Here is a 72,089-nt window from a genome sequence, read left to right on the forward strand (position 1 = left end):
GCGACTCTTGTGACAATTGTTCGGTTTTCTTCGAATGAACCCCGGTCCTCTCGACTGGTAGGCGAGAACCTTGCCACTGCGTCACTAAGGCTGGTATATATATATGTATGTAATTGTAATAACAATGCCCTCTTAACTAGAACTCTCCGAGCTTTTTGGATACGCTTGTCACTACAAAGCCCAAGCGCAAGAAATATGAAAAATTATGATGTCCGGTAGCGGGAAACGAACCCAGATCCCATAATGAACAGGGTCATGTTGCTGACCTGACCACGAAAGGTCGGCAACGTGACCCTGTTCATTATGGGACCTGGGTTCGTTTCCCGCTACCGGACATCATAATTTCTTCATATTTCTTTGCAATTGATCTTAAGGCTCTGTAGTGACAAGCGATCAAAAAAGCTCGAAGAATCGAGAAGTTAAGAGGGTATTGTGGCTATGCACATACCCACCGCAGTGGCGCAGCGGTAAGGTTCTCGCCTACCACTCGAGAGGACCGGGGTTCAAATCCCCCCCGGGACCACTGCATGAACCTGGTGGCCTTTCTCTCTCCCCTTATCAACTACCCCAGCATTCTTACAATGCGTAACCTCTATTCTTATGTCTAAAGAGCAGATCAAATACACTTTCAAACTATGAGTTGAATTCAGTGTACTTTTCTCTCGGTTCCTGCATTGCGTCAATAATGTATTCAATCTATGCAGAACGTTTCTTATATAGGAGAGCTGTCACACTATCAGTAAAATCATTCACCTGTTGGAAAGAATTAATTGCAACCTGAAAACTAGTTATAGTTCAAGAAAATACAAAATAACGTGTCGTTTCTCTCCTCCATAGAAGAGATATAGATAATACAATTGCTTTATTTAGATCTATGGAAGGTTCCGAAAATTTCTTAGAATATAGCTCCCAAAACCTTTAATAATGCCTAGTGTCCCAGAATTGTCGATGTGTCCCTCCGTTCCTTCAGTTCAATCGAATAAAACCGAACAATTCTTGTCACAAGATTCACCTCGTAATGCAATTAAAGCTCTGGATGCCAAATTGGGTTCAAAAATGTCCAAGACCATCGGGTCATTGTATTACCATGAAGATAAGTTTCATATGTTGATGCAATCTCTTCCACCGTTTCATACAAAGGATAAGTCCTCTTTAGAACTGACAAGGCCAATCGGTTTTTAATGTTTTTAATATTCATAAGTTTCTTAATGCTTTAACGTTGCTATTACTTGTTTTAGCTTAATTTTTAAAAAGAATGTTGAGTTTTTATAAGTTCATAATTTTTTAATTTTTAATATTTATATATATAAAATCTTTAGTTATATATATATTATATATATACATAACCTAAAATTTTATATGTCAAAATATTAAAAATTAATAATCGACTCTGTTAAAAAAACTGACAAAAGTCTAAAACATGGAACTCACAAAAACTCAACATTCTTTTAAAAATTAAGCTAAAACAAGTACTAAAAACATCAAACCATTAAAAAAAACTTACAAATATTAAAAATATCAAAAATCTGATTGACACTGTCAGTTCTAAAGAGGACTTGGCCTTTCTATGAAACAGTGAAGAGATCGCATCAACTTAGGAAGCTTATCATTATGGCAAAACAATGACCCGATTGTCTCACACATTTTTGAACACAATCTGATACCCAGAGCTTTAATTGTATTACGAGGCGACTCTTGTGACAATTGTTCGGTTTTCTTCGAATGAACCCCGGTCCTCTCGACTGGTAGGCGAGAACCTTGCCACTGCACCACTAAGGCTGGTATATATATATATGTATGTAATTGTAATAGCCACAATGCCCTCTTAACTTCTCGAACTCTCCGAGCTTTTTTGGATACGCTTGTCACTACAAAGCCTTAAGATCCAAGCGCAAGAAATATGAAGAAATTATGATGTCCGGTAGCGGGAAACGAACCCAGATCCAATAATGAACAGGGTCATGTTTTGACCTGACCACGAGAAGGTCGGCAACGTGACCCTGTTCATTATGGGACCTGGGTTCGTTTCCCGCTACCGGACATCATAATTTCTTCATATTTCTTGCAATTGGATCTTAAGGCTCTGTAGTGACAAGCGTATCCAAAAAAGCTCGAAGAATTCGAGAAGTTAAGAGGGTATTGTGGCTATGCACATACCCACCACAGTGGCGCAGCGGTAAGGTTCTCGCCTACCACTCGAGAGGACCGGGGTTCAAATCCCCCCCGGGACCACTGCATGAACCTGGTGGCCTTTCTCTCTCCCCTTATCAACTACCCCAGCATTCTTACAATGCGTAACCTCTATTCTTATGTCTAAAGAGCAGATCAAATACACTTTCAAACTATGAGTTGAATTCAGTGTACTTTTCTCTCGGTTCCTGCATTGCGTCAATAATGTATTCAATCTATGCAGAACGTTTCTTATATAGGAGAGCTGTCACACTATCAGTAAAATCATTCACCTGTTGGAAAGAATTAATTGCAACCTGAAAACTAGTTATAGTTCAAGAAAATACAAAATAACGTGTCGTTCTCTCCTCCATAGAAGAGATATAGATAATACAATTGCTTTATTTAGATCTATGGAAGGTTCCGAAAATTTCTTAGAATATAGCTCCCAAAAACCTTTAATAATGCCTAGTGTCCCAGAATTGTCGATGTGTCCCTCCGTTCCTTCAGTTCAATCGAATAAAACCGAACAATTCTTGTCACAAGATTCACCTCGTAATGCAATTAAAGCTCTGGATGCCAAATTGGGTTCAAAAATGTCCAAGACCATCGGGTCATTGTATTACCATGAAGATAAGTTTCATATGTTGATGCAATCTCTTCCACCGTTTCATACAAAGGATAAGTCCTCTTTAGAACTGACAAGGCCAATCGGTTTTTAATGTTTTTAATATTCATAAGTTTCTTAATGCTTTAACGTTGCTATTACTTGTTTTAGCTTAATTTTTAAAAGAATGTTGAGTTTTTATAAGTTCATAATTTTTAATTTTTAATATTTATATATATAAAATCTTTAGTTATATATATATTATATATATACATAATCTAAAATTTTATATATAAAGATATTAAAAATTAATATTCGACTCTGTTCAAAAAACTGACAAAAGTCTAAAACATGAAACTCACAAAAACTCAACATTCTTTTAAAAATTAAGCTAAAACAAGTGCTAAAAACATCAAAGCATTAAAAAAAAACTTGTAAATATTAAAAATATCAAAAAACTGATTGACACTGTCAGTTCTAAAGAGGACTTGGCCTTTCTATGAAACAGTGAAGAGATCGCATCAACTTAGGAAGCTTATCATTATGGCAAAACAATGACCCGATTGTCTTAGACATTTTTTAACACAATCTGATACCCAGAGCTTTAACTGTATTACGAGGCGACTCTTGTGACAATTGTTCGGTTTTTTTCGAATGAACTAAAGGAATGGAGGTATACACACACACACACACACACACAATTATATATTAGCCTTCCATTCCTAAAGATATGTTTCAGAAGAGGTATCTACCTCGTGCTCTTCTCCTCCATGACTGTAACCTACTTCAGTTGACTAACATCCAGGTGCATACTTTAGTGCTTAGGCCAAGAGATATACAGCTAGAGCTTATTAAAAAAAAGACTATTTTCTTCAATAAGCTCGAAGATGCTATTAGATTTGAAGCAACTTTTTAAAAAAAGTCTGAATAATATAGTTACCATCCTCATCCAGGCTATCAAAAAAAAGAAGGAACATTCTCTCAACTCAATGCAGTTGCAAATTCATCACGAGCAAACGCCAAACAATGCAAAAACTAGGTGCATTTCAAATCAGAAGTTTGCAGGTGCTTGAAAATTTTTAATTCAGTCTATTGTACACCATTATACAGGGTGTGTTTCCAGACTTTCCAGACCAGCATTCATCACTACATCCTCCACGACTTCGTCCACTTGTCTAGACTCCAGTCTTCTCTTTGATCCAGTCGACAAAGTCGTAGATTCTGGTGTAGACCTCAGCACCCCCAGAATCGCACCCGGCACCGGAGAAGAAAGACGCGATGCCGTGGACTGAGCCGTCTCTGTGGAGCGCACCCCCAAAGTCACCCTTGAATCGAAAAGAAAGTGGGATTAGAGTTCTCTTCTGAGCATGAGTGACGGCAGTGCTTCCTCCTCTGTCAATCTGTAGCTTGCTCCTCTCTGGAGTGTTTTAGATCTCCAGCAAGTTCCCAGGCACTAACATGGCACCAATCTTGAGATACTGGGCTGGTTCAACACAGAGTTCTTCAGAATTCTGAGGCTAAGAGCCCACAATTCAGTCTGAGATAACTTGGCCACAGCACACTTATGACTTGGCGCACCTAACATTCCCTGACCTCAGAGGGAGCATTACTCTATCTCTTGGCAGAAGGTTGACTATTCTAGCAGTGCGTAACTCTAGCTCAAAGGGAAGAAATGCATTCACGTCACTTGGCTGCTACTTATCTAACAGCATAGAGAAGTCTAGGAGGTTCTTTGCCTTTTACTTACATAACAGAAGGGAGCACTTCCAGTGTTGGTCATCACGCAGACTGTCTTGGGGTACCTCCGCCCGTAATACGTGTCACACTCATCGTTATCGGATATGGTTACGTCTCCTTCCCTCAAGACGTCTGAGTATGTGGGATCGGCTGCAATGGAACGGAGAATTGCATTCCTCTATGACACTGTTTGACAATGAATCAATGGCAGATATATTCTGGTGTTTACTTGCCACTGGGGATTTAAGCAGACCTGTAGGTCTCAGCTTGAAAGGGGAGGTACCCGAATACAAGCGGAGCATTGAACGCGAGGTTAATGCTCATCTTGTAAAACTGAATCGTTACTGAAACGAAGCAGTCCAGACTTCAGGGATCTGGTGCCAGCAACGAAGAGTCACAACCGGGCTTATAATTCAAAAAGAGTAGCAGTAGTAGAGGTAGTAGTTTTAATAACCTGTCATGAAACTTTCCAATGAGACATCCAGTGTCTCAATATTTACCTTCAGCTATTCAATAGTGGACTGATTTGGTAGTATCTCTCTGGCTGGCTATCTTGGTCACAGTAATACCTGAGAACCCAACAGGAACTTACTGTGATCCAAAATACAAATAAGTTGTCCAGAAGAGAAGTGTGATCAGTAAATTCATCTACAGTTAAATGTACTCCAAGATTCTCTATTAGATTTGACACATGACAAAAACAATCTAGAAAACGCCTGAGAAACATTACAGAGACACAATTCTGAACTCAGCAATAAGAGACAAACATATTACACGAAATACAATACCAAAACATGCAATCCTGTAATCCTAATTAAATGAGAAATGTATCCAAACACTTTCCTGAACTCCACAACAACTGAGAAACGTGACAAAACCACCACTCTGAGATCTTCATCAAGTTGGGAACACTACAAAAAATTATTCTGTCTTCGTAACACTACTACTGCTACTACCAATTCTACTACTACTAAAATTAATGTGCTTCCACTTACTTGCACTTGTCTGTCCCCATCCTGTCAGGACAGCAGTCGTGCCCGGCTTGATGTCGTAGGTGGGCAGAGGAGCCGGCTGGATAGCATCTATGGGAAGGTCAAAAATGTATTTAGCTGACTAAGTACCTCAAATGCTATCAATTCCATCAGTATTCCAAACAAGTATACTGTATATACCCTATATGTCAGAGCAGGCCCAAGCTGTAAGGGACGTGGCCTGGTGAATCTGCTGTACAACATTACAGCCATTCAGAGAAGGTGACGAACTGAAAATTACCTGTGAACTGAATCTTCTGCGGCAGCTTCACCAGGGCTATGTCGTTGCCGAAAGACATTGGGTGGAAGTATTCATAAACGATGAATTCCGTGGACGTCATTTTGACCTGTTCGGGCTCTTCCTCTTTCAGGTTGTGAGCTCCGAAGGTCATCGTGGCTGTGTCGGCACTGCAAGGTCCATAGAAAGGGTCAGACAGAATTAGGAGATACTCAGAATATATCAAAGCACCATTCTGGGCAACTAACTCTGATTATACTCTATCCTAAATCTGTACCAAGGAGATAAGCAATCCCTTGGATTGCTCGTTCCAGCGTCTATTGCGACATCAGAGTTTTAGTCATCAAATAAGAATCCTTGGAAATATTACTCACAAATGTAACTTTAAATGATCTAATGAATGAGACAATTTAAAACCTGTTCTGCAAACAGAAGTTTATTGGAAATCACCCTGCTAATTGGCCTACTGGCCTACACTTGAACCTGTAATCCTGCTGATACTAGGCAGAAGTGGTGAAGCCTAGGACCAACCAGTTTTGTATAGTCTTTAACACCATTTTGCAAAAACCTGGGTCTATTATCGTCCAAGAAAAGAAAGTATCAAATGACACTTTTCTAGGTGTGACAATGCCTGATCTGGGAGCCATGTTAGACCTGTCTTGGTATATTCACCATATTCATGAAATATTTCATTCTCTAAACAATTTCTCCTGGCCTATATTGTCAAAGGCCACAGATTTTCTGCTAATTCACTCACTCTGAAGGCTCTCAGCCCCACTGTGGCATGTCATATGGAGACCTGACTTTTTCACGCATACTCTTCTCAACTGTGAACTGCTTGTATATCAGTCTCAAGCTTAACTTGAGCCATGATTTTCCAAACGTCCGTGATTACGAAAGCGAATGTCAAGTCAAGTTTTGCCAAAATTAGTCTTCTTATACTTGCATAAACATACATTAAAGTCCTATATACCCCTGCGTTACCTATGGATAAGTGTACATATACAATAAAATCTGCAATTCACTCAATTTTACCTGAGCGTACCTGTGCACATCTACAAACTTAATTGATAATATACTTCAATGTAAACCACAATTACCTACATATACATACAATAGATTATGTCAGTGTGCTTCACATTACCTGTGGATACATGTGTACACATACAAAAACTGAGGTGTAAAATAACAACACATTACCTCGCTATGCACTGGGCAATGGTCACAACCCACTCGTCAGAAATCAAGAAACCCTGGCAGTCACCCCAGGCGTCAATGTGGACCACGTAGGGGTAGGAATGTGGTACTACCTCCCGGCCTCCAATCACGTTAGACTGGGACCCTGAGGAATAATAATGATGATCTGTTAGTGAGACATATCTGAGAGTGTGGATAGTCTACACCTAAATTCAGCACAGTGACTAGAATGGACTGTGATAATAATGAAGAAGGTGCAAACTGGATAAAACAGTGAGAGAGTACTTTGATTGCAGAGTCAAATTCAGAAGTCTCCTGCCACGCCTGGGCCATTAAGTTGAGAGTATAGGGAAGGCTTTAGCTTCACCTAGGAGTGTTGCTGGACTGGCAAATCTGACAATACATTATGTTTATTCATTAAGATTGTTAAAAAAGCAAAACATATGCCAACGCAAGGCCATTCACATAACATTCACTAGCTCGTTCATTCACTCTGTTGGCTCTCAGGCCTTACTGGGACCAAGTTCACTTGCACCAAACACCTCCAAATCACAATCTTTTGTGCATTTTCTATTCTAGTCACTTTACAGAACCTCAATGTCCACTGCATTTAGACATCTACCTAGGATATAGTCTATCCACACTTTCAGATAAGCCTCACTAACAGCACAGCAACATTTCAACCTTCAATACATCTACGAGAGGCACAATAGAGTTCTGTAGAGCTGTCATACACTCAAAACAGAAACACAAACACAAGTCCCACCTAGAACATGTCAGCTGTAATCATGAAAGAATTCATGAAGTTCTACAGGGCTTCTATGCCTCCGAAACAGGAGAACATGCATACGAGCTCTACCATGAGGACATCTGCCCTTCTATCGTTCACAGGCTTCAGTGTATTCAGACAATGAAGGCCTTTAAAACAATACAAACATACAAATGAGTCTACCAAACAGCACGTCAAACCTTCCACAAATCTTACCATGTCCTTCCACTTGTACGAGGCCCTGTGGCCTTGGGCTGGCTCCCTGGGGAAAATTAAAATAACATGAATTATTCAGGTTGTCAGCTGTGAATTTATACAGCTGTTAATTGTGGATTATACAGGTTATGAGTTGTGGATTTATACAATTGTAAATTGTGTATAATTCAGGTTGTGAATACTGGATTACCCAAGTTGTTTTATACGGGTAGTAAATTGTGAATTGCCAAGAATATAATTGTGGGTTATCTAGGTTGTAAATTGCATATTCATAAAGGCAGTAAAGGTTATCAATTGTGGATTTATCCAGGCTTCAAAATTGTGGATTAACACGAGTAGCAAACTGTGGATTAATACAAGCTGTAAATTCTAGGATTACCCAAATTTCAAACTGAGGATTTACACAGGTACCAATTCCTCAATCATCCAGACTTGAAAATTCCTTCAAGAAAACCTGACAGTTACTCACAGCGAGAGAGCAGATGAGAAGGGTGCCTGCTATTATCCGAATCATCTTTGCAGACCTGGCAGTGGTGCCCTGGTGGGGTATCTTATTATATACCCCATGAAGAAGAAGAAGAAGAAGAAGAAGGAGATATAAGCCTGTGAAATCAACACATGGCTATCTGTAAATGTACTCAGAATTAAATAAAAATTTCTGTTTTCCTCAATGTCTGAGTTACTGTCTGAAGGTCAGAGTTATGACTGACACTGTTGATTAAAGCTAGACTTATGCCAGCGCATGGATTGCTTCTGTGCGAAGCTGGTCTGTGCAAAAGTTGGGTAGAGAGCTTTAGACAGAAGTCAAGATGAGATTCTAAAGCTGACAATGTCAGTGATTCCCTAAAATAGATTAGCTCCATATTTATAATTTATTTTTTTATAATACTGATACAGATGGGACAGTAACCTGGTGTCCCGTGGTAGCCCAGGCCTGATGGAGGCAAGGTAGAGAAGAGTATGACTTGGAAAAACTGCCTCTTAAAGAATGGAAGGTTATATGAGTAAAGACAACTCTTGTTACTAACACAGATTTATAAAATGGGTTTCATGAGTTTTAGGTTGTACTTGATTTTGTACGTGTGGCCCAGTGGCTAAGAACCTCACGTCACTAATGTCACCCGAGATCGATCTTACAGTGGGGTACATTTAGTCAAAATCAAATATATAAAATGTACAGATTTTAGTTTAGTTACTGTCCTTAAAAATATTTGTTAATAGCACACTCATACTCTTATAAAAGAGAATTCAAAAGCAATCTGGGTCGATGGAGTGAGTATTCTGACGATTTACTGGATATGAAAGACAGAAGAGAAGGCGGTGTGCTGGATGACGTGAATGGGAAAGTTGGTGTACGTCTGAGAATGCCTATGGAAGTGGCCGTTTTGGACAAAAAGGTGGGAATTTAAGGGATTAAGAAGGGAAAGATATCAGAAGTTGATGGGATTACAAGTGGGATTCTGTGGTACAGAGGTGAAAGAGTGTTTTTAAGTGCTGACCAAGGTTTGTAAGGTATATCTAGATGAAGGAAGGATTCCAAAAGATGATGAACGGTAAGACATTGAAGATAGTACAAGGATAAGCATGGCTAAAGCATCTCTTCTGAAATGGTTAAGCGAGAGGTACAACTGAAGCATGTTTCGGAATATGTATTTGATAGAGTGACTGACCTGGCATAAAACTGGCTCTGAAACAAGGCTGCGTTTGTGTCATCATGGCTGCCTGATCTCTCAGGACTGACTGATTTCGAAAAGCCAGAGAAAGGAACCTATTAGGCGAAGGTGTGAAGCTGTGGGACAGTCAAATGTAAGAATGCATAATGAATTATGAATGGTGGAAATATAGCAGCCGTTGATTCACGTCAGAAAACAGGCAAAAACCGAAGGAGGTATTAAAAATGTATCATCAGATGGTCTGATCTTGTGGAGAGAAAGGAAGAAAACAGCTTAGTGAAAAGTGTAAATAATCCTGAGATTTAAATGGCAAGGAACTGAGGTTTTGGTAAGTGAAATATAAAGGCGTTACGTGGTAAACTTACGTTATATTACGCCATCTTTATGCTCTGCCTAGGAGGGAATACCAGGAAATTTAAGGCTCTGTTAATCTCATTATCTCATTTTGACGTCAACGGAATTACCGAAGCGCAATGGGAATTAACTAGTAGATTATTAAGCACTGTACTTTTAGCTATTACCAAAGTTTTGTTTACCTAAATCTCGGGTTATTTGCGTTTGTATGTTATTAAGTTGTTTTGTAAATAAGTTATTTATTGTTATAAGCACTTCGGTTATTGCGTCATAACACGCAAGGCCGATGATACCATTCGCTAGTTGCCAATTCGGCTATTTAAATCGTAATGCTCCTCCTGTTACTACACTTTTAAAAACCTGTTCAAATTACGGAATTACGACAGCGAATGATATTTATAACAATTATATCAATCTCGTGGTGATAAAAACTAAATATATAATATAATAAAATCTGGGAATGATAATGCGCTAATCGGCAACTGTCCGAGTGCCTCCAAGCCTATAAATACCTGAGCAACGGCCGTGCAGTTCTCAGTCGAATAACCGTCGAGTCAACGACCACATCACCTCCTTCCCAAGATGTTGAAGTATAACATTATTCCCGTAAGGGGTAAGTCGTAATTATCAATTATTCTTTCTGAAATAATTTCAAATTACTTAACAATAACTCAGGATTATTAAAGTTATATTAAGGGATCTTAGCAGGAAACAATTCAAATAGATCGGTATTCGATAAAAGGTCTGAACAGAGATCAATTTATATTTAATAATCTGAGCCGAGGCTGAAGTCTCTCGCCAATGGGTGTTCTTTTGTTTATTTTAAGTAACTTAAAGTTACTTTTATTACTTAAGAACATAAAAATTATTTTTTTCTTGACGTTTTGGGATGAGGTTGCAAGCCCTGGGCCCTTTTTTTTTTTTATAAAACTAAATCAGATTTATACGATGCACTTGGGTTTATAATCTGGTCTATTTTTCAATATACTTTATATATATATTATATATATATGCAAAATCTTTTAGCTTATTGTAAATGAATTTATATATGTATACAGTCCATTATGTATCAAGTTTGTCCGTACGTATGTATAACTTCTAAGTACGTATGCGTTACTTTCCTTTGTATGTATAAATGCCTTTACCTTCTAATGTACGTGTATAGATTTTAGCTATACAAGTACGTATTCACGTTTTTTTTATATGTGTACGAACGTGGGTTGGTACGTACGTACGTAACATTCAGCCTGCTCTGTTTCTAAGCACGTACTTATGCAGCTTTTTTTAGCATGCACGCCTGTACGCAAGGACACTCTTACTTGCCCAGGCACGTACGTTATCCCAAGGTCATCCTGACGAATCTGCCATTTCTTAAGACACGTACAACTTTGGCGGTTCCAACACCAAAGCAACTTGTGTGTTTGACATTTCAGACGAAAATCAATTTGCGTCTAGGAATCTAGACTCCGTGACCCACTTCGACATTTGAGTGGATATCTCGACGAATATTCGATCTTTTTCGTCTACAGTTGTGCGGTTTGGGTTTAATTTTTGCGGTTTTCTGCAACTATAGATAGGTCTGGGGTTCGACTTTTTTTTTTTTTTCGGGTTTGTAGCTTAAAGGTCGAGGAATCTCTGATGTTTTGTGTCGAATAACCATTTTTATTTTTTTAGTTTTGCCGTATAGTTTCCAATTTCAGTCCCAAATTTGAATTTCGCACTGACAGTGAACCGAATTAGGCCAGCGATCTTGTCGAAGCCAGGAAATATATTTGGTTAAAACCAGTTTTCAAATGCCCCTGTAAATTACATCATAAAAAGCTTAATATGCCTTTGATACGACTCCATAAAAAGCACAATTACTCTATAAATTACAAGTAAAAATTGATTTAACGATATCCCCGCAAAAAAAAAAATGCCTGGAATTCGCGCTATCAGCAAGTGCGCAGTAATGTTCAGAGCCAGTCCTTGGCGTTAGCTTGTCAGCTGTTGTCAAAAACGATGCAACTTTTATCCATGGTGAAATACCAAACAGCACTTTTTTAAAGTGTGGTTTAAAGCACTCTATTGCAGTTCGAACTTGAGCACTCGATATTTACTGGCTTTTCAGAAGGTTGTCAAGTAAACAGTCGATGTTGTTCGTACATTACTGGAACACCAGAATACTTTTATATTTAAATAACGGCAAAAATAATACGTAATTAACGTAATTATTATTCTCCAAACGCTTAATTACGTATACGGTAACCAATACGTGGCATTAATTAATATATAATAGCGTTCCGAAACTTTGTAAATATCAGACTGTGTTTATGGACGTTCAAGACCACTTGATGAAACTGGTCTGATCAGCCTAAGACCATTCACCTCCTGCCTGTGGAATTCTATAGCTTCTTCCGTCTTCCCGTGTGGTATAATCTTTAGTCAGTCACCATTAAAAAAGATATATAAGGTTATTAACTTCATCTAATTAGTTGTTAATTAAATAACTTTGTTCGAATGGAATTTGGTTGTAGACCTAGTGGCTAAAATGGCTAATATCTTAAGAATTACTTTTCAATTTATCTTCATCTTGTGGAAACAGAGACCGGAAAATTGCCAAAGAAAAGCATTAATGACTCCTCTTCTCGAGAAACATGTTCAATGACTCATGAAAAACGGAGGAAGAGAGTGAGTTCCAAATTCAGGAAGTGAATGGTCAAGCTGATCAAAACTGGCTTGTCTCTAACCTCCATACTCATTCTCCTTTGTTATTCGTCACTGCGCCTTTCACTCTTTCTTTTGGAATCTTTCCATCATCCAGGTATACCCTACACACCCCAGTCAGCTAGTTTCATACTTAAAAACTATTCCTTGTACATTTCCACTTTCTCAGCTGTTTATTTATTCCCATTACAAGCTTTTTACTCTAAAATAAATTTACCCATTACTCCTTTTTCCTGGATTTACTCTTGGCTGCATTGTCTTCCTTTACTTCTACTGATTAATCATCAAACTTTGTTCCATATTGCAAACACATTTCAAGCACCATTACCTAATTTACTAATTCCCTGAATTCATTACCATTTAATTCATCTACTGAACTTGTTGAATACAAGTTAGCAAGGTACTGGTTGTCCTAACTATAGCGCTAAGTACAGAACTGTCCGTGACCGTCCAGCATTGGCCAAAGAGATGTTCTCCACTTATGGTTGCTGACTTGTTTTCAGCCTGTTTGTTACATGTATGCAACAAGGTGGTGACGTGTGGTTAAGGCATGTTTTTACTGTGGTGCAGATGCAGAGTTAGTAATGTGAATTTTAGTACTACGGCGTGCCAGTTCAAGTCTACCCCAGGCTGTGAAAAGGAAACCAGAGAACCAATAAAATTTAGGCAGCTACTCTTCCTGTATGAGGGGGCAGGAAGAAGATGGCAAAAGGGAAGGGATGCAACCTCATCCTTTGTGATAAATTCATGAAAGCAACATTCTTGTAGTTTGTGTATAATAGGTCTATAGTTACTCATTCTGGCATTTTACTCTGTTGGTTCATTGTACGGATTAACTACTTTATGTGGTATTGTGGTTAATGAACAAAAAAAGACTATTAAATATAATCTTTGTAGTTGGGTTGTATATCAAACTTCACATTACAGGGACAAGTTCATATTGTGATCTCATAAAAGCACATTTTCTTACATCTTTTAGCATCTTGCCACTAAAATTTGCACCAGGCAGCCAAGAATATTGGCTAAATCAAAGCCACAACTTTAATTCTGCCACGTTAGCTACCTGGACCAACGTTTAACAGCAAGACGCTAAACAAATGTTAGAAAACTCAGTTCGTGTCACACCCCCTTTTGAAGGTGGCCCGTCAATGTTCTCGAGACCGTCTTCGTCTCTTTTCCCTAGACCCCTTGTTCTTCCATTCCCTGCCAGTCAACTCAGACTCTAACTAACTCAAAATCATTTCAGCAACCTCAGGGACAACAAGAAGTAGGTGAACCAGGTGTTTTCAACTTGAAATCACTGGTAGATTAGATTTCTCTTATCACGAATTTATTAGAGTAGGAGGCGCAATTAACTAATAGCTAGTAGACTGGCATCCACTAGCCTTCGTCAGATAAGCACAACACGCGCTGCTTGTTGAGCATTAGTGACCCCTTTATTTGACACTGGCTGTTCTCACACTTTATCAAATAAATTCCTGATAAATACTGCATACATAACTGTGGTTAAGAGATGAATATCTAAATTACAGAGCTACCACATTATAGGGCATCTTAGCAATTATAGACTAAACCAGAAACCCTAGTCTGAAACTAGTCAAAGACAACACCTTTGGCCAAGGACATTTTAGAGGCACTTAGGAGCAGCAGATGCAATCAGAAACTTTCTCACTTCTGTCCTTTGCTTAATGTGACCTTGCAATTAGTAAAAACTCTTTGTAGGCCCAAAATTAAAGTCGTCAAGTTGATATCTTCCTTTTCAAGATGTATCTCTTCACTCTTTCATGCTGTTGGTCTTTTAGGGGCTTATTGCAGTCCACTGGCTCTCACACCAGCCTCCTCTGCTCTTCTACAAGTCATCACTGACAAACCACAATGAAATTCAGGGTGTGCAATGCTTCTTTTGTAACTTGTCAGGAGATAAGTATAATTTTAACGCCTCATCTTTTCTTTCCAGTCGGTAGAAATGAGTCCCAGGGTACCACTGAGAGTACTCCGGCAGCTCCTCCGCACGAGATATGACTAGAGGCTCTCGAGAGCGAGGATCACCAAGTCGATAACTTTGCCAGGCTTGGGACCTCGTGGCCCAGTTGACTCGAGAAGCCAGAAGGGTCAGCTGGGCGGGCTGATACTTCTGAATGGAGGACGACTTCTGCCATATTCCACGCTAGCGACGAAAATGAGGGTTCAGATAACAATAGGTAAGTGCCTCCATCTCAGTTTCCTGCTTTACTCTTGATATGCGGCACCATTTTCTGTAAACTTGAGTGAATTCACAGCACAGTGTCTCATCTCCTCCGTATTATCCTCGCTGAAGAGCAGTGACGCGTTGAAACTGTCTGAAACGAACATAAATTACCGGACATTGCAATATCATAATATATTCCTCATACCTAAATCTTACCTCCTACCATTTCAGTGTAAGCTGCTCAGGTTACTATAGCGACCTTACGGCCTCTGATATTGGAGTGAGCGAGAAGTTCCAGCCCAGGCCAGTCTTGACCAAGAACGGCTCGTTCTCCGGAGCCACCAGCGACTGGTGGGAAAGCGACGACAGCGACGATGACAGCGACTGGGGAGAGGACGAGTGGCCTCTGGACCACCCCATTCCCCTCCCCAAGTGGGGCTGCGACCGTCCGGAATTGAAATTTGACGACGAAGGACAATATCAGGAGTTCCTTAACAAAGCCACTAGTTACTTGCAGCAGTGCCTTGCTTCACTTCCGTACGACACACTCTCCAACTTCTTAGTGTGAGTAGAACCCCACATGCTGTATATTACTTAAGAGGCTTTTCAGTGATTTCATCATCAGGCATTCAAGTTTTTATGATGATAGTATAGTCCAGGATTAACAGAGTACGGGGTCAGTCCCTCCGTTAATCTGCAGGTCGAGATTAAAAGGGCTGATCAGGTGACGAGAACTGTAAGCCAGGTTAAGAGAGCGTCCTTGTTCTTCCCTCTGGTAAGGTCATAACCTCAGCCAACTGCAGCCAGAGGATGACATGCACAAGATTCTTCTTAATTTGGTCAGAAGTGGACTAACCCTGTACTCTATTAATCCTGTTCTAGTCCAAGGTATTTTGTTTGACAGATTTTCTTCTTTAGGGGGTTCAGAATTATTCCTTCTTACAGTCCTCTAACATATACAATATTAACAAATCCCCCTCCTTTTTATTCAACAGTTTCAGCACCAAGTATGTCTACTCACGAGATGAATATAGCAATCTGAAAGACTTCTTCAGGGACTATGACACCCCCCTGATACCCGGATGCTTTACGTGTGTTGGTCTTGCTCTCGACCTGTCTTCCAGGTTATCTCATATGGAAAAGATGTACCCGGGAATTAAGGATGCCATGTACCAAGTAAGTTTTTCAAGTACTGTTTTGTAAGTCAGATTATGGAGACTTATTTCCATAAGCTAGTTTCCTGTTTTCTGTGTTCATTAGATGGCAAAATCACTTTCTGCAACCCTTTCAATGATGATCAACTTTTCAGGTATCTTGTGAAGAGACAGTGAAAAACATAGACGAGTTCTGCACCGAGTTACCACCCCCACGATCATCCCTAATCGAACACGTCTTGCTGTGCATAAAGATAAGGATATCTGGCCGCGCTGGTGTGACCTTGTTTGACCCCGGCTACCATGTTTCGCAGCCCATCACAGTCATGGAGGACGGTCTGGCCCCACAGAGCGACACAATAATGGGCAGTTCGACGCGACATGACGTCGTGCGAACTTCACGTTACAACTACCTTCCAGGCAGCTCGACCATCATCGCGTGGACCACTCGAGAGGAAAGGCCCGGGAAGCCCGACATCGTCACCTTCAACCGAATCCATCCGAAGAAGCCGTTTCTGTCGTGCGTTGACATAGCGGAGCGCCGGAACCTCATCTACGGGTTCAAGTCACTTTTGGGGCGTGACAGCAAAGGGCAGCTGAAGTGGGGCTTGTACTTCGCTGTTAAAGTGTGTTCCGAGGCCTCCGTCACTTTCTTCCACCAAGACGGCGACAAACCTGTCCACAAGAAATTTCCAATGAGCTGTTTCCTGACGGAGGACAACGCCGAAGGCCTCGAAGAAACTCTGGCAGCCGTAGCGAAGGGATTAGGCAGAAGTGCGAGGAGCCTGCGAACAAGTCTCCGAGTTTTGGCAAACTTACTGAGCGACTCTGAATACGTCCGAGAATTGACGACACTTGACGAAGAGATAAACAGCCTTACACAGTAGTCTTTTCTGTTGATTTTTATTGTTCATAAGGTTTTGATGTCTGCATCACTGAGATGTTTGTTATTTGCATACTTATTCCTCTGCATCATAATGTTTCTGTATCAAAAGTACAGAGCTTGGTACATGCATATTCCATGTGATTATTGTCTTTGCAATAAGCTACAATGGACCTCTTCCACAGCAAGCGCAAGACTTTGTTATTTGCAATTGTCTCCTTAGAGACAAGTAACAGTATGCACTGACACAGTAGCATACCAGTTGAACTGAATGTGGCAGAAGTTACTAACCATTAAGAAGTACAGTTTTTGGCAAATAAAATATAGATAGTCCTCAAAACCCTTTTGTTTTACTTTTAACACTCTTATACTCTCTGCATTATCTACATTGGTTAGTAGCATGAGCAAATCTTGTATTATTACCATTCAGAAGACAAACCCCTATTCATTTGGAACAAGCTTACAAGAACCGTTAACTTTAAACTCAAGCCTTTAAAGAATATGGTGTTCACTGGAAAGAAGTTACAGAAGAAAATACAAAATAGAGAGAGATCAGTTATTAGAAAAATGATTAATTAATAAACATAAAAATCTAAATAGATTAAAATACAAGGTGATTATTTTACGGTGGCAATACACTGCATTTTTCCCAGAATTAAGGACTTAATAGCAAAACATTCTAAGGGAGACTGCTCCACAGCCCAACTGGGTGAGGAATAAAAGACCTCTGGAACTGAGAAGCTCGAAAGCACTTAACCAAACCAGAGTCAAAATTGTTAATTACCATAGGACTGGACCAAAGGTTTTGTTTTTGATGAACATAATAATCTTACCAGATCACAACTCCTTAAAATTTAAAAAATTGGATCAACTAAAAATGTTGATGTGATAAAATTTCTTTCCAGGATTTATTTCTGATACTTGATGTATATTACCAACTAAAAGTTGAATTATGGGCGTTGTTCTACATTCATGGACTGGGTTATTGATCAAATTTCTGTACATCAAGCATGTACAGTTACTTCAGTGTGGCATTCTTTAATGAATAACACAGACACAGTCAATTGATTCATAATTCCACAACCCCTACTATTTATTAAACACAAGTTTTAGGGACAGTAATAAACCACTACGCCCTAATTTAGTCAGGCCCAAACCAATGCAGAGCTTAGCCCTCATACTGAAAAATGAGAAATTGTAAGAATGACTTTCTGAACACCAAAATACTGCACTATTGTAAGATGGAGTTTCTGAAAACCAAAACAATATAGAACTTACGACAACGTAGCCCTGATATTCAACATACAACAGCAATTTCTTTTAATTAGTTACTGTTAGGTCCTAAAGCCTTCAGTCACCACAATCATAACTATGGTAACTTTTATCCACTTCTAACCATAAACCTTAAACAGATTATTCATTTGGCAAGTAGAAAGGTTTTCTGGATCACGGACATGGGGAAGAAGAGCAACTTCAACCTATGCTGGTTTCCAAGATTCACTGAGGCCAAGTAAAGGACTTAAAAGTGAAACTGAGAGAAAACACCAGCTGTAATAATTAATAATAGTAATGAAGGAAGATGAAGGAAAAGAGGTAAAGTATATAAGGCTAAATAATGGGTGGAGTTAGGGCATATAGGATGATGCAAATACGATCAATAGAGTATACATGGTTAGTCCGCCTCTGACCAAAATCAGGACAATCTCGCACACGCCATCGTCTGGCTGCTTTTGGCCGAGGTTAAGATAAAGAAAATGCATCAGTCGGTATCTGACCTTACCAGAGTACAGAACAAAGCTCTCTCAAGTCAGATTAAGGTGCATCCACGGCTTCTGCATTAGCTTCAAAACATCCAGCTACGTCCCAAAGATGAGTAGCAATGCCGTGCTCTATTAATCCTGGATGCAAACACGCCTTAGCAATGCCTCCAGGTGATGCACTGACAGCTCTATCCACCCCCAGGAGGCAGTTCCTTGTGGGATACCACCTCCAGTTTGTCAGAAGAGATGCTAACTGGCAATTGAAAACTGGTCTGTTAATTAGCTCTTTATGAATAATGGTAGCTGCTTTCAATAAAGCGTATCTAGCATTTATTAGAGGGAACTTTTAACATATTTAACATACAAGGGCAGGGCACAGTTCCATTCAGGACACTGTCAAAGAACCCTTTAACTGTATGGGTTCTTGTAAATGAACCTCAACAGGGATACTAAACTGGCACTTTCAATGGAGGAAAAGTACCAGAAAAGATGAATGCGGAACAAAGGACCCTGTAAAATGACAATCCCAGTTGATTTCGATTAACTCATTTACTTTCAACATTATTTTCCAGAATATTAATAAGGCATTTCTTTGGGTTAAAACAAGATGACATATTATAGTGTTCTTCATCCCATTCATGACAAAGCATTTTTTTTTTCTTGATATTGTTGATTCTTTACATGGAATCACAGATATATCTACTTTACACCTTTCAGTCTGGGTCAAAAGGTCTGAAGTTCTTTAACAAATTTAATTTACCAGTTTCTGGACAGCATAAGCCATCATAAAAGCAAGTTGCAATTGGCTCCAACTTTGAAGACAAAAATCTAATTTCCTTCTGGTTATCTTTCAGGACTGAGGGCCTGCCTGCCAAGCCTGAGAGATCATTTGGTGACCAGGTCAGAATGCAATACATAGAATTTTGGCCCAAGGCCAAGCACTGGGACCTATGAGGTCATTCAGTTCTGAAAGGGGTATTGATTGTAAAAAGGTTTTAAAGGTTAACAGGACGAAAACTTGGCAGTTGCACTATGAAACAATTATTAGGAGAGGTGGAAAGTTACGATGGAAGAAAGAGAATACGGACAGAGGTGCGGTAAAAGGAATGACAGGGGTTATAGCTAGAGGCAGAGAAGGGATGTCGCAAAGAACCTAAAGTAAGGTCTACAGTGAACTGCATGTGGTGCACTGAAGGCAGTTTCCTTCTATGGGGTTCAGAGAGCAGGATTTACCTTAAGACTTCCATTTCAGCGTCCAGAAAATTTGAGGATGTAGGAATTGCATTATCAATATATACATTAGCTCAATATTCAGGACTCATAAGGCTGGCTTAAAAAGATCTGCTTGCACCCTGAAGCAGAGGAATGTTGGAAATACAATGAAAATAAAAAGGTAACAAGCAATGCAACTGAAGGGACACTGGGAAAGAAACCTATTCCATCTAGTAATGCTTCCTCCTACGGGGAACAAAGCCTCATGTTTTAATTATGGTTGAAAAATCATAGGTTTAATTTGGCCTCTTATTTTTTGTTTCTGTGACATTCACCTGACGTTGCATTTACGTTTTTTTTCAGACCATCCTTTATAAGCTTTACAAATTTCACAGCCATCGCCTTCATTTTGTTACTATATTTACCGTTCTGTTCAAACCAAGTAGGTTTCCTCAGAGGGAACAAGGTTAGGTCATCGACTTGCCAAGCAGAGAAAAGAACACAATCAGTTCATGAACAATGTATAACAATGTACTCAATTCATTCATTTAACTTGAAGTACCCAGTCGTGTCAGACAATTTAGAAGTAAAGTGCAGTATATTCCGTATCATGAACCAGAGGTGGACTCACATACAATCATGAATTAAGGAGACTACTTAACAAGTGATGGAGTGGTTGCATCCAACAATAACACAAACAAAAGTTGTTACTGTTCCCCCCCAAGTTAAAATGCTATCTATGCAGCTGGGCTTTTGGAAGTACAAGGCTGATGAAACATCATCTTGCATTTTGGAATGGAATATAGTAATTTAGGCTTGAAGCCAAAGCACTGGAACTGGGATTATTCAGCATTTTAATGAATTTGGTTTGAGAATAATAAGTCATGGGAATGAATTTTTGAATTAAAAATTAAAACCTATCTTAAAATTATTTTAAAAATTAACATTTGGCAAAAGCTGATATTCCCCATAAAAAACTTTTGCATTTAGGATATGTATATAAACTCTAGTGTACAAAATTTCCATAAAAATGCTTATATACACAACTGCAAAAATGTATATACTACACTTGGCAACATACCAAGAGGTCAATATTAAATTTCACTATAGAGGTTAATGTCTCTAACGGAATGCAACTATGTTATTAACAACTAGACCTGGACCAAGCAGTTCTGCTATATCTCTGCCCACTAACCCATGTCTTTGCATGTTCATAATTTTAAACACATTCCTTTAAATACTATAAATAACACTTAATATTCTCCCCTTTATAAATCAAAGCAAAGGAACTTTAATATCTCATCAAGGTTCAAATGGATACATTGGTCACTCACTGAAAATGTGCTTGAACTATTACCGTATTCAGAAGATGAACCCTATTCATATGGAACAAGCCCACAGGGGCCATGGCTTGAAACCCAAGCTTCCAAAAAATATGGTGTTCATCTGAAAGAAGTAACAGAAGGTAATAAGAAATATCAGGTATTAGAAATGAAAAATAAATTAACTAATTAATAAACAGATAAAAATGTAAGTAACCAATAAAATACAAAAATTGCTTTAAGGTAGTAATGCAACACATCTTTGCTTGAAGTCTTGAGGTTCCAAAAGCACAACATTCTGAGTCCAAGTTCAGTAAAGTGGGGCAATTACAGTGACAAGAAATCTCAATCTTTGTGAGAGTTCCTAGATAAGTTAAACAGACACCAAGGTAAATGAGGGCACTCATAAATACTGCCTACAATTTATTTAAGCAACAAGGGCAGAAGCAGTTGCTGATGCATATTTCCATGAGGGAGCCAAAACTCCCTTGGACTTGTAATAACGTGTGATACGATGGATACGGGATTCTACCAAGATAAGGCGGAACTTGGAGTCACGGTCCTTCCTGCAAGGGGAGAAACACAGAATGAAATAAAGGACGTTCTTCCTGTGACGTCTCCCTCCCAAACAAGATCATCAGTGAAAGTCAGCCAAGAATATTATCAACATTAAGCCACAGGACAGTCAGCTTCTCAAAAACAATTACCTGTTCCTTTCGAGATGCTTGCGGATGGCAACGGCCTTCTTGATGAGGTGGTACAAATCTTCAGGGATATCAGGGGCAAGACCCTTCGCCTTCAGCACGCGCAGAATCTTGTTTCCGGTGACAAACCTCACCTGGGCGACACCGTGGCTATCGCGAAGGATGACACCTACAAAGACAGGAACCAAATGAAACAAGACGGCTTGGAATGACTGACCTTAAAACTAAGGACAAGAAAAGATAACTTAGAATAATTAACCTTATGACTATGGAAAAGAACTTAGAATACAGTAACCTTAAAACTAGAGGAAAGTCAAGTAGAAATCTAGTCAGAACGACCCTAGAAAGCTTCAAAATCTACAATCGGCTGCACACTAACCTCTATAAAACTGGTACAGCAAAGAAAATACCTTTGAACTAGTAATTTAATCCTTAAAATAATGGTGGTGGTCAGGATTCCTTGATATGAATCCTTAGTAAACAACAAAAGCTCTCCAATTTGCTAACACCACAGAACAAAAAACTACCTCTGAAGCAACCGCAATTTTTTCTGTTACAAGATACAGTACTAGTAAAAAAACAAGGTCCCTAACCGCGGTCAATCTTTTACACTCAACAATACTGTATTGCAACACTCCACTTCCACCTCTCCGTCATAATCACTTCTCGGGTTTCTTAAAATGGGATTTCCAGCTCCGTAGTACAATTTCTAATCATCACAAAACACAAACCCTTAGTTCAATGGCCTCAGATTTGGTGGATATTCCTTTGCCCATAGAAATGGAAGTCTGGATAACAACACTTGAATTGTAAGCAGCAAACTGTCTCCATACTTCCACCAATTCAAGCGTCTACCAATTTAATGTCTGACAAGGAACTGCTAGAACAATCTTGATGACCTAAACTAGCTTGACGACCAAGAGGTTTATTGGGATGCAAGCTTCGTCTCATCTCATGTCAGAGACAAGCTTAAAGGCTCTTTTTACTTTTTAATATTCACCAAAATCAGGAAGAACTGGTGCATCCTAAAATAAACAATCCTTATTTAACAAGTCAACGATTTACACAAAAAAAAAAAGGGGGCATTTTAACAGGCAATTAAATTTCTATACATGAATACTATACTATAAATGAATGTCATCTCACTTTTCAAGACAGATTGCGCAGTATTGGTTGTGTTTGTGATGATTTTTATCCATTCTCATCTTGTGTATTTCCTTAAATTATTCCATTTTGGTCTTCAATTACTCAACTACTACACCATAATCTTTTGGTTGTGCTTCCCTTCAGTGAGCATTTGTTATTTTGATGATTTTTATCCATTCTCATCTTGTGTATTTCCTTAAATTATTCCATTTTGGTCTTCATTTACTCAACTACTACACCATAATCTTTTGGCCCTTACAACCGGCTTCCCTCCTGCTTCGTGTCGTAATTGTCACGCTAATCTACCACTATTCTCTTGAATTGGCTCTTCTTCCCTTAATTTTATCCTGTTACTCCAGCGCCTACTACCTGACAAACTACTGTCCTCCCATCCCACCACATGCAAAAACCATCTCCGTCTGCGAGAACCAATTAGAAAACAATACATCATCTCAACAAATGTTACCAAGGGATCAGAAGACATCTTCAAAAAGAGACTTGTTGAACTCTTGGCATTTCATCTGGCATCACTTGATTATCTTTGTAGCAAAATCTTGCTGCAAAGGTCAGTACTGGATGCAATAAATGGCTTTTTATAGAGCACTGAGGTGCTAAAATTCATAAACTTTCTCCTAGGAAGCGGTGAGGGGCAGAAATTCCTATTTTTTTCCCTATGAAGCACGGAGGAGCTAATATTTTCATAAACTTTTTTTTCCTACGAAGCACTGAGCACCAGAAATTCTTTTAGCAGGTTCGAAGACACACATTCGGATGTCAGCAGAAAGCAGAGAAGTCATTCCTGCTTTCTACTGATGTCTCCTGAATTTCGGTGCATCTGCTTAATTTCCTGTCCCCTCATATATAACTGTTAATCACCATTGCATTCAACTAGTCTCGCTTGCTGGCTGATTCCCCTTTGGAGCACTCCTGGGTTTATAGTCAGTTGACTCTGTCCAAAAGGGTTTTTAGCTGAGGAATTATAGAGAGCGAGCGATTACAAACTTCACAGTCATCAACAAATTAATTTCACAAACAGGTCCTGTGATTCCATACATCAACAATATTCTCAAATCTATAATATCTTTGAAAGAGTGATGGAAATGTCAAATTTCCCATTCCTGAAAGGACAAGGACATACACAGTCAAACGTACGAAAACGCAAAGCTACATTCGATAAGTCCTAACTGTTGTTTCCACAGTAGTTCCAACAACTCATTATGAAGCAGTGGTATACACCCATGGAACTGTTATAGCAACCTTGATGACCTGCAAAGCAGCTCAACTGTTAGGAGGTCTGTTGGGCTGCAAACTTGAGTTATCTTCTTTTCCGCACGTCTGGGGCATAAAGATTCACTGGCCCTCTCTGTCAACACCAAGACCCAGAACCATAGGTAAAGCCCACAGGGATCCAGGGATTAAACCTTGGGTGTAATGAGGATTCTGATTCTCCTATTAAGATAATTATGGCAAAACATCCTTGCATCTGAAGCACATCCCACGACATACTGTTTAAATCTACAACGCTCTTTTCCTTTGCAATAACTGGTCTTATTCAAATGTATTAAACCCATTACTGATTTTTCATTTATATTTACAGATGGAAAACAATGTCTCTGAACTGAAGATATCAAAATAAAGGAAAATAACTTGTAGTTACTTTCTCCCACTTAACACAAAGTAATTAGTCTGTTACCACTGCTGCTACCTTTCGCAAAGAATGAGCATTACATATTCCTATTTCTGTATCTTTATGAAACAGTTTAAGGACATTTCAAGATGTCCACAGGTCTAGTCTAAAAGATGTTATCAACTGATAAGAGAGCTCGTGTTCAGTTAAGCTTAAGAAGTTGGACAGCTAAGTGGGAAAAGACCAAAAAACACAAAGCAATCTAGCAGGAGGATGAGAACAGGGACGGCAATAACTTTTATACTGATTTGTATGAAACTTAATTTTCCTCTCTAATACTTACACTAACATATTCCTGAATGGATAAATAAATACCCAGTCAAAATATACATCCATGCAAAGCTACACTCATTTCATTAAGCCCCACCTCTTGTTCCCATAGAAGTTTCCACTACGGTAATTCATATGAAGCAATGGTATAAAAATATGGAATTGCTCTAGCAACCTTGATGACCTGCAAAGCAGTTTGACTGCTGGGAGGTCGGTTAGGATGCAAAAAGTGACACCAAAATATCCAAGTGAAGAATATATTACGGGATCTTCGCTATTAATGGCCTTTGTATCCCCAAAACTGTCTTCTGTTGACTAAGATTCGGAATCTGTTCAGCAGAGAAGCACCGTTCACTGTTATTATAGTTACGGTATCATTATAAATGAATTTAAATGACACCAGGTATTTCTGGGCATCAACCCAAATGATCTGTTATGAACTGACAAAAAGCTGGTTCGTAGTCAAAGAAGTTGGACAGCTAAGTAGGAAGAGACCAATGGGACTGGATGAAAAGCAAAAGTTTGAAAGCTATGTAGTTGGGGGAGGGGAAATAGGGACATAGCTATAATTCTTCCCTTCTCTTCCTTTATCACCGACTCCCTTCTCTAATACTTAAACTCTTCCTTTATCACCAACTCCCTTCTCTAATACTTAAACTCTTCCTTTATCACCGACTCCCTTCTCTAATACTTAAACTCTTCCTTTATCACCAACTCCCTTCTCTAATACTTAAACTCTTCCTTTATCACCGACTCCCTTCTCTAATACTTAAACTATCATATTCCTGAATGGATAAGGAAACACCCAGTTGAAATCTACGTCATCACAAAGCTACACTCATTACATTAAGCCCTATCTGTTGTTTCCATATTAAGTTTCCACTACTGTAATTCTTACAAAGCAATGGTACGACCCCATGGAATTGCTCTGGCAACCGTGATGACCCGCAAAGCAGCTTATTTTGGCTGCTGAGAGGTCGGTTAGGATGCAAAAAGAACTCCTCAACTCGGCAGGATTTTGTACAGTACAGGCAGTCCACGTTTATGACGAGGTTTCCATTCTGACACCGCATCGTAAGCCAAAAATCATCAAAACCCGAAATATTGTCAAGAATTGTTAAGAAAACCTTACTTTTAATCACTTGGGTGTCTTATAAATGACATAAACTGCATTTGTATTAAGTTTTTCATCAAAAAACACCCCCCATTCTTGCCCTTTTGGGGCCATATTTCTGGAACATACGCTGTAACCCGGGAAATAATTTTTGATGAACATATTGGAAGAGCGTAGTCAACTCGGAACGTCGTAATCCAGGGACTGCCTGCACTTAAAAGGCTACAATATGACTATTTTTTTGCTATGATACCATTTTAAATGTGATACTTTCTAGATCTCTTGAACTGAATGTAAATTACAGGGTGGTTTAGGTTAGGAAATATGTGGAATTGCTGTCAGCTGTACGACATCTAGAAAACATTTAAGTGCAGGCAATGATAAAGTGCATCCCACACTTATAATGGATTCAATCTTACGGAGCCTTTCCTGTGCTGTTAATGGCATTTTACAGCGCTGTAACTTAATGATACATTAAGTTACAGCGTCACTGACAGCACTAATGGCAAGAATGAGCATTAACTTAATGGCGCCGTAACCCGTTAAAAGGTGGAACACCGGCTTACGGCAAAAATCAACTTACGCTTCAGTGCCGGAACAGGTCCCCTGCCTTTAAGTCGAGGACCTACTGTACTGGGTCTTAGTTACTCAACAGACTTACTCATCAGAAAGCCAAACCCCATCTACGTTTGCTGAGGTGACTGTGTCTGTTTTATAAGTCGGAGCATAAAAATTCACTGACCCTGACTGCTGACACCTAGATTCAAAATAATGTGTTACAGGTAATTCAGTTATTAAGCCCGTAGCGATCCTGGGATTAATACAAAGATTTTGATTCTCCTACTAAGATACACGTATGGAAAAAATCCTTGCACTCAAAACATACTTGTTTAAAACTGTAATGTTCTATACTTTGCTACAGCTGGTCGTATTCAAAGGTATTAATTTCAGTACAGTCTTTTTAACATTTACAACAATTGGCAATGTCTTTGATCAAAATAAGCACTCTTGCAGTTGTCTGTTCCCTCCCAATTCAAAATTCCATCTGCTACCCATCTATCAGAATCAGCATGTACTGTCATTCCTATCGCTGTATATCATTCTAAAAGTAAAAAAATATACAACAGAGCAAAGCTACAATCATTCAGCCCTAACCGTTGTCTCCATAGTATTTTCCACCAATTCGTAAGAAGAAATGGTACAAACCTATGGAATTGCTCTAGCAACCTTGATGACCTGCAAAGCAGCTCTACTGCCAAGAGGTCGGTTAGGTTGCAATAAATACTCCAATCTGTAAACACTGGTCTTTTGATTTACCCTTCTACCTCTACTTTACCTATCTATATGACATTCACCCTTACGGATTCACATTTATATACGACTGTACATTTGAAGATATTTCGTTTGCTTCCTGAAAACTTTTTCAACTGCATATTATTTCTTTAATTGTCCCACTTCCCAGATTTGCCAATAGGTTCTAGTTGACGTCACCTAAGAAGTGCTTTTCTCCAAGGAATATACTGCTGTTTCTGGCATAGTAGAAATAAGTAACACCTCAGTATTCCTACTTCGATGGGAGGAATGACTCCACTGAAGACATCTGCCTAAACATGACCACAACCTTCGTTACCTTAATCTCTTGCAATCCTTTGTAATAAACGCAAACAACATCTTTGAAGATGACCCCAATCTCTGCTATCAATGTCTCTAACAAATCTACACACTAAACACATCACCAATTTAGTACCTGTTTCTGAAAGAATCTTATCAACATTTGCACAAAACATCAAAACCTTTGTCACCAAAGGACCCAAGAACTTCCTCCCAAAAGAGAAATATCTTGTTGTACCTCTGGTAAATTTTCTCGCATCACTGGATTATCTCAACAGCCAGTTCTGCTGCAGAGGTCAGTACTGGATGCATTATCTTAAAGCCTGAGAAAGATGGAAGACTTAATAAAAAGTGGCACCTTAACTTACCAAGGACTCCTGAGGTCTGGCCTTCCAATAATTAAATTGTTTGGCTATATTAAAGTGTACATTCCACTTCATCATTCAGTTCAAGAGATTATCTACAGAATGTATTAGATATTATAAGGGAGTCCAACCAAATATCATAGTGACAATAAGAGTTAAAATAAGTTCGATAGGTTGCAGTCTGATTACTAAATTTCCATTCAAAATACTTGGTAATTCTTTTGTACTTTCTAAAATGACAAGTGTAAATTACTGCAGTTACGTTCTTATAATTCACAGGAAGTTTTAAAACACTAGTACATAACCTTTTCAAGGGGACTACTAGAACGCAAGCTAGATCTGACGGAAATTCAGGCAGTGAATGTTCAAGACTGAAGGAATGGCACTAAACACTTTGTAGTTTACCCTAACAAAATACGACACCATACATGATACATACAAGAGTTTTGGGTATATCTGTTGCCTATTTTAATAATTTCATAACAATAATCCTGTTGCACCAATGTTGACCCCTAGTTTGACAAAATTTTACTGGCCTTAATGCAAGTGCAAACCTCTGGTCTAACTTAAGATGGGATCTTGGTGTCCAGTGTCACATTCAAGCTTTCTTGGATACTATCAAGCAAATATAACCGCTCCATAAAAAGCAAAGCAGAACTAAACACCTCACAAGCAACAAAGCACACTGAATGGATGATCACGTGAAGCCTCAGGCTAAAAAATTTAGGACAAAAAAAAAAATAAATAAATAAATAAATAAAAATAAAGAGAAATTGTTTCTGTAAAGGAAAAAATCCTTATCCTGGTATGGGATAAAACCTTTGATAAACAAGATACCATTATTATTACTAAGAGGTTTAATGGGCTGTCCTTCACACAACTCCGGGGAGAATAGCAAATTATAGTGTCAGCTGGGCTTCTATGAACACCAGTAGTTGAGACCCAGATCTACCTGGACAAGTGGAATTTCCTTGTATTGTCTACTTGGTCCAGTAAGGATTTGCACACTTGCATCTGGGTGGAAAGTGGCACAACTGTGGATACCATTATAGCTATCCGAGCTACACACACACTAATAAAAACATTTATCAAGTACTGAGTCCTATATATAACAGTTCCAATGCTCTGGGTGATTCTATCAAAGCTGTGGTTTTCATACAAATTTTTGCTGAAGTCTCCAAACCCTAAAACATAAGTTCTTACTAGATGCTCCCCAATGGAGATGCATACATTTTTTCCAAAAAATATTATGTTTGGATTGTGAAGAGACCTCTGCAAAAACATATTAGCATCAGGCATAGTTTTTACGCACTGGTATGTAGGCTACAATAGTATACACATTGCATAAGGCTTTTTTTTTCATTAAAAGTACAGACTAAAATTTAGAAAATTCAACAACTGAGAAGCAAACCCATCATTCTATTGTTTGTAAAAAACAAAAAGTCATTATATTTTTGTGTGATTAATGGTAGTCTAATGGGAATAAACATGTTTACATTTGCCATAAGCCAGGTGTGCTTACTACTGGCCCCTACATATGAATCTAAAATGAAGGCACCTAGGTTCAAACTCAGGAGTGGTATGATAGCAGAAAAACAATTCATGACTAAATCAAAAACATGAACCATTTGCAATAATATACCACAGTGACAGAGAATAATGAACTAAAACCTTTCAATATACTCACCAATCTGTGAGGGAGTCAGACCCTTCTTGGCTAATTTGACAATCTGCTCTTCTACGTCTTCCTTCGTCAGTTTCAGCCAGTTGGGCACGGAACGGCGGTATGGCAGCGCAGACTGGGAAATACCCTTTCTGGAATATCCGAGGGTTAATTAACAGATTGGCAAAGATCGAAAGCATCTGAATAATCTGTTCTATGGCTTTAGAATTTTCTCTCCCTCAGATTTCTCTACTATCTATTGCAAGAGCGGTCAACACGCATGGCACGTTTATAATTTTCCAATTCTTGACTGGCTTGTGTGAGTGCAAGATTAGCTGCTGCTATTGCAACACTAGTGCAATGCCAAACAGCGCTGGGAAAACGACAAACTCCATCATTTTATTTATGAACATCAACTTAACTACTGTGAAAGCTGTTGCTTGCAAAACAACTTTTGCTTTCTTGGCCAAAAGCAACACTACAGCCATGAAATGGAGTTACTTTATATCAAAATTGCCTTCTTATATTACAGCCTACAAGTACAAAAAATACACAACATATGCCCCCCCTTGTAGGATACTTTAAGGGCCTCCTTATTTCATACCAGTTTTGCAATAAAGAAATGCTGCTCCAACTTCACAAAACTAAACTAACCTATGCTTATTTAATGTGAATTATCAGTTTGTGCAGCAACAGCACCCCAATAACATTTAGAAGCTTCTGATTGCAAAAATACAAATAAATACTGTGGAAGGAACTCACATATATAGCCTACTGCAATATAGTATCTGACATTTTCTTTCCAAACAAATACAACCAGACTCCAGAAGTTAATTTTTGCCAAGAAGAAAACATAATTTAAAATTTTGTGAAGCAACTGCAGTATATCATAAATTCAACCATCTAATCTAGGTCCTACACTACATTTTCCCTTCAGATGCCAATATCCACACTTCCATTCCTTTATTTATAGTGCATTCAATAGCCTAGCCCTGACATTTTTTGCCTAAGCTATGGTAAAACTGAAGGCCACTAAGGTACCGCAGACCATTTCCAGCTGGTCACTGACCAGAATAATTGAGACCCTGGGTAGTAAGCAGAGTAGGGGGGCAGGGCAAGGCGTTGGTAATTTTGCTTTCTAAATTTAGTCCCTCGACCTGTATCTGATATTCAGTGTTAATTGGGGCGCCCTAAGTCTGGTCAGGTCAGGGAATGATCCTCTACTAAAGGTTGGGTTAGCAGGTCCAGGAGGGCCAAAACCATCCCCCAAAAGCCAGGTCAAAACAGCCGCCATTTCTGCCAGGAAATGATAAGGTAGTAAAAGAACCTAAAAATACCAACCTAACGTAAACTAGTGTTACTGGTTACAATTTTGGTATTGTTTGCAAAATGGCAAGAAAATACAAATTAGAGACTGCCAAAACGGCAGGGACCCAAACAGAAGCCAAGTCTATTGTCTCCGATATTTTAATGTTACTGGGGGTCCAGGCCCCCAAGCCATGTCAGGGAATGGTGACCTCGGCGACGTTGGAAGGTAAGGACTGGTCAGGTCAGAACAGTTTTCTGGTCAAGGTCAATTTTGGCCCGTTTTCACGTCAGATTTCTCACGTCTAGCCCTGTCCCCCTTCTCTGCATCCTTTTCTCAAGTTTATGATATTTACCACTTTTCCTTACGCTTTTTAGCCTATGCTCATGACAAAAGGGCTGGTGCTGGCCTAAACACGACACCCATTCTACACCCAAGCTTAACTGTTGCCGTCACTTGCAAGAAAAGAGATACAGAGATACTGGTCTCTGTTACTGGCAAAAATTCGGCAATGGTTTGGCCCTCCCAGCCATGGGTAGGCTACGTACCTACGACTACCCTGGTCGAAGAGCTGCAAAACAAAGCCGTTTGACTTTGCCTAAGCTAAAAGGTGTAATAAGAATAACAATAAACAAAATTAGAATAACTTTTTTGCGACCTTTATGGAACAAGCGAAGGGTTTATTAGCGTAATATCTACATGGCCTCGTACCCCAAAAAAGGTACCGGGTAAAGGAACCGCCATACCCTGTCATAAAATGCCATTTTACAGCTTCTAATTATAAAAATAAACCTTAAATAAACCATCGATTTATATTTAACAAGCACAGACCTAAAACTGAATGAAATAAATACAAAAATTCATCGATATTTATCGGCCAACCGAACCTCCCAAACCAAGTCCCACCACACGTGGGTCAAGGCGATTCATTATTTGGGCATTTTCGTGACAAATAATCGACAAGACCTAATAATTCTACTTCGAACAGACAGATAACACAATTAGTTACTAAATTTCGCGATCATTCCTTACCCTCTACTGTGCATACGACCCATTTTGAAGAAATTAGTGATAAACTCCGACGACCAAGTGTAAACACCAGACAGGCCACTACGGAAAGGACCAGGTGCAGTGGTGCCAATTCAAGTTAATGATAGAAATGGTAGGTAATGCACTTTTGCTATGACTTTCTTGTCACTGTGCATTTGAAATTAGTGGAATTTATATCCAAATATATCTCTTAATACTTAATATAAAGGTTTTTGTCTTTAATCATTGATATATACTGAAAATAGTCCTTTTATAAGCGTACTTTTGGTCTGGTAGTCGAGGCATTGGTGTAGTAGCACTTTTCGCTAAACTTAGCGCTCTCATATCATTGTTTAAGCATTATCTATATTAAATTAACTTTAAAGATGTAAATACCTCAGTATAAAGACTACTTATATAGCCATGTTTCAATTAATAGTCTAATTTATATGGAAATATACTCTTTTGCTTTTAAATCTGAAAAATAGAATGCTACCGCTTCGAAAGAAGTATCTTCTCGGTCTGGCAAAAATGGCTGCTTCCCAAGACTGCATTTGACATATTCTAGAACATACGTCACATTATTTTATCCTTAGTATTTAAGTATATCTTTCCTACGATATAAAAACAGAGAATAAATACAAAATCTAATATTCATTAAATCATATTTAGATAAGTATTACATAAGAGCATAAATGACTGAAGATGAGGCGAGAGGCATATTCTCTCTGAGGCATATTCTTCATCGTCTAGAAACAAATATTAAAACCGATGATGTTATAAGCACAAGAAAGATGCTTACAATTTCTCAACGTATGAACATTATATACCGTGGAAAGGAACGGCCATTGACGATAAATATGACACAAAAGCGATGTCAGAGGTGACATGGGAGACACAAAAAGACAATACGCATCCCACAGTATTGCTAAAGGAACTGCATTTGGCGTTGCTTGTTGGGGAAAATGAAGGGACTTGGATCTTTGTATAACCTTCCCATTTTTGTATTCCATTTTTTCACGCTGAGATTCTCCACCAGGTGGTGGTGTGTCTACTTCAGGAGACATTATGTCTCTTAGGGGTGTGTTCTTGTCCTAGTAGGCTGAGCATCTGACCCAGATGGCTGGGTCAATACCAAATGGGTTGGGCAGCAATTGCTAAGAGATTTAGATCCATAGCATAGGTCGTTCATATGCCTATCAGCTTTTTACTAATCGTGCTTAAACGGTCAAAATTAGCTTTATTTATACCACCTCTTCACGTTGGAATTCCTCACACTCTTTATCAATGGATTTGTGGTCCTATTTTGCAGTTATTACGCTCTGCAGTACCAAACATGCCATGTTTAGGGTTTTGCACTCTTGAGATAGATAGCCAAACTTAAAAACGACTGAAAGATAGCAGGGATTTAGAATTTCAGTGGTTTAATTAGCCCTTTTCTTTTCAAATATTATGTGAAGGACACATTGGAGTCCTCAGACGTGAGAATCATTATGTAAGGCCTAGGCATCTGCAGCTTCCAAACTGACGTTAGACTCACTTCAAAGAGTTAGTCTTCTGTTCAGTCAAACAAGTCTCTTGCCAAGTAAAGAGGAGTCCCCCCTGTTTAAGCCACCTATCTTCTTCTTGTGTAGTTACTGAATTTATAATATGTATATTTATCATTAACTGTCGTTGCCACAGGCCTCAGAATGATTTAATTGAAACCCACTCGGAAGGTTTATACGTGTGCAGAGAATTCTGTCAGTTAGAGCTTCTATAACTGCTGATTGTCAGATTTATATTGTCTTAGTACTATAGCTAGCTTTGGGATTCTATATCCATTGTTTATAGAAGTAACCCAGGCTTCCCACTTCTGTCCAGTTTCTTAAAATGGTCTTTGTAATATCATTCCGGTGGAATATGGTCTACACGTAGTGTACTCTAAGAATTTTAATAGTTTACCGAAGTGCTAACACTGGTTGCAGTGCTAGCAAACGGCTGCTAGTAAAGAGAGAGAGACACTGAGCAAGTTTACTAGGAGGAGAATTATCAACCATCATCTGACCCAAAAACTAGCCAAAGGTATTAATTGTTCTAAATAATTGCTTAAGTAAAGAAATTCAACCATAGGCAGTTACTTACCTGCTGTTAGTTAACTCTTGATCTCTTCTTTCTGTATTTTCTGTTACCTTCTGTTACCTCTTTCAGATGAACTCCATAATATTCTTTGGAAGCTTCTTGAATTTCAGGTCAGTGACCCCTAGGCTTCAATAGCTGAGCTAGCTTTTGCTGAAAGTATATATCTTATAATAGACACAGAACAGTGTTCTTGTAGGAACAAGACCTAAACAGCTTTTGAAGTAAGTCGATTTTCAAACAACAGTCAAAGAAAAACTGACTGGGTTTTGGGTTACCCACAGGGAACTGGGCAGTTATAGATCTCAGTCACCTACCTGCCAACATTTGAAGACCTTATTGCCAACATTCACCAACTGAGCCAACTTACCCCAAAGGTACAAATTTATAAAATATTAAAGTTCGTATTTCTTTAGAAACCATTTGCCCTGACATCTTTGAATGACTCACCATTGGGCTGAGGTCAGCTAGTGTTTTCTGAAAGAGGTCAGGTCAGGTCACACGATGCTGGCTTGAAGGATGCCGTGGCAACTGACCCCATCTCTCCTGACACCAAGGATGTATGGTCTCTGATGCGTTCAAAATATGGCTGGATGCACACCATTACTGCTAATACTCGAAGGAGGACTGTCTAGAGTCACTGTGTCCAAGTGATAGAGAGAGAGAGAGAGAGAGAGAGAGAGAGAGAGAGAGAGAGAGAGAGAGAGAGAGTAGGGGGGGACGTTAGTGAAGAGAAAGAGGGAAAGAGTGAGGGAGAGTTCATCTGTTGTCATTTAGAGTTTTCCCGGGCAGCGCCGGGTTGATCAACTAGCATATATATACATATATATATATATATATGTATGTGTGTGTGTGTTTCTTAATTATTTTAAGGATATTATCGTCTTTATAATTAGATCAAGTTTCTGATAATCAATATTATCTCCCAAAGTGTATTATTCTGCTTATTTTTGTATATACAACTTCTGTACTTGGTTAAAAAAGTGAGGATATTTTCACGTATATATATATATATATATATATATATATATATATATATATATATATATATATATATATATATATATATATATTTTACATTTTACAATAAATTACTTTTCCTATCTTATTCAAACTTCAACTTCTGAATATTTTCCCATCAACAACAAACAAAAACAAAAGACATAAAAACAAGAAATAAACACAAAATAAAACACATTTTAATTATCACCCCCCACACACCAAAACCCCCCCTAAAAAAAAAATACTGACACAAATAAAATCAAAACTCGAAAGAATACAATTTTTAACAACGACATCAGAATGCATCCCCGACTTATGACATGGCGTGCACGACAGCCATCCATCAGACGCGTCCTAACGAGTGGGATGAATTATGACAGCGTGACTTGGGCTTCCTATTGTATTGATTGGTCACACCTGTACACGAATGTCTTACCTGTCGACACGCGAGCCGGTCATTGGGGTGGTTTAGACATTGTCTGTCTGTTAAGGCTGTTGTCTTTTGGGGGGAATTGTGACAGGTATATGTCTGTTATATGAATCTATATATATATATAGATATATATTCAAATATACATGTATGTGATTGTATATGCACGTGCATACACAAATTGTTATGCAAACTAGCATTTGTGAATGTATTTATGATCGTAATTTGTAATTCTGTAATTCATACAGTTAGTGTTCTACAGTGTCAAGTGTCTTCCTAAGACCTCTGGTGTCAAGAGTACTCTTTACTTATTTCACTGTTAGTCTCCTCTCCCGCACTTAAGAGTTAAGTGGCCTTGTGTTCACTTAACTCCTCAAGTACAAACTTATATACACTTAGATTCAATGGTCTGTGTTGACTTAGATGCTTCTGGGAGTGTGAAAAAAATTGTGAGTACTCGAGATATTTCTCATTCTCTCATTCCATAACTTTTGGTTGTCATAATATTAATATTATTATTACGAGTGTTATGAAACCGGTTGTTATTCATGGTGCGGTTGTGTTAAGGTGTCATTCTTGGGTTGTTGTGTTATGTTTGTGAATGGGGAATCATACGTTTTTTTATTATGATTTTGGTTTTAAATATATGGTGATGGTTTTTCCAACATGATTAAAGTTCGTCGATACAAAATATTTGTATTCATGTGTATGTTTATGTATATCATTAAATATATATACATATATATACACATACAAATATTGGTAGGCTATTAAGCTAACAATCTCATCCCAAGACCCTTGCCAAAAATATTAAACACCCTGAGTAATAAATAAATAAACACACAACACCTCATTCACTCCGCCGGAAGTCCGCAGGTGTAAACATGACGTCAGCACAATTTGACATTAATTACCTGTGAGATAATGAGGAAGCCTTTTGTGGGCCACTGTACAAAAGCACCTTTTCATTTCTCTTAATAAACAACGTAATTCAATATCGATTTAATATGAGTTTGGGGTCTCTATAAAGTAGATATTACTCCAAGTATTTATCTGAGTTTAGCTGACTTCAGTCTAAATATTAATGATTTGATTTATACCTGTAAATCATTCAAACGTGATTTACCTTAGGGTCCAAAGTCAAAGTGAGTTTTTATGAATATTTTATCGGCTCGTGTTACGCAGCTGAGGGGGCGTAGTTTATGTCGTCTGAGTTGCCAGGTGTTGATTTTGTTTCCATGAGTTTTTGATACTTCGGTTGCCATGTGATGATAATGAGGTTGTTAGGGAATTCTCTCTCTCTCTCTCTCTCTCTCTCTCTCTCTCTCTCTCTCTCTCTCTCTCTCTCTCTCTCTCATAACCAAGGTAATAGTAGCAAGAAAACCATGAGATATCATTTATCATTATATGTCATAATATATTATTACATATTATCATATGTTATACATTATCTTAATTAGTTTGGTTGTTACTTTCATCAGCTGATATCACTGCAGCTAACTGTGATTGGTGGAAGCTCATGTCTCCACCAATCAGGAAACAGGATAGAAACTTCAAGGATATCAGCTGTGGAAATTTAACGTCAGCTCTAAAAAAACAGACTTGGTGATTAGTACAGATCAAATAATCTGGTATTTACAAACTTCAGAGTAAGTCAGTTAATCAATTTTCAATAACCTTTATCTCTGGAGTAAGGAATTCTCTACCTTCCTCTGTGTTCTAGAGGAAAGCCTTTATCACCCAAGGGGAAAAGCTCTAGAAAGGAGAATTCTAGTTGGTAGAATACCTCCCCTGAAGATTCTGAGTCCAGTTATTGCTCTAGAATACTATTCTAGAGGGAGGTTGGAATTCTCCAAAATAGAATATTAAAATAACAGAATAATAATAATGATGATAATAATAGTAATAGAATAATTCTTGGATAGATAATTCTATTATTAGAAAGCTTAGGAGTTCTTTAAGGTGAAATAGATCTTGAATTCTATTTCATTTTTGTTTTATCTATATTTTTTGGAGAGTGTAGATAGAATACTCTTGAATACTCTCATGCTTGGGGATTTCTTTCAGGGCAGAGTAGCCCTCCAATGGTCTTCTATAAGGAGTATTCTATTAAACAGAATAGCCTCAGGATCTTGTATAAGAAGTATTCTATTAAACAGAATAACATCCAGTGTCTTCTATGTAATGAACAGATTTCTGCAAATTACATCTCTAAATTCTTATCGGTAAAATTCCATCTAATTCTCTTTCGCGATGGGAATTCTAGCGACAGTAGACCAGCCTTTAAATGCCCTTCCCTTAGAGAGAGAGAGAGAGAGAGAGAGAGAGAGAGAGAGAGAGAGAGAGAGAGGGAGGAGGTCGTCTCTTATGTGACACCTGACGAAGTTCCCATCGCCTGCGCCTGTACCACCACCCCGCCCTTGGGAACCAAGGGTGCCCCTGGGTACCCCCAGGCTTAGAGTCATTCCTCCCTCCCTCTCTCTCTCTCTCTCTCTCTCTCTCTCTCTCTCTCTCTCTCTCTCTCTCTCTCTCTCCAAGTACTACGATAATGTCCATTTCATATACAAACCAAAGGTTCCTACAGGAGTGATTCGACCTTCCTTCCTTATCCTACGCCATTTCAGGCCCTAGAGGTCTAGTGGTCATGGCACTCGGACCACGAGCAAGAGGGCCAAGGTGCCATTCCTCCCGTGTACGTGTGCGTATGTACGTACGTACGCAAGGGGTCCAGCCATGCACCTTCATCGAAAATTTATGCCAAGTGCCTCTTCCTACAAACCATTCCGGCATTGATTGCAGAGAGGCAGTTGTTTCGCTTTGTTTGTGGCTTTTGTTTGTTGCTTTGTTGCTTTGTTGCTTTGTCTTTTGGGTCCTGCTTGTTTCTGTATTGTTTGTTTGTTTGTTTATTTGTTTATTTTTTAAGTAGAGGGGGTGGTAATGTTGTGTTCTGATGGAGAGATTTTGGGGCGAATTATATTGATGTGTGTTCCATCTATTTCCTATTCTCTCTCTCTCTCTCTCTCTCTCTCTCTCTCTCTCTCTCTCTCTCTCTCTCTCTCTCTTCTCTCTCTCTCTCTATATATATATATATATATATATATATATATATATATATATATATATATATATATATATATATATATATATATATATATATATATATATATATATATAGTATATATATACATGTATAAATGTATACATATGTATGTATATATATATTGCCTATCTGTCACGTTATTTTATTCATGAGAAATAATTAAACTTTTCATTTCAGAATCGATCGATTATTTGAAGAAATTATTTCAAATTCAAACATTGTTTTTTTTATTCAATTCAAAATAGTAACTACTTTAGATCCTAAGGTATAAAATAATTTTTTAAAAATTTATGATGTGTCATTTGGATGTGCTGTTTAAAAATAAATTGTTAAAAAATCTAACAAAGATAATTTCGATCAGAAACGGAAAATATTCGCTTAGTTTATTTGGCTCTTAAACTCCTTTAAGAAAATTGACTTTAAAAAATTAAGTATTAAAAAAATAGTTTTTATAAAATTAATTTAAAATTTGTTTAAACAATTAATTTTAGAAATTAATCTAAACAGTTAATTTTAAAAATTAAGTTTGAAAAATTAAATTTTTAAAAAATTAAGTTTTAAAAATTGATTTAATAAAAATTAATTTAAAGCTTATTAAAAAATTTAATTTAAAAAATTAAGTTTTAAAACCTAATTATAAAATAATTAAAAACTTAAGTTAAAAAACTTTATTTTTAAAAGTTAATTAATCTTAAAAATTAATTTCGAACCAAAATTAATTCATAATTTTTCAGAATCGACTTTGGAGCTGAGAAAAAATTCTTTAATCTTTATTTAAATCCAGGGGAAAATATTTAGATTTTACAAAATCCAAAAAAACAAAAATATGTATTTTAAAATTAAAATCAAATTTCAAAAAATTTCAATTTTTATAATTCATTTTGAGTCTGTACCAATTTGTTTTTACAAAGATATTAATTCTATTTCGGAATTCCTAAATATTTCAATATGAAATAAGATTGCTTTGTTTCAAAAAATCAATTTCGAATTTGTCAATTAAAAAAATAACAATTTCTTGAATTTTTGTCGAACCTCTTCCATAAAAAAAAAAATGAAATTTGTACCATTTAAAAATATTAATTTTTGTACAATTTAAAATAATTATTAATTTTTGTACCGTTTAAAAAATATTTATTTTTGCACCATTGAAAAGATATTAATTTTTGTGCCATTTAAAAAAATATAATTTTTGTACAATTTAAAAAAATTATTAATTTTTGTACCATTTAAAAAATATCTATTTTTGTACCATTTAAAAATGTTAATTTTTGTAGCATTTAAAAAACATTCATTTTTGTACCATTCAAATGAATATTAATTTTTGCACCATTGAAAAAAAATTAATTTTTATATCATTTAAAAATATTAATTTTTATTCAATTGAAAAAATATTAATTTTAATGCCATTCAAAAATATTAATTTTTGTACAATTTAAAAAATATTCATTTTTGTACCATTTAAAAATATATTTTTCCTACAATTAAAAAAATTATTAATTTTTGTACCGTTTAAAAAATCTTTATTTTTGCACCATTGAAACAACATTAATTTTTGTACCATTGAAAAAATATTAATTTTGTACCATTAAAAATATCAATTTTTGTACAGTTTAAAATAATTATTAATTTTCGTACCATTTAAAAAATATTTATTTTTGCACCATTCAAAAAAATTAATTTCTGTACAATTTAAAAAACATTATTTTTGTACAATTTAAAAAATATTAATTTTTGTACAATTTAAAAACATTATTTTTGTAGAATTTAGAAAAATATTTTTTTTGTACCATTTAAAAATATTAATTTTGTACCATTCAAAAAATATTCATTTTTGTACCATTAAAAATAGGCCATTCATTTTTATACCATTTAGAAAAAACATCCATTTTCGTACCATTTAGGAAAACATTCATTGTTGCATTAAAAAAAAATTAATTTTTAAAATTCGTCTCAATTTTGAACCATTTTTATAATTTTGAAAAATCTACGCATTTAAAAAAATTCATTTGAATTTTCTATTTTCACCAAACATTAAAATCTGAATGAAAAAATAATTATATATATATATATATATATATACACACCCACAATTCACTTCATGACTAAGATACATCTGTACAATTATTTTCAGCTTAAAAAGGGTTACAGATACAATACAGTTTAATCGTCACATCTATTACAATCATTTTTACATCTATTCCAGAAATATAATATGTACATCACTATGTACAGTGCAAATGCTTCATACAGTTTATGTAATCTACACTTGCTTATGTTTATCCTTAAAGTAGAGAAAAAGGTTTGATTTGTATTTAATAATAATAATAATAATAATAATAATAATAATAATAATAATAATAATAATAATAATAATAATAATAATAATAATAATAGTCTTTGAAGAATATTAAAATATTTGCTAAATTATTATATATATAAAAATAATTTTGTAGCGAAATTCATATGGTATTGCAAGAAAATCAGCACAGCATATAAAATTATTTTTCTGATTTTGAAAAATAATTTTTTTATTAATTCGGAAACTACATAATATAAATTTATATATATATGTTTAGTATATATATAATATACATGTATATATATTATATATATATATATATATATATATATATATATATATATATATATATATATACTGTATATATTTATCAACCACATTTATTATTTAATATAAAATAACCATTGAATATTTGAAATAATCCCAGTGGCTGCATAAACATAAAAAAATATGTAAACTAATTCTACCCTCAGAATTATTCATAGAATTTGGATAATAATAATAATAATAATAATAATAATAATAATAATAATAATAATAATAATAATAATAATAATAATAATAATAATTAGGACTATATTGATAGAAAAATGTATAACTCACTTAACATATTTTTTTATTAATTAAATGAATAATCATCTAACTGTTAAATACATAATAATATTGCACATTATAACACAGTCGAATCCAAATAAATTTATCAGCGGTTTGTAACAAAGTGCATAAGATTTCCTTAACCTGGTGTGACACTTTTGTCCACCCTGAGCTAATCTGTGAGAGAGAGAGAGAGAGAGAGAGAGAGAGAGAGAGAGAGAGAGAGAGAGAGAGATGCGTCCTATAATTAACTAGCATGGTTATCTCCTTACATATATATATATATACAATCAGTAATTAGAACTCCTCTGCAAGCCTTGAAATCCGAATGGGGAATAACAGAAACCACTTTACATTACAGTATTAATCATTCATATCACCTTAATTTCTAATTTTATATCAAAGCATTTATTTACAAGAAGCATTTCAAATACACATGAAAATGAATTAAAATTTTCAGTATTTCTAAGGAATTATTTACAGTACAAATTTCAGTCCACAAAAACCTAAATTGATTCTTATAAATATAAATTGATAGTCCTGGATCTCACTAGTTACTGTCATTTTTGATGACTTCACCAGCCTTTTTTTAGTTTTCTGAAAAGGAAACTATTGTGTCGGCTTTGTCCGTCCGTCCGCACTTTTTTCAGTCCGCACTTTTTTCTGTCCGCCCTCAGATCTTAAAAATTACTGAGGCTAGAGGGCTGCAAATTGGTATGTTGATCATCCACCCTCCAATCTTCAAACATACCAAATTGCAGCCCTCTAGCCTCAGTAATTTCTATTTTATTTACGGTTAAAGTTAACCATAATCGTGCTTTTGGTAACGATATAGGAGAAGCCACCACCTGACCGTGGTTAAAAGTTTCACGAGCCGCGGCTCACACAGCATTATACCGAGACCACCGAAAGATAGATCTATTTTCGGTGGCCTTGATTATGCGCTGTACAGAAAAGTCGATTGCGCCGAAGAAACTGGACTTCATCTAATTTTCTGGATATATTTATCAATTCACACCTTCACCGAACATTGGAGTTTATCACAATAATTCTTTATGATAATTCCTTATATCACAAAAAAATTATTTTTATGATAATTCCACCTCTTCGCGATTATTCTGTAACTTTGCTATAATCCCCGTCTTCACCAAACCCTATTTTCACAGTAATTATGTATTTCATTATTTATTCTGTAATTTTATGCTAATTCTGCAAATCGCAAAGTATTCTAATTCCTGATTATTTTCATGAATTTCAAAACTCATTAAGCATTCTGAATTCTCAATAGAATTTTATATACCGTCAAGTATTCTGATTCTGTCTATTAATTCCACATTTTCATGATAATTCTGTACATAACAGAGTATTCTGATTATTCGCAGTTATTCTGCACTTCACTTCTGAATTTTCAGAATAAGTTATTTGGATATTCACATTAATTCTGTATATCATAAAATATCTAAATCTTATTTCTGTAATTCTGTACTTCACAAGTATTCTGAAATCTTCAATATAATTCAGTATATCACAATGTATAATCAATTTTCTTATGAATTCTGTACTCCACAAAATATTCTGAGTCATGAAAATGATTTTGTATATTACAAAGTATCCAAATATTTTTTCTGTAATTCTGTACTTCACCAAGAATTCTGTTTCTTCATAGATTTGTAATGTTGATGAGGTCTGTTTGTTACAGAAAAATACAAAAGTAAATAAGGATATTTTAAAGCAAATACAATTATTATTATTATTATTATTATTATTATTATTATTATTATTATTATTATTATTATTATTTATTATTATTATTATTATGCCTGTCAAGTAAAAAACTAATGCAATATTCAAACAAAGAAAATATTATTATTATTATTATTATTATTATTATTATTATTATTATTATTATTATTATTATTATTATTATTATTATTATTATTATTATTACTATAGATTTACTTGTTTATATTTCTCTCATTTTTAAAATTCTTTGCCTTTATATAATGTCTGGATAATAATAATAATAATAATAATAATAATAATAATAATAATAATAATAATAATAATAATAATAATAATAATAATAATAATAATAATAATTATATTTTTCTTTGCTTGAATATTGCAGTAGTTTTTTACTTGACAGGCATGATAATAATAATAATAATAATAATAATAATAATAATAAATCTATAAAAAAGGGAAGAATTCTAATTTTCCTAGCTATGTTATTTCAATTAAACTTTCAAAATTCATTAATGAAGTTAAAAATCTTATAAAATAATATTTAGCTTCTCGTTGGCAAGTGCTTTCACGTTATACCGTTGTTCCCACCGAACTGTTTTCCGTTAGGTAAACGCACTCTCCTGAACGCTGCCGAGCTGTGATTGGTCACAGAAATATGCTTCGTAAACTTAACGATATCTTTGGCGAAATAAGCGTATGCTAAAATAATTATATACTGCACTTTAAACCTTATTTCAAATGTTAAATTGCACTTAAATCTCATTGGCTTCTTTAGTATAAAATGAATTTTTGTCAGGATTAAAGTTGGCGAGGGGTTAATTAAAGGGTTTGCGAGAAAATATTGACCGGAATTTATATTAGCGAAAGCCTAATTAATATCAATGTTCTTAGCATGTTAAGGCTTCATATATGTTTGCCAGTTTAAAAGTTAGCGAATGGTGACATGATTTGCTGCAGGCATCTTAATATGAGGTGAAATATACTATTATCAAAGTTTGGTAATACGAATATTCACGGGAATTAAATTTCGCGGTTTACTCACTTATTTTCCATGTGAATATCTAGATGGGTTAATGATTTTGTAACTGATTCATGCACTAATTTGATGTAGATTATTTAACCAAAAATATTCAATCACCTAAAATTTCACAAACTTATTGAATTCACTGGATCTTTGAGATAACTGAGTTTTCTTTTCAAAGTCACTGAATTTTTTGAATTCACTGGCAAAAGTCATGAATTCCCTCGCACACAGAGTTAATGTTCTCTAGTTGAATTCATTTTGTCTTTTTTGAATTCAGTATTATCTGAAATAACTCATTTCTTCTTTCAAGACTTTATTGTGAGTAAGATTTCCCTGAATTTTCTAAATGCAGGTTTTATATAATTCATTTCCTTTAGAATTCAAATTCCATTAAGAATTCACTTCACATCAGGTTTTGCTTAGTTTTCCAATTCATTATCTTGTCAGAATTCATTTCCACTTGGAATTCATTCTTGTTAATATTCCTCAGAATTCATATTCCGTGGAATTCAATTCCAGAATTCGCTCTTGTCAACATTTAAATTCACCTTAAGTTCATTTTCTTTTCAGGATTCATTTGACGTCATTATTCACTTTCCTCACATTTGACTTTGGTTGAATTCATTTCCTCAGAATTCAGTCTGCACTAGAATTCAGTCCAACTTAACCTGTCTGATCAGAATTCATTTCTCCACAGGATTCACTTCCCTCTAAATTCACTGCCTGCAAGGATTAATCCTCCATTTAGGATTTGCATGAGATCAGAATTCATTTCAAAAAATTTTTTTCCCCTCTGTGAATTTCTTTTCTTCAGAATTCATCATCTCGTAATTTTTGAAATTCATCACCGAAAGCAATTTCATTATCTCATCACATTTTCCACTCAAATATAACTTTCTCCTCAGAATTACCTTCCGGTTACTTTCCCTTCAGATTACATTTTCCCCACTCAAATGTAACTTTCTCCTCAGAATTACCTTCTGGTCAAAAACTTTCCTTTCAGCTTTCACTTTCCACTCGAATATAACTTTCCCTTTTGGATTACCTTATCGACAGAATGACATTTCCCTCAGATTCCATTCAAATATAACTTTCCCTTCGGGAGGACCTTCTGGCACTTTCTCCTCAGAATTACATTTTGGTACTTTCTCATCAGATATAACTTTCCCTCAGATTTCACTTTCCACTCAAATATGACTTTCCCCTAAGCATTACTTTCTGGTGCTTTCACCTCAGATTTCGTTTTCCGTTCAAACTACACTTTCCCCTCAGCATCATCTTCTGGTACTTTCTCTCCAGATTTCATTTTTCACTTAAATATAACTTTCATTCCAGGATTACGTTCAAGTGCTTTCCATCCACAATTACCTTCAGGTACTTTCTCCCCAGATTCCATTTTCCACTCATAAACTTTCCCCTTTTGGGTACTTTCTCCTGAGGATGACCTTCTTAGCAGAATAACTCTCCCCTCAAATTCCTTCCAAATGCAACTTTCCCCTCAAAACTCTCTTCATTCACTTCCCCTCTGTGTTCCCTTGCTGTTTTTGCTGACTGAGCACCTTCCTAGGAGAGCTGTCAGCCGGCTGTCACTGCTGTTTCTGCTGTTCCGGCACCCAGGTCTTGGCTGTGACCTTGCCGTTGACCACCAGCGGTCTGACGTAGGACCAGGTCAGGGAATGGGGGACACTGTCCACGCTCACTGGGTGGAGAGAGATGGACGAAAATTAGTGGGAGTTTCGTTCATATGTTGACTTCTTGCTGCTATAAAGGGGTTAAGAGGACGAAAGTTAATGGGATATTTCGGTCATATGTTGACTTTTGGCTGCTATAAAGGGGATAAGGGGACGAAAGGTTATGGAAATTTCGTTCATATGTTGACTTTTGGCTGCTATACAGGGATTAAGTGGACGAAAATTAGTAGGAATTTCGGTCATATGTTAACTTTTGGCTGCTATAAGGGGTTAAGTGGACGAAAGTTAATGGGATATTTCGGTCATATGTTGACTTGTAGCTGCTATAAAGGGGTTAAGGGGACGAAAATTAGTGGGAATTTCGTTCATATGTTGACTTGTAGCTGCTATAAAGGGGTTAAGTGGACGAAAGGTTATGGGAATTTCGTTCATACGTTGACTTTTGGCTGCTATTGGAAGGCTGAAAATGGACGAAAGATAATGGGAATCTCTTTCTATCAAAACAAAAGAAAACTGAGCGAAAGTTTGGGAAAAAGTATTTTCATGCCTGGAAGATTTTCTGTTGCAATATTAAAATGGATGAAGATTTATGGATTTACTTGATTTTTTCACTTTCACTGAAAATTTCTCTGCCACTGCAACAGGCCTTGAAGCCTTCAGAGTGAGCTGGCTACGAGGTGTCCCTTTTTTTGCAATTTTCCCAAAAACTTACGTCCACATTCCTACCAAAATCATACCAAACGTTGCCAGTGACGCGGCCCACCTGTAACCAAAACTTCAAACAAGCGAACTGACCCGTAACTTACACCTGGAACTCCTGACGATGATCTTCCTGTTGGACTCGTTCTGGTTCGGAGGATGCAGGTGGGGGTCGGGAGACCTGTCAGTGGCGACCAGTTCTGCCAAAAAGCTGATATACCCTATGGCCAGCCTCAGGGTGTCTACCTGTGAAAACGCCTGTGGAGGTCATTATGGCTGGTGGGGAGAGGTTCCTATTTATGTTTTAGAATAGGGAGTCAGATTTTGGAGATTTGGTCCTTGATTTTTGTCTCTAAAGGGACCTTGATCAGAGGGTCACACCTGGCTTCCTGTGCTTGCTGTTATGAGCATGGGTAAATAGCCTGCTTAGTCTACAACTGCAAAAGCAACTCATGATTCAGTTAAATTCCCCTTTCTTTCTCCAACAACAATAGGTCATATTCTTTATTTCCTAAACAAAATCCCCTTTTTTTTCCTCCAACTAAAATATCCCAGAATCTTTATTTCCTGAACAAAATCCCCTCCCTTTATCAACAAAAACAGTTAAGGCATCTTTATTTCCTAAATAAAATTCCCTTCCTTTCTCCAACAAAAACATCTCAGAAACTTTATTTCCTAAATAAAATCCCCTTCATTTCTCCAACAAAAACAGGTCATAATCTTTCCCTCCTAAACAAAATCCCCCTTTCTCTCTCTCTCTCTCTCTCTCTCTCTCTCTCTCTCTCTCTCTCTCTCTCCCTCTCTCAGGTACTTACCTTAGAGAGCCTCTTTTCGTAAGGCAGCGTGGGAATGTGCGCGCGCAGGCCCTCGAAAGCGTCGTTAATACTCTGCATTCGTTTCCTCTCGCGCATATTTGCAGCCTGACGCTGTTGCATCTGCGCCATTAGGCACCGGCGCTTCTTCTTCCTGCGCAGGACCTGTGTGGGAGGGCAGGGCTGATTTTGGGGACCGAGTTGGATCGTGTGCGGTTTTTGTAAGTGTGAGGAGTTGCAAGTTTGTAAAAGCGGGCTTTGGATAATGATGGTTGTAGAATTTTTATATATTTATGAATGCTTTTTACATACATACACATATATATGTGTGTGTATGTAATATATACATACACATATATGTATGTATATATATATGTATAAAACTATGAAAAAGTATTCGAAGCAAAGTATATTTCCCAAGGACATATTATGACAAATTGTATCATTCCCCCAAATATTTCATATAAAAAAAACAATATATCGTCATTCTTCAGGCAAAATTTAAACCAAGCTTTAATTATAAATTATAAAAAAAATATACTGGTTATTCTAAGCAAAAACTAATTAGAAAATGACATAGAATTAAAACACATAAAATTACACAATGATTTTCAAACATGGCGATCAATGCCGTAGAGTTTATCACCACTTCACGACACCACAAAAATACACAAATACAGTAATTCATTACACGTAAATAGCGGCTCAGCCAATAGCCACAGCAAGCATACAGTAATAGCCATACACTAGCTCTAGCAAACAGACATAAGAGGCAGAGTATTAGAACTAGCAACTAGAGAAAACAATCTTCTACTATCACGAGCAACATGAGACAATAACATCACAATCTCTGGCAAGCTAAATAATAGATTTTACTAGCTCTATTAACTAGAGACGCTAGGTTTTACTAGCTCTATTAACTAGAGACGATAGACGCTTCACTAGCCCAGTGATAGAGCCGGCAGACTCGTTGCTAGCACAGGCAGCGAACAGAATTTAGTGAACAGTACATTAAGCAGACGTTGCACCCAAAAAGCAATGACCAGAAATCATCACAAAATCATTATTAATTTTAGTTTTATTTTGAGAATTATCTAAGGAATTGATTAATCAATAATAATGATAATCAATAACAACAATAATAATAATTTTACTGGTTCACAGAGACAGTATATTTTGCACTGGGTCAAAAGATTCTCACTGAACAGTTCCCACAAACAAATGTGGACGCTACTGAACGCCACTAAGCTTGCGGAAAACCGTTCTCTCACCGTGTTCTCTTGGTCGTTGTGTGATGGAGAGGAACCCCCGCTATCTCCTTCGAAGACTAGGTACTATATTTATATTTGGGGAGGAAGGGTTAAGTAAATATTAATTTTGTCATATTTAACAGTATATAAAATCCTAGGCTACAGAGTACAGATCACATGAAGAATCTAGGTTTTATATTAATTCACTGTAACCTAGATTATGACAGAATATTTTAAACTTGAAGGCAATAGCATTCAATTCATCATCAATTACTCAATCAGAGACTACAGCTATAAGAAGCAGAACATTCAGTCATCAACTCTTCAATCAGAAGACCAAAATTGAAAGATAGAGGCTTTCAATCTACCTCGTTTTCCTCAATTCCAAAAAGCTAAATATTATCCATTCATCAAACCTCTAATTCAGGAGTTTCATAAAAGATTTCCTCAGTCATCAATTCTTCTGTTGAAAAGCTAAAACTGAATCATTCCTTGACCATCTATTATTCATCAATTCTTCAGTCCCAAAGACTGAATTCCAAGACTCAACCTGTATTCATCAACCCCTCAAATCCAGGCTTTCAATTTATCATCATCTCTTCAATTCCAGTGACCAGAAGTCTGGAGAAAGACCTCCTGCGTCCCGCCCTAGCAATCAATTCATCAATTCCTGGACTGACACTGGAAGACTCAAACTTCTATTCCATCATACTTCTGGAAGACTGTATCAGACTTAAGACCTAGACATCCATACCATCATACCCCTGGAAGAAAGTCTTAGACTTGAGACCCAGACTTCCATACCATCATACCTCTAACTTTACAGACTTCCATACCATCATATCTCTGGAAGAAAGTCTTAGACTTAAGACCCAGACTTCCATGCCATCATATCTGTGTATGGAAAGTCCTAGACTTAGGACCCAAGTTTCCAGACTTCCATACCATCATACCACCGTAAGGAAAGTCCTACATTAGGACCCAAGCTTTCCAGACTTCCATACCACCATACCTCTGAAAGGAAAGTCTTAGGCTTAAGACCCAGCCACCCACCCACCTCCCAAAGGCTCAGAACCAAAGACTCACCGTGTTCTCCTGGTCTAGATGGGCCGGGGAGGAACCCCCGCTTCCAGGCTCGAAGACCACGCCCGCCTGGAACTCGCTGAAGGCTGCTGACTCGAAGAACTGCCTGTTGAGGGCTTCCATGTCGAAGCCGTCCATGCTGTACATCTTGCGGAGTCTCTGGAACGGTGATACTTGCCTAGGGTGAGCAATCTGGAGTGGGTTTTTGGGTTGAAGTTAGTTTGGGGTGATTCTGGAAGGTCAGTCAGCTTGAATTTGGCTGGGAATTACAATCTGGAATTGTTTCTGGAAGGTCAATCAGCTTGAAGTTGGTTTGGGGTTCTTTTGGAAGGTCAATCAGCTTGAATTTGGCTGAGAATTACAATCTGGAATTGTTTCTGGAAGGTCAATCAGCTTGAAGTTGGTTTGGGGTTCTTCTGGAAGGTCAATCAGCTTGAATTTGGCTGGGAATTACAATCTGGAATTGTTTCTGGAAGGTTAATCAGCCTGAAGTTGATTGGAGACTGTCCCTCGAAGATTAATCAGCTTGAAGTCTATCTGAAGTTTACTTGAAGTTTCTGCTTTGTGGATAACTTCAAGAAACATCAACTTGAAGTTAATTCTGAGTTACTTCTGCAATATAAAAATCGACCTGAAGTTGATCTGAAGTTACTTCTTTGTGCACAACTTCACGAGAAAACGACCTGAAGTTTTTTTGGAGTCAGTTTATTGAATCTTTAAAGGAACACTAATAGAAATCAGTTTATGTTTACTTTCTCGAAGTTAAATCAAATTCTTTCATTTTTAGAGTAAATGATTAACATTAATACATAGTTATAATAATTTTCTTTTAATACTTTCAATACTTTCTGATCTCTTGTAATTATCAAAGGAAGTTATCAACAATTCATAAACAAATTACACAGTAGTGAAAACTCTCTTCATTATAATCTATGAAAATCAATTTTATAGGGTCTTCTATAAAATCTCCTTGAAGATTTTTTTAAAACTTTCTTTTTTCACACTTTCGTATCCAAGAATGATTTTATTTTTAATTTTTATTTTTATTATTGTCTTTTCATCACTGTTTGACCTGTTTGAAATAGAAAGGTTATTTTGGCATAGATTAATACATATGAATGATTGTAATTCGCTTTTCTGATGATAAAAATGACTGAAAAATTTATATTTTTAATTATTTCATACATTTTATATATATATATATATATATATATATATATATATATATATATATATATATATATATCTCTCTCTCTCTCTCTCTCTCTCTCTCTCTCCAACCCAATCTCAGCACGCTCCCTATTTCAGGACATCCCTCCCCGGCGCTCTCTTATATTACCGAAGGTGTAGCCATCTAAGATGAGTCTCAGATCATCATTACACTTATGAGTCTTTGTTTATAGTCATAAAGGGAACACGGAATGTGCGAGAGAATTCCGAAGCCTACGACAGTAAAAAATTTATAGAATTATAAATAAAATTATCAATGAAATGATAATCGTAATTATGATAACGTGACGTCACACCGTTGTACCCGAAAGTCCTCCCAGTCTCACAAGTTATTATTATTATTATTATTATTATTATTATTATTATTATTATTATTATTATCATTATAAAGTGAAAATTGGTCTGGAGCAAAATCAGTATTGTCTACAGTGTGACTCATAAAGCTGACAGTATGCGGTAACAGCTATCAACCCCCTCCCTCCCCCTAAAAGGGGGGGACTCTTATACCGCCTCTTAAAGAAAAACATGTTATACGAGTCTGGGAAAAGAGAAGAAAGTAGAGAGTGCCTGGTTTGATGATAAAGTTAGAGATTTATACATTTCGATTCAGGGTCCCCTAGGGGTAGGGGTGGGGGAGAAAGGAGGGAGGGGGTTACTGGTTAGAGTTTGCTTTATGCGGGGGACTGTAAGCACTGCTTTCTTGCCTTTTACAATTCGTTAATTGCTTTTAGAGTTATATATAGTTTCCAGTTTCTTTATTTGTCACTGATTTCAGGGAATAATAATAATAATAATAATAATAATAATAATAATAATAATAATAATAATAATTTTTGAAAGCCTAACCTCTTCCGATCACTTTTCGCTCGCAATGCATGACGTATCACTAATTACACAGTCCATTACGAGCAATCACGACACTTTACTGCCAACCAGTCCACTGCCATTAACAGTCATTACCCAGACCCTATTTGCAAATCAATAAGGAGCACAATATGGAATCATTTTAGCTATGGAATCGTCGTGCATATCGAACACGTATGATATAAAGTAGACCGCCATTGTTAATGGTTATATGACGCACTTTGGTAACTCTTTCTCTCTCTCTCTCTCTCCCTCTCTCTCTCCCGGCACTGTTCCATGCTCACACTGCAGGCTCCGCGGTTTGCATATAGCCCCCTCTCGAAGATCCGGCCAGTACTCCATTGATTGGAGCCTCTATCTCCTGGGAAAAACGGCGGAAAACACAATATGACAAGCGAAGGCGCCATCGAGGTGGGAGATATGAACACACACAAACACCGGCTGGCTTTACCTGCCGTTGAAACCAGTATTTCAGAGTCTCCTGAAGCCCTCAGAGTCCTCTGAAGTCACCGAAGGGGCGTCTGGAGCCCGGAGAGCACTCGAGGACGTCGGAAGCCGTTAATTACGCCTTCATGAGGTCACCTAAGTCCCCGGCAGACGGGTCAGAGGTTGCAAACATGTGAAGATACTGTAATTAGCCGCTACGGGACGGCACCGAGTGTGGCGGATACCTTTTACGGCGCAACTCGGGCGGCCGGCCAATGGGAGAGCGGGATGCCGTCGCCTCGACCAATAGGAAGAGGGCTTCAGGGTCGGAGGCGGGAACTTCAAGAAGATACGTCGGTGGCACTATTGATCTTCGCCTTCGGATCCGCGGGCGAGGTGTTTGTTTACTTTCAGATGTCGCCACTTTTTCGACAGGTCCGAACTTATAATATATAAGTAAGTAAACAGAAGAGTGTTGTAAATGGTGCCTCTAGTATCTTAACCTTAAAAAACTCACTAATACACCATCGAACACCGTCGTAGACACTTAACCAAACCGAACACCTCGCCAGAACCCGAACACCACTGAAGACGACGCAGAACAGGTGGGCCCGTTCTCATGGCTGCTAGATCTGAGAGCCCTCATCGATAACTTTGATACGTGTCTGCGTGTTGGTCGCTCGTTTTTTACAACCGAATTTCGTCATGGATTCATAATTGTAACCTATCGGGGGATGAGACACAAACAGAGGAGCTGGATAGCAAAGGAAGATCGAGGAGAAAGATGGAGAAAGAGGGTAATTGTGACAAAAATTTGCAAATTATTCCATTTTTTTCCTTCGCTGGTGAGTCAGCATTGGAATGCATTCATTGACATTTGGTTATTCATCGTAGCTTCGCGGGTGAATCACGGCGATAATGAATGAGGGGTCTTATTCATTTGTTGAGTGAATGAAGGAGGTTATTCATCTGTTAATGAACAAGGGGCGTTATACATTTACTAATGAATATAGGGCCGTATTCATGTATTAATGAATAAAGGAACTCATTCATTTATCACCGAATAAAGGGTCTCATTCATTTACCAGTGAATAAACTCCCTTATTCACTCATCAATTAGGGGCCTTATTCATTCATCATTCATCGCACGCTTCAAGACAGAATAAAAAAAGATTCCCAGCTCTTATCTTTAAGGGAATTTCAGTAGTTATATCTTAGAGATGTTTAATAAAATAAAAATTAAGATAATAAAGTAATTTATTTTTAATTATCTTTGCGTTATCTGCGTTATCTTAGTACTTATCTTTAAGATAACTTCAGTATTTGCAAATAGGAATTTGTAAGTAAGGAATGATAGAATGTTAAAGCAAATGAAACGGTACTTTTTTCTGTACGCACTTTTTTTGTTTTTTTCCCGCAATTTTTCCTGTCCGCACTTTTCGCTGTCCGCACTTTTTCTGTCCGCACTTTTTCTGTCCGCCCTCAGACCTTAAAAATTAGTGAGGCTAGAGGGCTGCAAATTAGTATGTTGATCATCCACCCTCCAGTCATCAAACATACCAAATTGCAGCCCTCTAGCCTCCTCAGTAGTTTTTATTTTATTTAAGGTTAAAGTTAGCCATAATCGTGCTTCTGGCAACGATACAGGATATGCCACCACCGGGCCGTGGTTAAAGTTTCACGGGCCGAGACCACCGAAAGATAGATCTATTCGGTGGCCTTAATTATACGCATTTTTTTACTTGTTAGATAAGTGGGTGCTTACAATCCCGTGGTCCAGTGGTTACAATGCCCGCCTCACCAACGAGAGAAAACGGGATCGATCCCACAATAATTTCTTTGACCTAAGGGGGGACTTACGTATGTCATTATACTTATAATGCCTGTATTCTTATGTATACATCACTATACTCGTAATCGAATGTATTTATCCAAATATATTCATGTATACTTTGGGAATATTTATCATATCAACACCGCCCACCCCCCAAAACTCGAGGGCGTCGCCTTGTGGGGTCATATGCGAAGGATCCCATGGCTAGACTCCCTCCCGAAGAAGGGATTACAAGTAGCGGGGTACGGGGGGGGGGCAGGGGGCGGGGCGGGGGGGGAGGGGGTAAAAGGTCCTCTGTACGAGTTGACTCGAGGTTTGGACTAAGAGTCGGTTGTACGATTTTTTGGTCCTTTTTTGGGTTGGGTTCGAATTTCGGGTTCGAAACTCCTGTGGGGTCTTTCGTGGGTTTGTAGATCCGGGTTTGAATACCTTCGTATGGCCAAGGAACGTAATTTTGGGTGAGATTTGAGTGTACGGTTTTTGGGTCTTTCTTTTTGGACTGGGTTTGAATTTCGGGTTCGAATGGGTTCTACGATTTTCGGTTTTTTTTTTGACCGGGTTTGAATTTCAGGTTCGAATGGGTTCTGCGATTTTCGGGCCTTTTTGTTGACCGAGCTTGAATTTCGGGTTCGAATGGGTTCTACGATTTTATTTTTTTGGACTGGGTTTGAATTTCGGGTTCGAATGGGTTCTACGATTTTCGGACCTTTTTTTCACTGGGTTTGAATTTCGGGTTCGAACGGGTCCTACGATTTTCGTAGCGTTTTTGAACCGGGTTCGGAATCTGGGCCTCGAATCGCTTGCACGATTTTTGTGTAGTTCTCGAACCGGGTTCGAATCGGTTGTACGATTCTAAGGGATTTTTTAAACCGGGTTCAAACCTTAAATATCATGAAAACTAAAGAGAAAGAGATCGCTCAATCAATACTGGGATTACACAGTACGTGTCTGTAGGAGGTATTGTAGGATTACTTTAGGATGAGGTCCCCGGAATCGACCCCTAGCGGGAGAAACGATTAAACGCTTATATCCTTACCAGGGAGATTCAAGAATCGATCCTAGGGGAGGGAAACCCACCTCTCCTTGCCAAGAAGATTTCCGGAATCGATCCCAAGAGAAAGAAACGGTTTAACATCTCTCCTCGCTGGGAAGATTCCCGGAATCGATCCCGAGAGAGAGAAACTATTTGACATATCTCCTTGCCGGGGAGATTCTCGGAATCGATCCCACGAAGGGAAACGATCTGACGTCTCTCCTCGCTGGGGAGATTCCAGGAATCGATCCCTAGCGGGAGAAACGATTTAACTCACTCTCTTCGCCAGGCAGATCCCCGGAATCGATCCCAAGCTGGGGAAACGATTTAAATCCCGTCCCTGAACTGACAAATCATTATAAAATACTGACCTGGATTCTCGGAATCGATCCTAAGCGGGGGGAAACGATTTAAATCTTGTCTCTGAACTGACAAATCATTATAAAATACTGACCTGGATTCTCGGAATCGATCCCATGAGGGAGAAACGATTTATACCCTGTTATTGACCTGGTATTTAGCTGACTGTTGTGGGTTGCAGCCAGGTCAAACCAGGTCATTCAAGCCACAAAATATTAATGATAAGTCGTTCTATAATTAAGCCAGGTCATTCAAGCTACGAAATATTAATAATAAGTCGTCCAATAGATAAGCCAGGTCAATAAACTTAAAAAATAATAATAGTAAGGCGTTCTATAATTAAGCCAGGTCAATAAACTTAAAAAATAAAAATAATAAGTCGTTCTATAATTAAGCCAGGTCAATAAACTTAAAAAATAAAAATAATAAGTCGTTCTATAATTAAGCCAGGTCAATAAACTTAAAAAATAAAAATAATAAGTCGTTCTATGATTAAGCCAGGTCAATAAACTTAAAAAATAATAATAATAAATCGTTCTATAATTAAGCCAGGTCAATAAACTTAAAAGATAATAATAATAAGTCGTTCTATAATTAAGCCAAGTCATTCAAACTACAAAATATTAATGATAAAGCGTTCTGCTGTACAGACAGTTCAATTAACTTAAAAAAGCAATAATAAGTCGTTCCACGAGCATCGTCGCGTGCCGGCGACTACAGCCGAAGAGCGACACGTGTCGGGAAGTCGCTTTCGTGAGAGCGACGACCACACGGAGAGAATTCGGGAGGAATATAAGTGGGGAATCAGCCTTGTAGTGGAGGGGATTATGGGGATAATTTGATAATTTACGTGATGGTGGTGGTGGAAGGGGGTTTTGGGGTGGGAGAGTGGGGGTAGTAGCGTGTAGTGGGATATCTCTCTCTGTCTCTCTCTCTCTCTCTCTCTCTCTCTCTCTCTCTCTCTCTCTCTCTCTCTCTCTCTCTCTCTATATATATATATATATATATATATATATATATATATATATATATATATATATATATATATATATATATATATATATTTATATATTTAGAAATTTATACATATATATTCGTTTATATAGTAAAGAAAATAATACATAAATAAAGATAAGTAAAGAAATTGGTAATTATATATACATACTCTAACGTCAGTAACCTAATAATAATAATAATAATAATAATAATAATAATAATAATAATAATAATAATAATAATAATAATTAGAAGTGAAATGTGGAGTGTATATCCGTAGACTTTTTTAGATACTTTACACTAATAATATTGACACATGTTTTTAATTATTATTTTCATCTATATTTATCTGTACATTTATCTATCTATTCATCTATTAATTAATTAATTCATTCATTTTTAAACCTGATTCGATCCCGATGTGAGTCAGCAATATATATAAATACATATATATATATATATATATATATATATATATATATATATATATATATATATATATATATATATATATATATATATATATATATATATATATATATATATATACCCACTACAGTTCCACCCCAATATTTCTCTCTCCCTCTTTATACATCTTTATCCACCCTTTTACATTATTCCCCATCCATAATCAAACTTCCCCCTCCCCCCCCTCCGTCCAACCCCTACCAAACTTACAGTATCAGTCCCCGGCTCTTATGCTCCGGCGAGAACCCAGACAGCTGTTGGTGTGTCCTTAGAGAGAGAGAGAGAGAGAGAGAGAGAGAGAAAGAGAGAGAGATTCACAGATAGCTTTGTCTCTCTCTCTCTCTCTCTCTCTCTAGTTCACATAAACTATAGTAGACCTATAAATGTACGTTTAGTAAACTAGTTCTACGCTACACGCATATAGACCTATAGGTTAAATGCGAGAACTGTATGCTATATGACGTGTCGACGTGATGCTGAAGAGCCTCGGTGGGAATGCATTGATTAGGAGCAAGAGACCGTGCTGGCGTGTGGTCATCATGATTCAAAATAGTTTTTGATCGCCATTAGGGATTTTAGCTGTCACTCTGTCAAACGGTTATGGCGTATTAATGAATTATTCTTCTTGCGTATATGTTTATCTGTTACGAATAAGTATTAATTATATATAAATAAGTAATATTTGAGAGGAAATATAAGTGGAAATATAACGAAAACAATAAAATATATATATAAATATTTTTTTGGCATTTGCGCTAAGACCCGTCGGCGGAGGAATACAATGACGTCATCTTCATAAACAAACGTTTCATGGCGACCTTGTTGGAGTGACGATACCCAAATTTATTTCAATTTTCCGGCGCATTTTCGAGTTTTTAGTCACAGTAGTGGGTGATGTAGTTCGTCTGTTAATTCATGGTGTGACACAGACAGTTTCTGTGCAGGAAACAGACCGTTAAAGAGGGGAAATAAGGGAGTAAGAAGGAAGAACGTTTTAACAGACATCACAGAAACGTTTATATTCCTGGGTTGTTAACTGTCATGGCGACGATATCTTAAGTCTTAAAAGGTTTTAATTAGTGATAATTCATAGATTAACCTTCTGTTTCTACTTTAAAATACAAAATTGAATAAGTCTGTGTATATTTTGATCAAAATGCGTACAAGATCGAGTGCCTAGGCTACAGAGGACCGCCAGAGTCCCAACAACACGACGGCCCAAGAATTAGGTGAGTATAAAATGAAGCCATTTTAATCCGTTTTTTCTTAATGTTTTTAATAATAATGACGATTCAGGTATTTTTAAAATATTATAAGTATTGTTTGATGTTCCTTACACCAAGCTCACCAGCGAGACTTGTGTCCAAATCCTAATAAATCATTCTACACATATTCGAAACTTAAAATGTGTCAAACTGCCTAAAAACATTTATTTATGAAAGATCGACATATTTGGAGGTTGAATATGTTTAAAAATGGCAATTGACCCACGATGTTAAATTTAGAATATGTTTTTTTCATAGATTTTAATGCAGTTTTGGCAAATTTGTCATTTTCTATGGAAATGTTTGGTTAACTCATTACATTCCATTACATTACACTACATTACATTGCATTAAGACGTTTCATTTCATTAGGAACCAGAGTACCGTGTTTTAGGGCTAGTTCAGGCCCAGGGTCAGGTTAGGTCGGGTGTAGGACTGGACAAGCCCATTCCCTCCTGGGATACCCAGGAAAAGGGCAAGAAATAAGGTAGATATTTAGCCATACATTATTTTTAATACAGAGATACCTAGGTCAGATAGCTGGGGAGGTCATGTTGTTGGGGGGGATAGGATAAAGGTCACTTCACCCTGTCAAGTATAGGATGTAATGATCTAGGTTAGGTTATGGCAGGGGAGGTTAGGTTAGGTTAGGTTAGGCTGAAATGTTATAGGTTAGGTAAGGTGAGGCCCCATGTCTTTTACATCATACTTATGCCATGCTAGGTCAAGTTAGTGGGTGTCTTTTGACTGGTAGAACCTAGCATCCTAGGTTAGGTTAAGTTTCACTTGGTCTCATTGTGACCCACTCCCACTCACAACAGACTACCACTCCCCCTCCCACTCAGCTCTCATATTATAATGTATGGGCTGAAGTATTAGGCTATGATAGCACTGGAAATAGATTGTGTGTATATTTTTACCTGTTTGGTTGGGTTTTTTTATGCATGTTTGAGTGTGTTATTTATTTGTATCGACTATATTAATGTCACTGTATACAGTACTGTAATATATATATATATATATATATATATATATATATATATATATATATATATATATATATATATATATATATATATATATATATATATATATATATATATATATATATATATATATTTATATATATACAGTATATATATTAATTTTTGTCACATACAAGCGTGAATGTTTTATATTTACAGACATTAAGCCTCAAATATCGTTTAATATCGAATTTAATATACAAATAACATATTCCCATGGCATGAAGAATTCGATATTAAATTAATATACTATATATATATTATATATATATATATATATATATATATATATATATATATATATATATATATATATATATATATATATATATATATATATATATCAAATTGCTTGATGTACAATCAAAATATAGAATTCAAATTTACAGTCCATATTGAAAAAAAAAAAAAAGTAAAACATTTGTAAAAGCAAAGTATAGCCTGAGGCCTACACACACAAACGAACGCACAAACTCGCGCAGTGCGCATGCGTGACCGTATAAACACACTCCAGGGAAACAGCTGTCGAATTTACACAGTGGATACACTGGCTCAAGGGTTGGATTACTCTCTCTCTCTCTCTCTCTCTCTCTCTCTCTCTCTCTCTCTCTCTCTCTCTCTCTCTCTCTCAGGATGAAAAATAGTGTTTCTGTTACTTTTGAAGGAACGCAGTTTCTCTCTCTCTCTCTCTGTTTCATTGGCTAATGGGAGAGATGTTCTCTCTCTCTCTCTCTCTCTCTCTCTCTCTCTCTCTCTCTCTCTCTCTCTCTCAGTATGAAAAATAGTGTTTCTGTTACTTTTGAAGGAACGCAGTTTCTCTCTCTCTCTCTCTGTTTCATTGGCTAATGGGAGAGATGTTCTCTCTCTCTCTCTCTCTCTCTCTCTCTCTCTCTCTCTCTCTCTCTCTCTCTGTTTCATTGGGTAATAGTAGAGATGTTCTCTCTCTCTCTCTCTCTCTCTCTCTGTTTCATTAGCTTATGGGAGAGATGTTTCTCTCTCTCTCTCTCTCTCTCTCTCTCTCTCTCTCTCTCTCTCTCTCTCTCTCTCTCTCTCTCTCTCTCTCTCTGTTTCATTAGCTTATGGGAGAGATGTTCTCTCTCTCTCTCTCTCTCTCTCTCTCTCTCTCTCTCTCTCTCTCTCTCTCTCCTACAATCGAAAATGACAGGAAACGAGTTTGATGTGTTACAAGTGGTACTCTGGAACTTTCGTTTGTCCATAAAAAATAAGAATGTGAACAATAAATATAAGTTTAGAGCATAACACCTGATACAACAATATGACTGCAAGCATTATAGACTTAACAATATTCCTTTTCCATACATTGTAGAGTTATAATGACTCTGACCGATAACTAAATAATTTCAAACAATGTGGTGTTATAATCACAGTATAGACTATAACAATGCGATTATGTATTAGCGGAGTTGTTATGAATAAGTGTTAGGTTATTACAATCTAATTGTAAAATGACAAGAAAAACAATAATAAAATTTTGGGGTTATAATAACAATATGAGCTTTAAAATACAACTGATCATATTTCAGAGTTACAACCACAACATGCATATTGTGGAATTACAATATTGTGAACACAATATATATCTTAAATTTGTTACCTGACCGTTATAAATATTTATTAAAAAACATAATGCAAGTACAACATTTGTTCAGCAGTTAAAACAAGCAGTCAAGGAAAGACACGCTTTTTCCCTATAAAGCAAGCACAACGAAGGCAAGCTTTTTGCAGATACAACAAGCATTCAAGCAGAGACACTCTCACTGCAAATAAAGCACGGAATCAGTCAAAGACACGCTTCTTGCTTGCAAACTAAATCAAGCACAACAAAGACACGCTCTCTGCGCTTAAAAACAAGCACTCACAAGGAGTTAATTGCTTTAGCAGTCAAAACAAGCAAACTATAACAAAGAAAAAAGTATTCAATATTTACAGAGCGCTTCCCACGAGTCTGCTATCAGTCCTAATCAACTATGCTGGAGTGATCAAAGGGTCATCCACCATTCTCGAGTTATTAAAGTATAAACTGTAGACAAAATGGAAGAAAACGAGATAATTACACCTATAAAGATGGCCCAGTCATGGCTATAAATTACAGTCTCCGTTCCTGATTGCCCCTGGGGGTCATTAGGGCTAAAAATTCGTCAAAAGGCGACGCGTCTCGGACACGTGTCTTGCCAAGTGATGGTCCTTCCGGGAGCGTGTTCGTACCGGTACGGGACACGTGCAGAAGGCACGGTATCAGACCCGTACTGAACGGTAGTGTATTGTTCTAAGTCACGAGGTAATGGTTGTGGTTAACGCTTGTAGGGAGGGGAGGTGGGTGACCTTTTGACCTTGTTTTTTTCATGCTTTTAAGGGAAAATTGGTGACCTTTGACCCAAATTTTCATTATTTTAATGGAAATTGGATGTCCTTTAAACCTTGTTTATTTTTTCATTATTAAAAAGGAAAGTGGGTGACCTTTTGACCTTATTTTTTCATTATTTTAAGGGAAAATTGGTGACCTTTGACCCAATTTTCATTATTTAAAGGGAAATTGGATGTCCTTTTAACCTTGTTTATTTTTTCATTATTTAAAAGGAACTAAGGGACATTTGATCTTTTTTTTTCATTAAAGGGAAAATACGTGACCTTTTGACCTTATTTTTTCAGTATTGAAAAGGAAATATATGACCTCTTGACCTTATTTTCCATTATTTAAAAGGAAAATAGATGACCTATGACCTGTTTTTTGTATGATGGTGGCATGATATTTAGTTAATATTTTGGTGAACTTATTTGTATGTTATTTAACAGTCAACGTCATTATTATTATTATTATTATTATTATTATTATTATTATTATTATTATTATTATTATTATTATTATTATTAAAGTTCTGTTAAGGCACTGTCAAACTTAATGCTCAACTCTCTCTCTCTCTCTCTCTCTCTCTCTCTCTCTCTCTCTCTCTCTCTCTCTCTCTCTCTCTCTCTCTCTCTCTCTCTCCTTGGCGTGAGATCGCAAGACCAAAAACAGCTATAAGTGAACGTTTTAATGACCATTCACCGCCGATTGGATGATGTTGGCAACAACGAGCAGTCACGTGCCAAGGGTCATCTACGTCACGAGATCGCCCCGGAAGTGACGTCACGCCTGAGAGAAGTGTGCACGCGTCGACAGATCATCAGTACATCAGTACTTGAGTGATGGTTAGGAAACCTTTTTATTTATTTTTTTTTCTGCGGGAGTAACGAGCGTTATTTATGTTATTGATTATAATTATTTTCTATTATGTTATTTATCGTTATTTTGTCGTTATTTCTCGTCTTCGTTATTAAAAGTTAGTGATTTCTGGATCTAATAATGAATGTTAATAACCATTATTACCCATGGCTTCTAAAAGGGTGGCTTATGGGAAAAATCAACACGCCAGTCGCTGTTAATGTCGTCTACACTATTCTACCACATGTCATAAGCATTGTCGCCAACTTGCTGCATTCATGACGCAAACATGTTGGCAACAAGTCGACGACACTGAGTGGAGAACGATCTTTTGGCAAATTCTGGATAATCATTTAGATTCTGATAAAGAATATGAGTTGTTGACTTGTATCCAACATGTTGGTGATATGTGTGCGACATGTTGCGCAGAACGAACCCTTTGGTAAATGCTGGATAATTCTATGAAGTACCGAATAGTATTACAAGTCGTTTGAATTGTATTCAACATGTTGGTGACGTGTATGCAACATGTTGGTGACATGTATGCAACATGTTGCCAACATGTATATGACATGCTTCACACCCACTTATTATATCCTCACAGAAGCTCGTTAGCAGCACGTTTGATCTATTCTGCAACCCTTGGTATATTTTGCTTTGGTCATTTCTATCTTTTACATGTTCCATTGCTTATTGGAGATGAATATAACTGGGCAACGAAAGTTTCCAAGCACCACTTGTGTTACTGAATAGACTGTTTTGATATTTTCAGTAGTTATGGTTTTAACTTGAGGCCTAGTGGACTTTTGTAAGAGGATTTATAGCAGTCAAATAGTTTAGTTATTATTATTATTATTATTATTATTATTATTATTATTATTATTATTATTATTATTATTATTATTATTATTATTAACTCTATGGACAATAATAATCATAATTCCTGTCAATATTTTAAGCTCATGAAATATAAAATAATTTCATAAATAAATACGATATTATTATTATTATTATTATTCTTAATATTATTATTATTAGAAAAAATGAATAATCATAAATATATAATAAGATAATTTTAGTAATTAAAAAACTAAATTATACCAAAACACTGTGCCAACATCGACAACAACCGATGCACGCGACTCTCGCCTTTAAGAAAATATACAATAAGGCTCAAAGTTGTTTAACCCGAGTCCCGACACCATATCCACGCATGGTAGGTTGCTTAAGTACTCCGCGTAACATGCAAAAGTGCCTGGGAATAAGGCGTACTTATATGGAGGACTTTACTTCAGCACGCGATGGGGGGCGGGGAGACTGTAGTATCTGTTTGGGGTATTTTGAGATTGGTGTTTTGCAATGGGCTTTGGGCTGTAGCATGATAATTTATTATATGTTAGGCTTTAAAAAGTCTTGTTTTGTATTTTAGGCTTTTCAGTAAAATTTTTTGTATATTTTAGGCTGCTAAAGACATTTTTAAAAAGGCTGGGATATTAAGCCGTGTTTTTAAAAGGCTAAGATATTAAACGAGGCTTTTAATGTTTTTAGCCATTTTTGGCCGTAAAGCACATTTTTTAATATACTGGGCTTTTTAAATTCGTGTTTAAGGCTTTAAAATCCTTCTTTGATATTTTTGGCTATTAAAAACAGGGTTTTTAAAAGCCTAAAGTATTAGCCAATGTTTTTAATAGCCTGAATTATCGAACAATATTTTTAATGTTTAATATTTTAGGCTTATAAAACATTGTTTAATATTATTGGTTTTTAAAAACTGTTTTTAAAAGCCTCAGATATTAATCAATGTTTTTAATAGCCTAAATTGTAAAACAATATTTTTCATGTTTAATATTTTAGGCTTATAAAAACCTTGTTTAATATTTTTGGCTTTTAAAAACAGTGTTTTTAAAAGCCTCAGATATTAATCAATGTTTTTAATAGCCTAAATTGTTAAGCAATGTTTTTCCTGTTTAATATTTTAGGCTTTAAAATCCTTGTTTAATATTTTTGGCTTTGAAAAACAGTGTTTTTAAAAGCCTAAAATATTAGTCAATGTTTTTAATAGCCTGAATTATTAAGCAATATTTTTCATGTTTAATATTTTAGGCTTTTAAAAATATTTTAATTTTTATGTTTTTAAATACCTTGTTTAAAACTTCAGGCTTTTAAAAACATTTTTATTAAACGCCTAAATTACTGGACAAGGTTTTTGAAAGCCTAAAATATTAAGCAATGTTTTTAATGCTGTTTAATATTTTAGGCTTTTAAAAACATTATTTAATATTTTAGGATTTTCAAACAACGTTTTAAAAGCCTGAAGTGTTTAATATGTTTTTGAAAACCTAAAATGTTAAACAATGCGTTTAATGCATTTTCGGTTTTTAAAAGATTGCTTGATAATTTAGGCTTTTAAAAAATTGTTTAATATTTTGGGATTTTAAAAACATTGTTTAATATTTTAGGTTTTTTAAAACATTATCTAATATTTTAGGCTTTTAAAAACATTGTTTAATAATTTAGGCCTTTAAAAACATTGTTTAATATTTTAGGCTTTTAAAAATCATGTTTAACATTTTAGGCTTTTAAAAACATTGTTTAATATTCTAGGCCTTGAAAAACACTGTTTAATATTTTGGGCTTTTAAAAACAGTGGTAAAGTGAATTCGATATTACACAATATTTGCGTCTTAAAATATGTGGATATTAAATTAAGTGACAAAAATTCATACATAAACACACACAAACTCTCTCTCTCTCTCTCTCTCTCTCTCTCTCTCTCTATATATATATATATATATATATATATATATATATATATATATATATATATATATCGTTTAATCTATCCAAATCTTTCTTATCTGCCTGAAAAGTCTCTCTCTCTCTCTCTCTCTCTCTCTCTCTCTCTCTCTCTCTCTCTCTCTCTCTCTCTCTCTCTCTCTCTCTCTCTCCGGTGATTTTCTTATTAATTATAATCCAGTTTCATATCGGGTGAGCAGGTGACATGCCCGATGTTCAATAATTATGAATTATTTTATTTTTATTTCACCCTTCAGACAACTAAAAACTTCAGATATGTCTTAGCATCTAAATTTCGATATATTTCTTAAAGACATTTGGTTTTGCTAAGTAAAAATATTCATAATTTTTGCCAAATACAAAATGACATTACTTTCAGACCCTGTAGAGATAGTTTGAGTGAGGTCATTTGAAAATTGCATAAGATTTTGCGAAACGTTCTTATATATTAAAGTAATGAATTTTCATCATTTAATTAAAAAAAAAAATTTTTTTTTGAAATGTTCGTATATTGAAAAGATATATATATATTTTTTAATCATTTAAACTGAAAATATCCGTTTAAGAACTGGTATTAGCCATCATAATATTGTCTTGTCAATGTTTTGTGAGATCTGGTTAGTTTTGACAAATATTTATTTTCCATAGAATATATTTGTTTATATTTATGCATATATATATATATATATATATATATATATATATATATATATATATATATATATATATATATATATATATAATGCATAAATATAAACAAATATATTCTATGGAAAATAAATAAATATATATATATATATATATATATATATATTATATTATATACACACACAAATATATATATATATATATATATATATATATATATATATATATATATATATATATATATATATATATATACACATATATAGTTAATGTTATATATATATACATTTATATATATATATATATGTGTGTGTATATATATATATATATATATATATATACACACACACACATATATATATATATATATATATATATATATATATATATATATATATATATATATATATACACACACATACATACTTGTCCTTTAAAAAGCAATGTCAGGTATTTTATAGATAAACTCACTAAACAAATTGTAATTATTATCCTTCAAAACGTATTATTCCCAATAGCATTTTTTAAAAAATAACTCTGTAATCTTGAAAGCAAAAACAAAACGTCAAATATAATAATGCACTCTTCGACTGGCGACATCTGGCAACTCCCCTCACTCCCTCCCTCACACCTGAAACACACCTGCCCGAGTTGACATTCGGCCAATTAATGGCTACCCGAGGTGACAAAGGCACAGTTAACTGTTAATTACGAATCCCAGGTAAAAATGGGATGACACAATACCTGTCTGCTTCACGGAGAAGGGAAAAATTCCTAATTGATATTTGAAGTAATATAGAATTTTTTTTTTCCTTGAAGATGTCAGATTTGGAGAAGGACAGGTAGTGAGTTTCATTATATTTTTGTATGATTTTTTTGGTGGATTTTAATTGATGTTTGAAGTAATATGGAATTTTTTTTCCTTCAAGATGTCAGGTTTGGAGAAAGGAGGCAGTGTGTTCATTCAATTTTTTTTTATTAATATTTTTTTTTATGGTTTTTGATATGACCGAATCTAATTTTGGGGTTCTCTTGAAAAGCCGAAGTTTTGTAAGGATTTAGACCGTTATATCTTTAAATATAATAAGTTTTTGTTTTATTTTAAATCAATTATAAAAATGTTAAGACCTTTAACAGGTAAAACTTAATTTGAGAAAATTAAAATATGGTGAATTTTCTTTTATTTTTAAAATGAAACAAATTTTTTTTTCGATTATTTATATATCAAAAGAATTTCAGTATTTAAGGAAATTGTTATTATTGTTATTATTATTATTATTATTATTATTATTATTATTATTATTATTATTATTATTATTATTATTATTATAAATAGATAACTGGTTCTTCCTAGATTTATATTTTTCCTTCCATGACAATTTTGAAGAAAAATTTTTTCAAGTTCTGAAGGTGTTTTAAACTAATAAATAAATATATAAATAAATAGATATAGATAAAATAAAAATAGTCTAGTTATCGAAGGTAAAAAAAATGATATTGATAATTGCAACAAAAATAATTCCTGAAAATAGTACTAGAATTTCAACCCACCTTAAAAACAGACAAAATTAAATACCGAAGCTATCTTCATCTCGTAAGAAAAAGATAGAATATACAGATCCCCGAAAAAAAAAAGATAGAACACCGCATTGGACCACCCCAAGAAAAAAACATTCCCAGGAAAAAGTAAGAAAATTCACTTTTGGAGAAGCTAAACTCGACCTCTTGATTTCACCATTAACATTCAAGACCAGACGACAGTAGAGAGCCATCTGCTCCTTGGTGACATTTACAGGGCCCAGTTCAGGACGAGAGGGGCCTCGGAGTGGCCAATTTTACCCCAGAGTCGTGTCCTTTTAGCCCTGAAATGTACCCGTACGAGAGGGACCTAAGAGATAACAATTTTACGTTAAGATTCGTGCCCTTTTAGCCTTGAAGTGGTCTCACCCAGAACAGCAACAGATCAGGAGTTCTGTTACCAAATCTGCTCTGTGTCAGGACGTGACACTTAAAGCTTCTTTCAGCAATTGTTCTAGGAAGAGGAAATATCAAGGAACAGCAGGCGTGGCTTGTGAAATTTTCAAGTGGCCCCCTCCAGGAGAGATGCATGATCAACAATTCTTCTAGAAGGCGTTCTGTTACCAAAAGCTCTCTGTGTTAGAACATGACACCAAGGTTCTTATAGCAATTGTTCTAGAAACACCAAGGATGTCTGTTGAAATTTACAAATGGCCCCCCTCAGAAGATCTATGTATCTAGAAGGAGTTCTGTTACCAAATGCTCTCGGTGCCAGAACAAGAAACTAAACTCCTGTCACCAGCTATCTGATGAAGGCGTAAATATCAAGAAACACCAGGCGTGGCTGGTGAAATTTTCAAACGGCCCCCTTCAGGAGGTCCATGAATAATAGCTCGACCATCCTTGGCTTAGATACAGCACCACCACCGCCAGCAGAAGCTGTCATGAATCATTGAATCCTTCCAGAATCCCTGGCAGAATGTTTCTGAGGCGAAATGAGAGAGACACACAGGTGTTGCGTACATCTTTTTTATTCGTTCTGCTCCATCCGCGAAGCAGTCGACGATGAGCTGAAAGATTGAACACGCGCCGGTTGAGACGTTCGAATGAAATACTCAGAAGGAACTGTAAGCTAGGCTGCGTCGGGCTGTGGCATTGTCTGCCATCTTGTCAAGAAGCTTTGAACCATTTAAGTAACATTTTCGTCAATATTTTCACCAATATTTTCATCTATATTGGATAAAATATACTGAAGAATTTTATTTAATTAGTACCAAAGTTGGCTCCAGTTTGCCAAAAATGTCAAAGTTTGGCGCCAGTTTGCCAAAAATGTCAAAGTTTGGCGCCAGTTTGCCTAAAAAATATCCAAGTTTGGCGCCAGTTTGCCAAAAAATGTCAAAGTTTGGCGCCAATTTGCCAAAAAAATGTCAAAGTTTGTCGCCATTTTGCCAAATATGTCAAAGTTTGGAGCCAGTTTGCCAAAAATGTCAAAGTTTGACGCTATTTTGCCAAAAATGTCAAAGTTTGGCGTCAGTTTGCCGAAAAATGTCAAAGTTTGGCGCCAATATGTCAAAAATGTTAAAAAATGCTCCTGTAAAGTTTGAGGCCATTTTAAGTGGATAAATTAAAACATAATATACGTTTATTCAAGTTTAAAGACGAGTTATTAACAAAAGACTAATATTATTAATGTTTATGAAACTGGGAATCTTCTGTTCTAAACCTTACCAGCCCCAGGGAGATATACTTGTTCCCTGAAGGCTGGGAACTTAGTATGGTATATAGTTGTACTCTCTCTCTCTCTCTCTCTCTCTCTCTCTCTCTCTCTCTCTCTCTCTCTCTCTCTCTCACACAAAATAAGCCTTCTGGCCTTGCATATATCTGATTCCATTCCCTGTCACGGCCTATTAACTAGGAATCAATAGAGTGATTCCCCAGATGTATTGAGACACTGACCTTTTTCGGAAGTTAATGCACCTGTTTCCTTCAACGATGGTATTGTTACCATCCAGGAGGCCTCTCATGTGTCAACCGTTTTGTTGGGGGAATTCAAAATAACCCCATTTCATTCCTTTTACTGTACCTCCGTTCATATTCTCTTTCTTCCATCTTTTTTTCCTCAAGTTGGAATTCTAGGATAATTCAGACTGGGAAGAAACTGGGAGCCCTTTTAGAATTTAACCTGGGAAGAAGTCCCAAAGCATTTTACTGGGAATTCAATTTTTTTTTTTTTTTTTTTTTTTTTTGAGAATTCAAACTGGGAAGTCAAAGAGAATTTTGGAGAATTCAAATAACTGTCTCTCCTTCATGGATGGTCACCTATCTGGCTACTGACCAGACCCACCAATTAGTAAAAACTGTATTGATGGCCTGACCAGACCAAATGATGTGATGAGAAGTGTCTGAGAGGCAGATAAACAAGCGTGAGTAGAGTGAATAATGAATTCTTCAATGAATAGAGAGTATGCAATAGTGGAGTCTATTGTATAATTCCGCCTTGCTTTGTCGTATACCAGGTGCGATTGGAAAAGGCGTCTTTGAATTATTTTGTGGATTATTGGAGATAATTCTTTCTACGATTATGTATATAATATATATACACATATATATATAAATTTCTGCCTCACATCGGGATCGAACCCAGTTCTTGCAATGTACATTTGCAAACAGAAGCAATGCCTTCCCTCCACTGGAAGACTGTGAAACCCTCTCTCTCTCTCTCTCTCTCTCTCTCTCTCTCTCTCTCTCTCTCTCTCTCTCTCTCTCTCTCTCTCTGGGTCATGTTCACAGAAGCCTATCTCGTTTACATCCATAATGCATCAGCCAGTCGTATTTATTGCCAGGTAAATAAATGAAAGACAAAAGTCACTCTTGTTTGTATTCGGTTCTAAATTCAACCTTGAATTGGCTAAGTATTATTGCTGTTTTGGAGGTTTGAATTGAGCAAAGAAACGGTGCTAAGTTGGTATTTGGACGTAAAATCGAAAATCCACCTTTTTGGATGGGGAATATGGTCTCTAAGGGCTCTTCAGTTAATGTCAGTTTATTTCCAAAGACTTTTTTTATACGTTCAAGTTGTATTTATAGACATCAAAGTTCAAATTTGGGGGAATATAGTGTTATGAAGTCGATGACTTAAGGGTGAAAATCTTACTGTTTTATATAGAAAATTGACTCTAAAAGGAAAGTAGTTTATAAATGCATTTGATCCTTAATTCTTGTAGTCATCAAAATTCAAATTATGGGGAATATACTGCTATAAAGTGATTGCTTTAAGGGCGAAAATCCCACTGAATTAGATAGGAAATTAACCCTTAAGGGAATCTGGCTTATAACCCTATTTACCCCTTAAGTCATTTCCTCGTTGAGAAACCAGGTGATTCGTCCCATCAGCTGACCGCAAGGTCGAAAACCCCCCATTTCTCTACAGTGAAATAGACCTTAATCTCTCAGCAGGCCAGGTGACTTTAAATCACTAATTAATAATGAATCTGGGCCTGACATTACAGAGCTACCTGGGGACAGGTAATTATGCTAATGACATTACAACTCACCTGTGGGGATCGTTCGCTGACTAATTCAGGTGAGAATTTGCGGGATGAGAAAGAATTGTGGGTAAATGGGGATCTTTGTCAGGTTAATTATCTGATGCAATGGGTCTCTCTCTCTCTCTCTCTCTCTCTCTCTCTCTCTCTCTCTCTCTCTCTCTCTCTCTCTCTCTTTAGCCGGTATCTTAAGTAGATCATAATGTTCAAATCTGCTTCCTTATAGAGCATACTGTTTAGCTCTCTCTCTCTCTCTCTCTCTCTCTCTCTCTCTCTCTCTCTCTCTCTCTCTCTCTCTCTCTCTCTCTCTCTCTAGCTGTTATCTTAAGTAAATCATTATATTCAAATCTGCTTCATTATAAGGCATTATATTGAATAAATTGTATTCTCTCTCTCTCTCTCTCTCTCTCTCTCTCTCTCTCTCTCTCTCTCTCTCTCTCTGTACCATCCTCTCCCCGTAGGATGATAGTACTGTCAGTGCACCTCACGTGGTGCACTGAGGCATTCCTTAAGGTTCTCTGCAGCGTCTCTTCCTCAGGGCCCCAGCTGCAACCCCTTTCACTTGTTTTACTGTACCTCCGTTCATATTCTGTTTCTGGAGGTCCATCACCATGCTTTTTATTTTAAGTTTAAATTGGGTGCAATTTTTTTGGAAATTGGGCCAAGTAGTTTTTCATATGAGTCGCTTATTATAATTCATTTGTTTCACGTTATTTATTTTCTTTGCTGTTGATTTTATTCTTTTGAGTTTTTATTTGTCTGGAATAATTGAGAATTTATTCCTGTACTCCTTTCTCTCTCTCTCTCTCTCTCTCTCTCTCTCTCTCTCTCCTACGTAAACAAGGGAACGAGCGCGCACGTGCGTAAAGTCCAATCCACGGGATCCATCACCAATCGAT

At 36.4% G+C, this 72,089-nt stretch overlaps 4 protein-coding genes across 5 annotated transcripts; 1 reads left to right on the plus strand and 3 right to left on the minus strand.

The window, feature by feature from the left end:
- Positions 1-3,840: 3,840 nt before the first annotated feature.
- On the minus strand, positions 3,841-8,545 carry LOC136856126 (brachyurin-like). Its single transcript, XM_067133778.1, has 7 exons — positions 8,434-8,545; positions 7,965-8,010; positions 6,983-7,124; positions 5,786-5,952; positions 5,509-5,595; positions 4,524-4,663; positions 3,841-4,101 (listed from the first exon to the last, which is right to left on the minus strand). Exons 1-7 carry the CDS (start codon positions 8,476-8,478, stop codon positions 3,952-3,954), a joined length of 777 nt encoding a protein of 258 aa, XP_066989879.1. The 5' UTR covers positions 8,479-8,545; the 3' UTR covers positions 3,841-3,951.
- A 1,929-nt stretch (positions 8,546-10,474) lies between these two features.
- Positions 10,475-17,262, plus strand: LOC136856127 (uncharacterized). The gene is made up of 5 exons (XM_067133779.1): positions 10,475-10,604; positions 14,655-14,898; positions 15,117-15,449; positions 15,881-16,061; positions 16,195-17,262. Exons 4-5 carry the CDS (start codon positions 16,020-16,022, stop codon positions 16,924-16,926), a joined length of 774 nt encoding a protein of 257 aa, XP_066989880.1. The 5' UTR covers positions 10,475-10,604; positions 14,655-14,898; positions 15,117-15,449; positions 15,881-16,019; the 3' UTR covers positions 16,927-17,262.
- A 4,362-nt stretch (positions 17,263-21,624) lies between these two features.
- RpS13 (ribosomal protein S13) lies at positions 21,625-32,234 on the minus strand. The gene is made up of 4 exons (XM_067133780.1): positions 32,115-32,234; positions 29,801-29,928; positions 21,924-22,089; positions 21,625-21,782 (listed from the first exon to the last, which is right to left on the minus strand). The coding sequence occupies exons 1-4, from the start codon at positions 32,135-32,137 to the stop codon at positions 21,644-21,646; spliced, it is 456 nt and encodes a 151-aa protein (XP_066989881.1). The 5' UTR covers positions 32,138-32,234; the 3' UTR covers positions 21,625-21,643.
- A 13,495-nt stretch (positions 32,235-45,729) lies between these two features.
- On the minus strand, positions 45,730-52,678 carry LOC136856129 (pancreas transcription factor 1 subunit alpha). Of its 2 annotated transcripts, none has more exons than XM_067133782.1 (6): positions 52,505-52,678; positions 49,963-51,031; positions 48,898-48,960; positions 47,630-47,791; positions 46,922-47,060; positions 45,730-46,123 (listed from the first exon to the last, which is right to left on the minus strand). In XM_067133782.1, the coding sequence occupies exons 2-6, from the start codon at positions 50,104-50,106 to the stop codon at positions 46,011-46,013; spliced, it is 621 nt and encodes a 206-aa protein (XP_066989883.1). In that variant the 5' UTR covers positions 50,107-51,031; positions 52,505-52,678; the 3' UTR covers positions 45,730-46,010. The 2 variants fall into 2 exon arrangements, with proteins under 2 accessions (XP_066989883.1, XP_066989882.1); XM_067133781.1 differs by having other exon boundaries at positions 46,922-47,072.
- Between the last annotated feature and the right edge of the window lie 19,411 nt (positions 52,679-72,089).

The sequence above is a fragment of the Macrobrachium rosenbergii genome, chromosome 34 (genome assembly GCF_040412425.1).
Source record: "Macrobrachium rosenbergii isolate ZJJX-2024 chromosome 34, ASM4041242v1, whole genome shotgun sequence".
In the NCBI taxonomy this organism is placed as follows: Eukaryota; Metazoa; Arthropoda; class Malacostraca; order Decapoda; family Palaemonidae; genus Macrobrachium; species Macrobrachium rosenbergii.

Excerpts from the sequence above, each read along its gene's own strand:
- LOC136856126 (XM_067133778.1), bottom strand. The coding sequence starts at position 8,478 with ATGATTCGGATAATAGCAGGCACCCTTCTCATCTGCTCTCTCGCT. Across the intron at positions 7,125-7,964 it reads CGTACAAGTGGAAGGACATG|GGTCCCAGTCTAACGTGATT; the intron begins GTAAGATTTGTG and ends ATTATTCCTCAG. Across the intron at positions 5,953-6,982 it reads ATTGCCCAGTGCATAGCGAG|TGCCGACACAGCCACGATGA; the intron begins GTAATGTGTTGT and ends TGGACCTTGCAG.
- LOC136856127 (XM_067133779.1), top strand. The coding sequence starts at position 16,020 with ATGGAAAAGATGTACCCGGGAATTAAGGATGCCATGTACCAA. Across the intron at positions 16,062-16,194 it reads TTAAGGATGCCATGTACCAA|GTATCTTGTGAAGAGACAGT; the intron begins GTAAGTTTTTCA and ends TCAACTTTTCAG.
- RpS13 (XM_067133780.1), bottom strand. The coding sequence starts at position 32,137 with ATGGGTCGTATGCACAGTAGAGG. Across the intron at positions 22,090-29,800 it reads TCTGACTCCCTCACAGATTG|GTGTCATCCTTCGCGATAGC; the intron begins GTGAGTATATTG and ends CTGTCTTTGTAG. Across the intron at positions 21,783-21,923 it reads AAGCATCTCGAAAGGAACAG|GAAGGACCGTGACTCCAAGT; the intron begins GTAATTGTTTTT and ends CTCCCCTTGCAG.
- LOC136856129 (XM_067133781.1), bottom strand. The coding sequence starts at position 50,106 with ATGTACAGCATGGACGGCTTCGACATGGAAGCCCTCAACAGGCAGTTC. Across the intron at positions 48,961-49,962 it reads ATCTAGACCAGGAGAACACG|TACCTAGTCTTCGAAGGAGA; the intron begins GTGAGTCTTTGG and ends ATATAAATATAG. Across the intron at positions 47,073-47,629 it reads ACGAAAAGAGGCTCTCTAAG|GCGTTTTCACAGGTAGACAC; the intron begins GTAAGTACCTGA and ends TGACCTCCACAG.